This window comes from Silene latifolia, chromosome Y (genome assembly GCF_048544455.1).
Source record: "Silene latifolia isolate original U9 population chromosome Y, ASM4854445v1, whole genome shotgun sequence".
In the NCBI taxonomy this organism is placed as follows: domain Eukaryota; kingdom Viridiplantae; phylum Streptophyta; class Magnoliopsida; order Caryophyllales; family Caryophyllaceae; genus Silene; species Silene latifolia.
In genome coordinates this window covers 95,441,941-95,514,029 of record NC_133538.1, presented here as the reverse complement: position 1 = coordinate 95,514,029, position 72,089 = coordinate 95,441,941, and the positions used below count along the sequence as shown (strand labels likewise).

Genomic DNA, 72,089 nt, shown 5'->3' with positions numbered 1-72,089 from the left:
CATTTTTCATCACCATTCACATTAAGAAAGGCACCTAAAATTTCAACCTCAATACTCCTCACCGAGTGAGTCTCATTTCTCCCAAAGAAAGTCCACCCCATGAACCTTTGCAAAATACGTATTTCAGGGTAGTGTATGAATTGGTGAGGGACATGATCCCAACCAATAAATGGGTAGTGAGAAATGGATTCCCAAGTCAATTTGGAGTTGTAATTTACGGGTGAGTCAATATGAAAGTGATCGGTCCGTTTCGTGTTCACAATTGAATAGATGTTGTCGTTGGGTCACGTCCGAATCAAAACACAATTTATAACTTCACAAACAACTCTACAATTAGTAAAGAGGCAAGTAAAGGTCGGATCCCAAGGGACGGGAATTGAGATGAGATTTCTATTGAAACTAGTGGTGTCTTAGGGGTGTCACAATTTGGGTTGATGTAGAAGGTCCCTAACTAAATAGCAATGAAAATAAATAAGCAAGATGAATTGAAAGGGTTGTAAACAATTGATAAAAAGCACTAGGGTATCATGAGGTCATAGGGGAATCATGGGAATTGATCATACAAACATGTTCTCAAATTATAAGCAAGCAATTATTGTTGTGATGGATTGAGTTGGGTTATATCTTACAATCCTAGGAAAGTTTGGGTCCCGGAGCCGAATCGATTAGATTGTACAACACCTAAAAGTCGACTTAATCTTTCCTACTCAACAACATGCATGGTCTAATGAGACTCGAGTTGGTTTATGTCTTACAAGTCTCGTTGAAAAGATAGGTGATGGGTACAAAATGCAAGGATTCATAGGCTCGCATTTCATCAAACATAACATGTGCATGAGTTGAGATCAAAACAAGCAAGCAAATAAACCATGAAAGCATATTAATTTAAGCATGAAGCATTCCCCATGTTGGTTTTCCCTAATTACCCATTAACCCTAGCTAGGTCACTACTCACTCATTATCATGTTGATCATGCTAGCAAGGTTGTCAATCATACCAACAAAATGAAACATGATGAACAAATGAAAGTAATTAACAATAAAAAAGGGATTAAGAGAATTATACCTACTAATGATTCCAATAATAAAGCAAAGAATAAAAGAAGTACTTGATACTTGATTGAGAGGTTGTCAATCTCCCAATAATAACCCAAATAATATTCAATTACCCAAAATAAAGGATGAACAAAAGAGAGATTAAGGAAATAAAACTTGTATTAAAACTTGATTAATTGTTAATTACAATACTAAAGAGAGATTTGATTGATATTAACTACTCTAATAATTGATAAGAAGAACATCCTCTTCTAATTAGACTAATGGGGTATTTATAGTGGAAATTAGGTGGATGCATTAGGGTTAACTAAGGGCTAAACTAGTAATTACACTTTTTAGATTGAGCAGGGAGAAGCCGGTATTTTTCGAAGGAAGGGCTTCTTTCTTTGAATCTTGAAGAAGACGAAATTGTGCTGGACTGAAATCCGGGCGTATTGGTGTCGGGACGGGCGGATTGTAGCAGGGGAAGACGGGCGTCTTTGGGAGAAGACGGCCGGATTCTGGTGGCTGCTTACCCGGGCGTCTTTGAAGGAAGACGCACAGATAGTGCTGTGGAGGACGGGCGGATTCAGGGCAATTCGCACGGATTGTAGCTCAGCATTGTTTCTTCTTCTTTTCTTCCCTTTTCTTCATAAAATCCTTGGGGATTTCCTTAGGGATGCAAGGATCCTTTCGTCAACACTGCTCATCTACTATAATATGTACAAAGGCCTTCTAATCTTGTCTCTCCTTGATGCTTGGTCATTGAATTTATTCAATTTAGTCTCGTTTTGCCATGAAAATGTAAGATTTGCACTCCTTTCCTACCAAGGGATCAAAATCTCAAAGAATATGCAAAACAAAGAACTAAAGACAATAAATGAACCAAATATGCACTAAAAAGCATGGGAACCAGGCTAATTGGGGGGCTAAATATACGCTAATTATGGTCACATCAAATATCCCCAAACCGAACCTTTGCTCGTCCCGAGTAAAGAGGTGACAAAGACTAGGACCATTATTTAAACTAACCTAATAACATAGCCGATATGAGACAATTAGCGGGTCTCACTCCGCCCCTTCAACTCACAACAAGACAACCATGAGGTAGGATGCCTTCTTGCAAGGCAAGGTGGGTCTTGCCAAAATGGCGACACATCCAAACATTAAGCACACAAAATCAAATAATGGATGCATCTACAAAAGGAATAGCCACTCCCTCATCAAGTGGCGGAGGCACTAAAGAGGAACAAATTTAAGAGCATGTAATCCTTCACAAATACTAGTTCAACAAATTACTAAGTCTAAGAGGATGACACTAAATCACCTCCAAATGGTGTTAAACTAGACTACTTTCGTCCTCAATTTCCAAATGCTTTCGTCAAGAGCGATCGGATGGTGGTGGAATGATGATCCCTATGATGCTAGTAGCATATGACATGATAAGTCTCGAATTCTCTACAAAATTAAAGGTCATGGATCGTCCCAAGCTCGACAAAGTGGGTTGACAAAAGGCTTTTTGGGAATGAAATGCTCAAATCGTTATAAACAAGGGTGGATATGACTAGTATTCAAAAATTGACCTCATTTAACTTTCACATTTCAAAAATTTAAGATGGGGTTTGTCCCTTCCGGGCTAGTGTCCTTTGCTTTCGCCAATCGCTTATTAGGCAACCGGTTAACCTCTAGACAATAGCTTTTCGGGGTGATAGTCACTCTGTCTCTGGGCGGTTGAATTCACAACCGTGTGGGGGCCCAATTCAATGGATCCCTCTCCAAAGCACATCGAAGTGGTACGCCTCCATCAAAACAACTAAATTTCTCAACATTTCAACATTTCATAACATTTGAGGTTTCCTTAGCAATAAATTATTTCCACATGACAAAATTTTCGAAATGAGCACTTCAAACTTGTTGATAGAAAAGTATTTTTGGGTTGCCTTACCACAAGGTCAATCAAGGTCACCTAGACAAGTTAACCAAGTCCACATCGCATCACGGGGTTGGATAGGTGACTCACATGCAAACCCTTGACTAGGCTTTGGGTCATGGGTCAAAAGACACTAGTCTGACACAATCTAGGGTGTTTTACAACCATTCTAGTAGGCAAAGTCTTAAGTTGAAAAAGTATTTATAATGGCTTAGTTTCTCTTGTCAAAGTTCTCAATTAGGCACTTTTCAAAATATTTTATCTAAATGCGACTACATGCCATGATGCAACTATTATATACATCCTAATGGACGTGATTCTATCAACTAATATGACATATAAACTAAATGCAAGTCCTAAGTTCACATTGTTACACCGCATCAATCAAAATAAAGCCACATAGTCATTAACATAAAGAGCAAAAAGGAGATTGGAAAGATCATACCATGCGGTCTTCATGATCCTCATGTCTCGGATGTGGCGTAGTCAATCAATGTGAACAAGGATAGAACAAACACAATATACAATATATACAATATATACATAACTAAACTACAAAAGGAATAAACATGTTTTTGGGTTTTTCAATTTTCAAATTTTTATGGTTTTTCGAAATTTTTCAATTTTTTTGGATTTTTGAATAAAAGTTAAGTTAGAATTCCCTATCCCCACACTAATATGGGCATTGTCCTCAATGGCCAAAATGATGGGAAATTATGCAAACATGATGCATGATTTCTACACTAAATGCAAGCTACACTAATCTACACTACATGATGCATGGTTTTTGTTTATGACGGAGAGGATAATTTAGATTACCTCCCGTTGTGTATGCATTAACTTCCCCAAACCGATCTAGACATTATTGCTAATGTCCTAAGGATGAGTGTAGTTCATGCACACACTATGCAATGCATGAAACTCATTTTGTCATTTTGGATTTTGAAAGGTGGGAACAATAAAATGAGAACACCTCAATGGGGCCGAGGTGTTAGTCCTCAATGGTGCTAGGACTACTCCAATAATGATCAAGATTAATAAATAGAACAAAGAGAGAAATAGACAAACCTCAAGAGGGTAGGAGCCTCTAAAGCTTGCTAATCTTCCATCATATCATCATTACCATCACCTTCCTCACAAGAAGTGGTGTCATCGCCACTTTCTCCTTCACTTTCTTCTTCACCTTGCTCATCATCCTCTTCTCCTTCTTCACTAGCTTCTTCATCAATGTTATCATCAACCTTTTCATTACCGACAACCTCATTATCACCAGGAACAACCCTAGATGCACTAGAAAAGAAGACTTCCCTATCCGCCCAACTAGGCAAAGGACATGATGGGTCAAGTAGTCCTTGCCTAGCTAAATGTAAGAGGGGTGGATATTGGGCTAAGTAAGCATTTTTCCGATCCTCGAAAGCTTGCTTGTGCATTTCTTGCATGAGAAGAGTCAAATAATCATTTCTTGCTTCAACACTTTCCGGCTTGAACTCTTGGTACTCGAAAGGGTAGGGTGGTGTGACAATGGAAGAGGAGGGCATTTCAATTTCACCCTTTTGTTGTCGGATAATATACTCGGCCTCTTTTGATAGGGGAAGTAGATAGTTGGTCCGGTGGACACTCAATCGACAAATCTTTGAAGGCAAAGTGAAAGATCTAGCCTCACTAGTGAGCCATCCATACTTGGTGTCAAAAGGGTTATGGGTAACCCACTTGTACTTGTATATCATAGTATTAATATCAATGAGATGACCACCCTCTTTCGCCTCATACTTGTTATCTTTGTTGAAGTTTGGATCAAAGTATTTAGCTAGGATAGTGACTAGGCCTCCATTCACAATAACGGTGGTGTCTTTCTTCCCACAATCAATATTTAACCATCTATCCACCAAGAGCCTTAGAGAGTTAAAAGGCTTGGTGAATTCCCTTCCAACGTTCAAAGCCGACTCAAGAAGAACAAAATCGAGTTTGGTGAAATGGTTGGTGTCTTTTCTTGCAATGATGGTGTTCCCTATGACCTTGTGCCACACTCTAATGCCCGGATGGTGGACTAATAGAGCGCGACTAGCATGAAAATCTTCAAATTTTCTTCCGGAAATCGCCTCCCAAATAGGGTCGGGGTCATACTTGCCAACATTCTTAAGATAACTCGGTGAATCACTAAGACCCAAAGCTCTACCCATTTACTCAAAGGAGATGCGCCTACTAACATTAGCTAGACGAAACTCGATGGTCTCCATGGTCTCAACCTTATTAACTTTCAAAGAACTCAAAAATTCTAAGGTAAGGGAGGGGTATGTCAATTCTTTTGATTCAGACAATTTCTCCAACCCCATGGCTTTGAAGAAGGCTCTAGTTTGTTCAAGGACACCCAACTTTTCTAAGGTATCTTCACAAATAAACTTGGTGGATAGGAATGATTTCCTAGCAAACTTAGCAAAAGTGTCTCTATGGGATTTGGAAATGAAAATTACCTCCGGATAGTTCGAAAGTTGAGCAATTTTCGGAGTAAAAGATGTTGTTGCTTCCATGGGAGGTTGTTGTTGTTGCACTTCCAAGTTTGGGTTAGCTACCACCATAGGCAATGCTTTCTTTGCTTGAAGACTCTTTTGTCTTGATGAGAGTGCCTTTGCCTTTGGTGCCTTTGCCTTTGTTGCCTTTGTTGCTCCCTTAGTCCTTGCCATTGATGAATAAACCAAGAAAAGAGTGAAAAATCTTCAATTTCTAGTGCACCCAAATCGATTTAAAGATGAAAGGCTTTACCTTTATGAATTCATAAATTGACTCAAAGGTTGAAGATTTTGTGCTTGGTTTTGATTTTTGTTGAAAGAGGAGTGATTGATTTGTTGTTAAAAGGATGCTTTGATTTGATTTTGGTGAATGTTGTTGAGGAATCTTGTTTTTGTAATGGAGAGGATGAGGGTTTTGAGGGTTATGAGTAGTGTTATGAATGAAGGAATGAAGAAATGAATGTGGGAGGGGGTTTATAAAACCCGAAAAATTTTAAACTGCAGGGGCAAGACGGGCGGTTTCTGCTCGGGACGCCCGGATTTGGCCTTTTCTGGGTTGGGAAAAACTCGCCTAAAGACGGGCGTCTTTCAGCGAAGACGCTCGGATTTGCAAACACGGGACGGACGTCTTCTACAGAAGACGGGCGTATTCCTTTACAGGGATTTTTCTTGTTTTCCTCAGCCAAGAAGACGGGCGTTTTTCTTTCAGGACGGGCGGATTTTTGAAGACGGGCGGATTCGAATGCAGGACGCCCGGATTCGCTTACAGTCAAAAATATTTTAAAAGTTCAGCTCAGAGGGACGTGCGTCTTCTATCCAATATGCCCGGATTGCCTGAAGACGGGCGGATTCTCCTGAATCCGCTCGGATTCGACCCCTTTCTACCCGGATTCAATTCCATCCGTGCACTTTTCATATCCCTTGTCATTTTTCCATTCTTCTTCATATCTCGTGTTCTTCATTGTGGGGGCACTACTAAGGCATGGATAGCCTAGGTAATTGCCATCCCCACACTAAGCTAAAGCACTACACATTAATTGAAATTATTAGTCCCTCCCTCACTTCTCTCAAACATGATAATTATCTTGATCAAAGTATGAAAATCCAAAAATAACAAAAAATGTAATATAAGAATTGAAATGCAAGTTAAGGAGTTAGAAATATTTACAAATGGTGGTTTAGGGAGGACTCCACCAAACTCTCATTCTTGATGAGATGTCAAGGGGGCATGTTCAAGGTGTTGTTGATGTTGCTCAACACCTTGAAAAGGTAATCAAAAGCTTGTTCATTATCATGATAGAGGTCTTCAATAGACCTTGGCCCTTGTTGGCGGTCTTGATCGATGACATTACCAATGTAGGGATTAAAAATCCCTTCAAATTCGTCGTCCCAAAGACCACAAACTTCATTAAGTTGATCATTGAAAATCTCTTGATTTGATGGAGACAACTTTCCCATTTCCTTTTCTTGGCCAATGAGGCCATCTTCTTCATTGCTTGACTTTGGTGAGCTGTGCAAGCTCTCTTTGTCACAATCCACTTGCTCTTTGAATGGAGCATCTTCAATTTTCTTCTTCCATTGGAGTTCCGACTCCTTCCTTTCATCCTTCCGACTATAATGATCGATCATAAAACACGGTTCATGTAAACGGGGAGCTCTCATAGTCTTGTCAAGATTAAAAGTTATACTCTCATCTCCCACTTCTAGAGTGAGCTCTTCATGTTTCACATCAATCACCGCACCCGCGGTGTGTAAGAAGGGTCTTCCTAGAATTATTGGAATGTTGGAATCTTCCTCCATATCAACAATGACAAAATCCACCGGGATGAAAAACTTCCCAATTCGTACGGGGACATCTTCCCATATCCCTAATGGTGTCTGCGTCGACCTATCGGCCATTTGGAGTGTGATATTGGTGCATTTAAGCTCTATCATCCCCAACCTTTTACTCACCGAGTACGGCATAACACTAACACTAGCCCCTAGATCACATAAGGATTTGTTGATCGTGCTGTCGCCAATGGTACACGGTATTGAGAAGCTTCCCGGATCCTTTAGTTTTGGAGGTGAACTCCCTTGAAGTATTGCACTACTCACCTTAGTGAAGGCGATAGTCTCAAGTTTCCGGTTTGACTTCTTTTTTGTGAGGATGTCTTTCATGTATTTCGCATAGGCCGGCACGTGATTGATTAATTCCGTGAAAGGAATTGAGACTTCCAAATTCTTCACAATTTTCATAAACTTTCCAAGTTGGTCATCAAATTTGGGCTTGGCTTGACGACTTGGAAAAGGAAGTTTAATCACAATGGGCTCCTTCTCCTTGACCTTGTCTTCATTTTTCTTTGAAATTTCTTCTTTTGATGATTCTCCATCTTTGGAGTTTTGCACAATTTCTTCCTTATCACTAGCTTCCACAACTTCATCCTCAACTTGCTTCTTTGGTGCTTCATACCTTGTACCACTTCTCAAGTGAATGGCACTAACCGTTTCATGTCTTGGGGGATTACTTTGAGGTGGTAATTGCCCCTTTTATATCTGTGAGCTTGAAGATGCTAGTTGAGTCAATTGGGTTTCCAACATCTTGATGTGAGCTAGAATGTTGTTGATGGTGGTTTCTTTTGCTTGACTATCTTTTTGCATTTGAGTGAAAAATTCTTGTTGATTCTTTTGCATTTGGAGGACCGCTTTTTGAACATCAAAACCTTAGTCATTTTGGTGATTGTATGGATTTTGGTTTTGGTAACCTTGGTTTTGGTTGTAAAAGGGTCTTTGGTTTTGGTTTCTCATGGGAGGTGGGGTGTATGTTGTTTGAGGGTTTTGAACATTTTGGCTTTTGTATGAGAGATTTGGATGAAACTTGGTGTTTTCATTGTAATAGTTGGAATAAGGGGTACCACTCTTGTATGCTTGGAAAGCATTCACTTGTTCATTTGTTCCCTTACATTCACTTTGGTCATGTCCCAAAGTTCCACAATTCTCACATATACCACTTGGGAGTGATGAGGATGCCGTCATGGCATTAACACGATGCTTTGGTGATTTTGAGGCTTCTTCAAGTCTAGCCATAGCTTGTTCAAACTTCAAATTGATTGTGTCAATGTGAGCACTAAGTTGAGCACCCAATTGAGTAACGGAGTCCACTTCATGCCTTCCTCCTCTAGTAGCCTTGCGAGGTCCACTATATTGTGAGTTATGGACCGCCATTTCCTCAATCTTGTTCCATGTTTGATTGTCATCAACTTCGATGAACATTCCATTTGATCTCATGTTGAGAATGTTCCTTGGATCTTCATATAGACCATTCCAAAATTGTTGTACCAAGAACCACTCGCTAAGTCCATGGTGAGGACATGATCGACAAATTCCCTTGAACCGCTCCCAAGCTTCATACAAAGATTCTTCATCCCTTTGCTTAAAACCCGTAATTTGAGCTCTTAACATGTTAGTCTTTTCCGGTGGGTAGAACTTTTTGTAGAAAGCTGGAGCCAACCTCTTCCAAGAATCAATTCCGAGAGTGGCCTTATCAAGGCCCTTCAACCATTGTTTCGCGGTGCCGATTAGAGAAAAAGGAAATAAGACCCATCGAATTCGGTCTTGAGTTACACCGGTTTGAGAAATCGCATCACACTAGTCACAAAAGGTTTCCATATGAGAATGAGGGTCTTCTCTAGGCATCCCCCCAAATTGGCTCCTTTCAACTAATTGGATAAAGGCGGATTTGGCAATAAAATTTCCGGTCAAATGTTGTGGTGTGGGAGTACCATTTGGTAGGTTCTCCTCGGTGGGTACGGAATGTGATGAAAACTTAGGCATTGTGGGTTGATTTTGTGGAGTATTTTGTGTTGGGTTCTCCTCACCTTCTCTTGCAAAAGGGTTGATGAACTCAATAGTTGGTTGAATATCCACAACCTCTCAAATTCCTCCTAGCAAATCTCCTATTGTTTGTTAAAGTTCTTTAAATTTCACGATCAAAAGGTAACAAATCACCTTGTGACCTTCTAGACATGCAAAATATCAAACAACTCGAAAACAATTAGAACAAACCTTGAGGAGTTTTACTTCCCCAAGGCAAAGAAAGACACAACTAATAACAATATAAGAAAATCTAAATCAAGTTAACACCGTCCCCGGCAACGGCGCCATTTTTGATCGGTCCGTTTCGTGTTCACAATTGAATAGATGTTTTCATTGGGTCACGTCCGAATCAAAACACAATTTATAACTTCACAAACAACTCTACAATTAGTAAAGAGGCAAGTAAAGGTCGGATCCCAAGGGACGGGAATTCAGATGAGATTTCTATTGAAACTAGTAGTGTCTTAGGGGTGTCACAATTTGGGTTGATGTAGAAGGTCACTAACTAAATAGAAATGAAAATAAATAAGCAAGATGAATTGAAAGGTTAGTAAACAATTGATAAAAAGCACTAGGGTATCATGGGGTCTTAGGGGAATCATGGGAATTGATCATACAAACATGTTCTCAAATTATAAGCAATCAATTATTGTTGTGATGGATTGAGTTGGGTTATATCTTACAATCCTAGGAAAGTTTGGGTCCCGGAGCCGAATCGATTAGATTGTACAACACCTAAAAGTCGACTTAGTCTTTCCTACTCAACAACATGCATGGTCTAATGAGACTCGAGTTGGTTTATGTCTTACAAGTTTCATTGAAAAGATAGGTGATGGGTAAAAAATGCAAGGATTCATAGGCTCACATTTCATCAAACATAACATGTGCATGAGTTGAGATCAAAACAAGCAAGCAAATAAACCATGAAAGCATATTAATTTAAGCATGAATCATTCCCCATGTTGGTTTTCCCTAATTACCCATTAACCCTAGCTAGGTCACTACTCACTCATTATCATGTTGATCATGCTAGCAAGGTTGCCAATCATACCAACAAAATGAAACATGATGAACAAATGAAAGTAATTAACAATAAAAAAGGGATTAAGAGAATTATACCTACTAATGATTCCAATAATAAAGCAAAGAATAAAAGAAGTACTTGATGCTTGATTGAGAGATTGTCAATCTCCCAATAATAACCCAAATTATCTTCAATTACCCAACATAATGGATGAACAAAAGAGAGATTAAGGAAATAAAACTTGTATTAAAACTTGATTAGTTGTTGATTACAATACTAAAGAGAGATTTGATTGATATTAACTACTCTAATAATTGATAAGAAGAACATCCTCTTCTAATTAGACTAATGAGGTATTTATAGTGGAAATTAGGTAGATGCATTAGGGTTAACTAAGGGCTAAACTAGTAATTACACTTTTTAGATTGAGCAGGGAGAAGCCGGTATTTTTCGAAGGAAGGGCTTGTTTCTTTGAAACTTGAAGAAGACGAAATTGTGCTGGACTGAAATCAGGGCGTATTGGTGTCGGGACGGGCGGATTGTAGCAGGGGAAGACGGGCGTCTTTGGGAGAAGACGGCCGGATTCTGGTGGCTGCTTACCCGGGCGTCTTTGAAGGAAGACGCATGGATAGTGCTGTGGAGGATGGGCGGATTCAGGGCAATCCGCACGGATTGTAGCTCAGCATTGTTTCTTCTTCTTTTCTTCGCTTTTCTTTATAAAATCCTTGGGGATTTTCTTGGGGATGCAAGGATCCTTTTGTCAACATTGCTCATCTACTATAATATGTACAATGGCCTTCTAATCTTGTCTCTCCTTGATGCTTGGTCTTTGAATTTAATCAATTTAGTCTCGTTTTGCCATGAAAATGTAAGATTTGCACTCCTTTCCTACCAAGGGATCAAAATCTCAAAGAATATGCAAAACAAAGAATTAAAGACAATAAATGACCCAAATATGCACTAAAAAGCATGGGAATAAGGCTAATTCAGGGGCTAAATATGCGCTAATTATGGTCATATCAGCAAGCCTTCTTGTTGCAATTCAAATACCGCGGCAAAATCCGCTAAATCCAAACTATAATCATTGTTAAACGACCAGAAAGTTACAAAATGAATAAAACCTGACTTTTTTTATTTGTGAAACTCGAAAGAACTCAAGAGTGAGTTCGGAAAAGGTTTTATATTTCATATTGTAACAAGCTTTCATACCAAGGTTCTTAAACAAAGTCTTAACACTTTTTACAATTCCAATGTTCTTTAAAGAAGCTTGATTGATAAACTTAGAGGCTTTCATACCTTTGTTACGTAAGATGGCCCAATTATCCCATTTTTTCTTACTATTGAAGATGACTCGGGGAAAGGTTGGATCATGCCACTCCAATGTATTTTGCATTTGAACATCCTCCGCAGCATGGGAGGACTCCGCATCACCTCTTCTTCTCTTTGAAGCACCTTGGGTAGGAGCTTTTCTAGGTGCCATTTTCTGAAATTTTAAGACAAAAATTCATCTTAAGGCAAACCAAAATCCATCCAAGCAAGTATAATAGAACAAATTAGTAAACTAATTCTTCCTATAAACATTAATAGAACATAATATAACCAATTTCTAGCAAAAACAAGCATAAAATCAATTTCCCCCAATTTAGTTAGGGTTTGACAAATTTGATTAAATTAGTTATAATGGATGAAATCAAAGAGAAATGAGAGAAATACTTACTTGATAATGTTAAAGGTTGAATAAATCTTGAAAAATGATGAAGGAAATGATGTTTCCTTGTGATTTTAGTGAAGAAAATTGAAGAAATGAGAGAAGGAAAGTAGAAGAAGGTATCGTCGGGTTTGGGAGATAAGATAGAATGATTTTCTATTTACCCATGTTCCAAATAATGCCAAGAAAACACAAAACCACGGCCCCGATCGGGGCTTGGCCACCCCGATCGGATTGACCAACTCTAGGCCGATTTTGACTTTTCTTCCGTGTTTTGCTAATTCCGTCCCGTTTATGAATATTACGTCCCCGAATGGGGTTTTTGCATGGGGAAGCGTGAATATTCTCTATGAACCTCCTTTTCTTCATTTTTCACCTATAAATCACAAAAACAAACATCGTCAAGTCTAGTATTTTATTCCTAATTCTACTTAAAACATTAAATTGCGGAAAATTAAAAACAAAAAGCAAATAAACACAAATAAAAGCTTGGGTTGCCTCCCAAGAAGTGCTGGTTTAACGTCTCGCACGACGTAAGAAGTTTATTTGATCAATTTTTGTCCTTGAGCTCGCCACCTTCCGAGCTTCCTTTCATAGCTCCTTTCAAGTTCCGTACCCATTTAAAATTCTTCCAAGAAAATTCCCCTTTCCTTTTGGCACTCTTAGCATTAGTGCCCTTAGAATCGTCACCTACAAAATAGTCATCAACAATATCTTCGTCTAACGGATCCATCATTAAGGATCGAAGTGTAATAGATGCATTAGGAGAGTCCATAGTGCATAACAAATAACAAGACTCTTGTAACATTGTGCTTCTAATGGTGTTGTTCTTGCTAAACGTAACCCGGTCATCGCCCACCTCTAAAGTCAACTTCCCATTTTTCACATCGATTAACGCACTCGTGGTGTGCAAAAATGGCCGACCCAATATAATTAGGGTTTGTGAGTCCTCGGCCATGTCAAGTATGAGGAAGTTCACGAGTATAAAAAACTTGCAAACCTTGACAGACATATCTTTTAAGACACCTAAAGGTCGCTTTAAAGAACGGTCCGCCATTTGCAAAGTGATACTAGTGCATTTTAAAGCACCCATGTTAAGTTTTTCACAAATTGAATAGGGCATGACACTTACACTAGCACCTAGGCTGCAAAGGGCCTTATCAATGGGATATATGCCTATACTGCATGGAATAGAATAACTACCGGGGTCCTTAAGTTTCGGGGAGACTTGTTTTGTAAGAGTGCACTACACTCTTCGGTGAAAGCAGTAGTCTCAACCTCTTTGAAGGATCGCTTCTTTCTGAGGATTTCCTTCATAAACTTAGAGTAGGAAGGGATTGGGTAAGTAATTCTATAAATGGGATGGTCACTTGTAAATTCTTAATAACTTCTAAGAACTTACCAAACTTACTCTCTTCCTTGTGCTTTGCTAGACGGTGGGGGAACGACGCTTGAGTTTCAACAACTTCCCTTGGAGGAGCATCCTCTACATCTTTCTCTTTCTAAACCTCAATAGGATCATCCACCTTCTTTAAAATGGCATCACCCTCCTGAGCATTAGGAGAGACCTCTTTCTTAACAATCACCTCGTCACTTCCTTTGGTATCAAGCTTACTCTTTCTATTGTGCATTAATAAGCGGTGAGGAAATTGCACATGAACCTTAATAGGAGGCTCTTCACAATCCTTCTTTTGTGCATCTCCCCCAAGCTTAGACTTTTTATTAACCACTTCATCATCCAAAGTCATGGATGGCCCATCTTAGCTTGTACTACTTCTTAAAGAAATAGCATTAACGGTCTCATGTGGTTGCGCACCTTGGGGCAGTAGTTGGCCGGTCTTCCTTGAAGAGCTAGATGCGGCTAGTTGAGCCATTTGATTTTCTAGCATCTTGATAGCGGTAGTGTGGGCTTGATCACTCTTTGTAAGTGAGCCATCAAATCGGATTGACCTTTAGCCAATTGCATCACCAAGTATTGAAGCTTGCCCCCTTGGTCATTTTGTTGGGCATTTTGAGGTGGTGGACCTTGTGGTGGTTGGAAGCTTTGTTGCGGTGGTCTTTGTTGTTGTTTTTGAAAACCCGGTGGATTAATAAACCTCTGTTGTTGAGGGATGAAGTTATTTTGTGGTTGGGGCACACAAATTTGTTGGGGTTGAGAGTTAAGCACATTGTTGCTTTTATAAGACAAGTTCGTGTGAAATTTTGAAATCGGGTTATAAGTATTTGAAAATGTACCCGGTGGATAAGAACTTTGTCTAAAAGCTTGATAAGCACATACCTTCTCCATAGTAGCTTGGCATAGAGCGGCATAATGACCCGCACCTCCGCAACCTTCATAAACAATGATTTGGCTAGTAGAGGACACCACATTGAGTTATTGAAAAGAATCTTTAGCATCCCGGTCCGCCAATTGTTGTTGGAGTAATAAGAGTTAAGCTTTCAAAATGGTGGTGTCGGAAGCTTCTTCTTTACCTTTGATGGGCACACTCCGAGAATTGACATATTGGGCATCATGAATCGCCATGGATTCAATTGTGACATGAGCAATATCCGTGTCTATTTGATCAAACCTCCCATTGTTGGCGGAATCAAGAATCCTTCGGGACTCGGCACAACATCCATTGTAGAATGTTATGGCTAGGAAACAAGCATCCAACCCATGACGTGGGCATTGCCTTTGCAACTTCTTGTACCTCACCCAAGCTTCATATCCCAAGCTTCATATAAGCTCTCAAGAGCTTGTTGACGGAATCCAGTGATTTGGCTCCTCAAAGTTTGAGTTTTCTCCGGTGGAAAAAACTTTTGATAGAAAGCAATAGCCAATGTTTCCCAATTTGTGATCCCATGGCGGTGCGGTCAAGGCTATTGATCCATAGCTTTGCCTTATCCTTCAAAGAGAAAGGGAAAAGTATTTCCCAAATTTGGGCTTGAGTGACACCCGTTTACCGAATCATGGAGCAATAGTCACAAAAATTTTGCACATGCAAATTGGGATCTTCCAAAGGACTTCCCCCAAATTGCTTCCTCTCCACACGGCTAATGAAAGTCGGTTTGATTTCGAATTCTGGGGCGGTGATTTGAGTATTAGTAATACTGGCCAGAAGCATAGCTGCGGTGAGCTTGGAATGATCGGAAAGTTTCACCATCTTTTTAGTTGGAGATGGTGGTGGTGGTGGAGATGATGAACTAGAAACCTCCTCCTCTTCAAATGCTTTAAGATCGTCTAAGTAGGACTTTCTTGCACTTTCAACTTGCACGGGAGAAGCGGCTTCTTTAACTTCTTTCCAAAAATGTCATCTTCTACGAAAGGTTTTCTCGGGCTCGGAGTCCGGTGAAAGCAAATCTACACTACGAGAAGACCTGGGCGTAAGACAACAATCTCTAGAAAATTGTAATTAACGGTCTCAAGGAACAAGTGTTCAAGACAAAAGAAAACAAGATAGAAATCAACAAATCTAAACACAATAAAACCGTGCTCCCCGGCAACGGCGCCAAAATTTGATAGGCTATGTCGCACACCTAACAAAGATAATTTACCCTTGACCCAAATTAATGTAGTACAAGGGGTCGAACACAAGGAGATGGGAATTGTGCTATAAAATGCTATGAATAGAAATCTATCAAGATCGGTAAAGATTGATTGGTTTGTTTGGGTTTGATGATTAGCAAATAAAATGATATAAAAATATATGATTAAAGGAGTATAGAGGAGTCGGGTCACACATGCAATTGTAAATATATATTCATGTTAAACTTCGAATAAATAACATTGTCAATTGTTTAGACTTAAAGACACCCACCTCTCGATATTAGTGTCAACCATAGACCGGGTTTTAGAGAACTTTTGTTATGACTAGGTCGTCCTACTACACATGCTTAGTCTAATCCGATTCTATGCCTCTCGACTTATTGAACGAATTAGCAAACTTAATCGACGAATATGGCCACTAAACAATGATTAGTCGTGACGATACAAACATGTGATAGAAACAATTAAACAATATTATATCAACCTAATTTATTATTTTACATATATTAGTTATTGCATGGCTTCCCTAGTCCCTAGACTAAGGAAATTTAGCTACTCGTATTGAAATGTAAACTACAAACTATGATGTATTAAATGCTAAACATGATTATATAAATTATATAGACTAAAGGGTGAATTATGAAATATGAGAATTAACTATGTGATAGAATTAAAAGACTAATGATAAAACTATGTAATAACAAAAATAGAAATGTAAACTAAATAAACTAGAATTAGAATTACCGAATAAATAATAGAACTTGAGCTAAGAACTTGCAAAGGAAGAACAAATGAGAACCAAAAACTTGAATATATAAGAACCAAATGTTTAACAATAAGCAAATGCTTAACAATATTAAAACTAAAATGAAAAATATGAGAGAATTTTTATGTGCTTAAGAATACAAGAAATGTGATATTGTATGATGAAAGTAAGATGCCAATTAGGTCGGGCCTAGCTCTCTATTTATAGGAAGCTAGGACTTGAAAAGTATGCGCATATGACAAGGAAACCCCTATCGGGGATGCCAACCCCGATCAGGGTCGTTGCTTTCCAGCTCGGTCCTCTTAATTCCTCTAGTTAATGCTCAAGGAATCCAATGTTTTGTTTTAATGCCTTGTTTAATCACCCAGTTAAGCTCTTTAATTGGCATCCTAAGCTTCACTAAGCATCTACAGTTTCCACCTTAGTTGGAGTTGATAGTTTGGGCTTCATTTGTGATTTCATTCGTGCATCAACCCACTTCCCAATTATTCCTGCTTGGACTTGTTATTTCCATAATATCCTATCATGGTCCATCTTGCTTCCACACTTAGCCTTGTATACTAGCTCTTGTAAATTTGTTAGAAATAAGCTCGTAAAAGCTCAAATTTCTACAAAATGTGACAAACCATGCAAAGACAACTAGAATACAATATTAGCTCATAAAATCACTAAGGTTAGGGCAATAATCATATATATTTGAGCCAAAATAGGGAGATAAAGTCTATATAAAATGGACTTATCACAAGCCTATAATATTAACTCCAAATTAAAATAACTAAGTCAAAACAATACATTAATTGAGATGTAATATTACTATAACCAACTTAAATAGATTATACAAGAAGACATCATCTTAAAACAACTATAATTTAAAATAACTAAGTTAAAACAATATAACTAGGTTTGAATAATACAATAACTTGGTTAAAATAATACAATAACTATTCTACAAAATACAATAATTGAATTTGAATAATACGATAACTCGGTTAAAGTAATACAATAACTGTTATTAACAGATTAACAGTACAAACAAGAAAAAAGTACAAAAATACAATAACTGAGTTTGAATAATACAATAACTCGGTGAAAGTAATTCAATAATTGTTATTAACAGATTAACATAACAAACAAGAAGTGACTACAAAATACAATAAACTAAATAATACAATAACTCATGTAATTTCACACATATATATGCATTGCTTGGACAATAAATGTTGAAGATTGTTTAATCCATACAAAAATACACAATTGAAACAACATAGTAGACAAAACAGCTTATAAACAACATGAAAATGCATAAAATCATGTAGAAATAGACTATCAAACACAAAACCCTAGAAATTATTGTAAAGTTGATGGAACAAGAAATGTAACGATGATGACATAAGCATAAGAGAATGAACAACCGAAGAACGAAAATTAGGTCATAATGAAGGAAAAGTAGATCTATATACTCAACATATTCAAATATGTTTTATTTTAATTTGTCATAAAATTAATGATTGATCTTATGCATGCAAACTTTGAAACAAAATAAGGAAGAAACATTGTTCTTACATTGGAATTTCGGTTCATATGGGCACAAGTGAGTTCACATACTCACTTGTTCTTGAGCTTTCCTTATGGATGAACAAGATTCAAGTATAGAATCCCTCCCAAAAGCATATACCTAAGGAATCTGTTAATAACTTATATATTTATGATCTAGTAATAATATAAGTTTTTACTATAAAATTGACACAAATAAATTGTATTATTACTCTTGAAAATTTCGGTCAAGAGGTGGAATTTTGTGAGATTTTATTTCTCTAGAATTTTACAAAATGTAGAGAGTTTCTAATTTTCTTACTCTAGAAAAATTTGTATCCAAAATGATGAATGAATAATGAAAAGAAAAACTCTCTTTTCTTTTCTCATATGGTTGGCCGAACAAGGCCTTGGGTAGTATGCCCAATGCTTTTTATTTTTGCTCTTCTCAAAAGCTTAGGTTTGCATGGCTACTTGTTAGCTTCCATCATTGTGCTTTCCACTTAACAATTAACACAATTTTATTCCACTAACTCCCTCCATAATTTCGGTACATGCAATATAAAATGGATGGTCCATTTTATTTTGTCATTTGTCAATTGTAACATATGTGACATGTTACTTGACATATGAAATTGTAATGTATTTTTAACATATTAAAAATCAACATACTCATAAAATATGTCATATACAAAATCGACTAGTAATTCGTAATTACTTGTACCAAAATGGTTTCCAAATTATAAACTACAACATTCTGTATTTATAATAATTTATTCATTCCGTTTCAATTGTTTCTGTAAACAATAATTTCATCTAAGTAATAAAACAATTCGATTACTTAGTCCGTGTCTCATTTAATTATATTTACAATAAGATACGTAAATTATACTCACAAAATTATCCGTCAATTTTAAGCAATTTAATTAACTCGTATCGGTATACGATTAATTAAATAATGAATTAAGAGTATTTCCCTATAGGTATGACCTAAGGGGATCAACTGATCACCACCGTCGCACGACAGTAATGTCAAACTCTAGTCAGCCAATCATTACCGATATGTGTGGACCAGTTGACTGTAAAATATTACATCTCACATGTATTCTTAAAATGAGATTTAATAATGATATTTAAATCATGTGATCGCACTATTGTTTGAGGACACATTTCCCAACAATCTCCCACTTGTCCTCGACAAGTGTGCGTCACCAATTCTCTTGTCCTATTACTATCTCCCACTCAATGCAAGGTGTCTTTCGGGTCGTACTTGCAAGTGATCATATCGAGAGTGGTTTCCTCGATCTGGAGAATAACTGATTGACCGGATTTATCTATCATAGATACCTTCCGAGCGTGGCCACGCATTTCCAGTTCATTACTCCTCGAGTGGCCCTGAGATATTGTTTTAACCCTGACAAGGGGGTGGACAATTCCTATCGCACTTATTCCCTTCGACTAGCCACAGCCATCATAACCCAAAATATGCCCATTTGACCCCATTTACGAAGGTCGTAGTAACACAAATCAAAGTTAATCTGAAACTGTGCCATCTTAGGCGAATAGTCTTTAGTCAAAAGAATCGACTCATTAGAATACTATAGCAGCTCTCGCCACGACCAGGCTATATAAATTGCCAGAACTCTATAAGCGGTCATAAGGCCTGACAAAATGTTCCTAACAGTCTGCCTATGTGATCGACTAGTCATATCACATGACTCTATGGCACTTGAACTTGCCATCAATCGCATCACACTCTAGTCACTTCGAGACGTCACCTCATACAAGCGACTATGGGCTAATACTATGTTAATCCGGGTTCACTTTAACGGGGTTCAACGTTGTCTCTACAACCCGTTTGGATGTAACAAAGTATGATAAAAGAGTTTTAAAGTAAAACTCGAACGACAAATGCGATTATCACATATAAATAGTCAATGCCTGATTACTATTTCATGTTCTATAATCTAATTTGATCTTGTACGTAGTTGTTCATTTCAATTCAATTGAAATGACATGACTCATCATGTTTAGCCTTTGAGAAGGCTTTGTTTAGTAGGTTTTATCAATTTCTTGTACCTTACTCAACCTTACTACATACTCGTTTTCCTTTGTAATGTATATATATGCATTACAAAACTTTCTGAGTACGTGTCGAGATCCAATCAAGACATAGGCCCTCTAGCCTAAGAATAGCTCCCACTTTGTTTTTTCACAAAGTGTGCGGGACTCATCCTTCTTGCACATCTCATGATTGCAAGTGTACTCAATTTCCGTTATAAATATCTCTCATTGTTCTTTATTGCCTAGAACGATTCTAGAAAATCTACTTCTTAATTAACATTGCCACAATGGTATCTTAACCATCCTTATGTGTTTTGATTATGGTTTTGTCGGAAACCATGCGCAATCTCAATTGTCAATTGTCACTTGTGTAACACCCTTACACAAAATTGCATCATAAACACTTTGCATCATAGCCTTAATGCTTCTGCAAGCACTTAAGGGTAATCTTTATGGCTTACTTGGTAAAGATTACTTAAATTCGATTTTAAAAACAATTCATCATACTCAAAGTATATGAAGTGTTATACATCATTACTCATTTAATTGATCCGGCAGCGGAAGCAAATGGAATCAATCAAATATGTTCAATTTAATCGAACTAGTCATGAATCTTATCAACATAAGACTTCTTATTGACGCTAATATCATGTAGATTTATCTTCATAAATTTGGATATTAAAGATGTATTATATTACTCCAAAAGTCTTAAATCATTCTTAATGATCAATATGTCATCCACATATCGGACTAAATAAAATTTTCGTAACTCCCACTAAACTCCATGTATAAACACAACTTCTCGACTTATCGAGAAAAGTTTTATAACATGATCAAAACATTGATTCCAACTCATTGATGTCCTACTTAAGATTCTCTCCTAAGTTTCACATTATCTTAGGATTTCAAGAATCTACAAAAACTCAAGACATGTATTGAATACATTCCTTCTAATTGAAGAAGTGGGTTTTAGATTCACTCGCTATGTATTTCATAATATTGAAACACAATCCCTAAGAAGATCCAAATAGACTTAAGCATTTCCACTGGTGCAAAACCCTTTGCAACCAATCAAACCTTGAAATCTGTCTTTATTAGTGCAAAACCCTTTGTCACTAATCAAGCCTTTTTGTTTGAGATTTTCATGGCTCTAAGCCTTGTATTGAGTTGTGACTTAAACACTCTTATGTAAGTCATATGTTCATTACTTTCTAGAAGTAATCAACTTGAATCAAACAATTTCTTTTGTAAGTTATAAGCTCTTTACTTTCTTAAAAGTAGCATGAATTCATCATTTTTAACAAGTGACGAATTTTAACCTCCTAGGTTTTGAAGAAACAATGTCTTACACAAAACGTCTCATGTAGCCAAGAAAGACCAGTTTCTTGCGACATATCATTCTCTCTATGGCTCTTGAATAATTTCTCCCACTCTGTCTTCTATAAATAAACTTGTATTTTAGAAAGACAGCTTCATGAGCCGCTAACCCTTCGTGCTCGTGATAATTGAAAAGGGAAAAATGAGCATTTGTTTCTTGTGAAAACTTACAACCATGGTACCCTTACCATTTCATATCTCATATGATTCGATTTAGTGGAAAAATAATTTAGACAAAAATGATAAAATCCCCAAAAGGATCAAGTAACTCAAAGTAACTTGATTGAAGTCCAAACCATATCGAATAGCGTTTGATTTCTTATCTAATCACACATTATTTCATAATGCGTGCTAAGAGAGATTAACTTGCGATATTAGATCACATTTCCATTGGCTTATATCAAAGTCTTCACTTTGATAATCCCATCACGTTAAATCGTGATTTCTTTAACTCTTTAAACTTCTTTAAAGATTTTCTATTTACCTTATTAAGTTAACACATTAGCGTCAACTTAAATCGTTGGTAAAAGAGAATGATCAACCTATTATGGATCAATGATTTATAACCTCGATCTCCTTTTCAACCAAAAGGCACGAGACATCTTGCTTTGAATACAAGATACGCATATACCATTAAAAATCTAATGGTTTCAAGAGTACTCGTTAACTCTTTGCGTTCATTATTCCAAAATTTTAAGGTTTAATCTTGGGTTACCAATTTGAGTCTTGCATCATCTTCATGATATATTATTCTAGTTTGGTTTAGAATATAATCACCTTGATGATGGGCTAGCCATACATCAAATCATGGTGTATAGGTTCACAAAAGTGAAACCTCTTTTGTATCTTTAACAAATTGTATTCTTATTTAGAGTTTATGTACTTAATAGTCACAATTAAGTACAGCTCCAAACCCGAAAACTAGATTTAATACACAATGACTCTATCTCTTGACTTCATTGTTGCAAGTCGTCATATTCTAATCATCCTATGTATCAAACATAATGATGAAAACCACCACCGGTTTCTAATATTGACGAAGTAATACTAGCAAAATTTATGTTTAATTAAATAAACATTTAACGTAGAAGGTCCCATTTGATGTCCCACAACTAACTTGTTGATTCTTCAATAATTTGGGGTAGTTTCCTTTCTCGTGTCTAACATTTAAGACAATGGAAACTTTATCGGTCGAGATTGATAGGTTTAGTATCGTCATTCTCAACAACTTTACCTTTAACATAACCTTGTATCAATTCCATTCTAATTTTACTTCTTTAACCTCGTCCTCATCTTAACGGTTTAAGAGAATGCTCCCACTCATTTCAATGAGTCTTTGCTTTGAGAAGCAAAATTGAATTCATGAAGATTACTCTTCATTTGTTCGTTTTAGTCTTAAAACTTTCATTGAAGTGGTTACGTTATTTTGGTCAATTTTGATTTCCAAAAAATCTAGTTACCAAAACAATTTATCGCTTCAAGGTACTTAATTCATTTAAGTACATGAAAAACAATCCATTGTAAGTAGATGTGTTAGTCTAGAATCAAAAACATGTTTGATAATGAATAACTTTAATCTATACTCTTTGCAAGAGATCCTTAGCAATGGTTAATTCAAGGTCTTTAGAAGAAAATTCAAATTTTGTCTTTAGTTACGATGTTTTAATGGAGTTTTGAATCAAAAACAAAATGATATCGTATATGAATTGTGGTAAAGAAATAGAACAATATAACAACGGAATAGTGGAAAACTTAACATTTATCGTTTTATTAATACTTGAAAAACAAGTATAGCATTTACATAGTGACCTCTACCCAACTATGATAAATGATTCCAAGATCCAAATTCATATTAACTTGGGCACGGTGTGGCCGATACATCCCTTATCAATATAACTCGGTGGATTAACTCTTTAATCGATTCTACTTTTAGAACTCTTGGTCAATAAAATTACATTAACATTTATCTTTAGTCCAAAACACATCCGACAAGGGCACGGTGTGGCCAATACATCCCTTATCAAAAACTTTTGTTGAGTTCAACCCAAATTTCGAATAAATGTGTCCATGATCCAAATCCACATCAACTTGGGCACAGTGTGGCCGATACATCCCTTATCAACATGAATTCGGTGGATAGACATTTATCACCCACTTCCCCTACGTAACAAGGTTTGTACCCCGGTGTGGCCGAGTGCACTCCCTCGCGAAATAGGTTTTTATAGTTTCTACTATTTGGTAAGGCTATGTCTCAATTAATTGTTTTAGCGAGAGGTCATGACAATTTATTATCTATCACGTTTTAAGTGAACTAAAGCGGTGAACTACGATAATTCTAATTGACATGGTCGATAAACTCGATTAAAAGATGATGCATGTTTTAGTTATGGCGATTTAGCGATGCATGCAACATATAAATAAAATGCAAAGCATAAAAATTAAATCCTAGTATGGCCTTCCTAAAATAGAAAATCTAATTAACTATTACATATTCGGAAACCAACTCCATTGGTCCCTTGAACTTCGGTTGTGGCACGCATCTCGAGGTAACACCGTCTTTATGTATCGCCATCTTGAAGAAATCCGTCTTTGGGAACTCCGAAATGAATAAAATTACATAATAAATTACATAATTTCCTATTATACATTTGTAACTATAATAAAATAAATCTATTAAATTACAAGAGGGTGATACGAGATCACAATAAAATTACAACCGAATCGATATTCCCATACATTTCGGGAAATACCAATTAAAATCTAAGGCCATACTAAGTAAAATTACATAATTCAAAAATTACATAAATTAAAATTATGACAATCATAAAGAAAATGCAGCATTATAATATGTATGAACATGCCCAATTTCATGCTAAATCGCCTTTAATTAGCCAATATCGTATATTACTCGGTTTTTACGGATTTGCGTGATTTCAACATTTTATAATCACAAAAATTACATAAATTCATATTTATGTATAAGTTAATTACCCTAACCTCTTAGGACTCAAAATTTAGTCTTCACTAATTATTTGACCATAATTAACTCATATTACTAAAATTGTTCATTAATGGACCAAAAATTACAAAATAAGCTATAAACTTCAAATAAATCACAAAATTTCAAATAAATTTGAAATTTGAAATTTAAACTCATGAACATTCTGGAAAAATACCATGACACTCATAATGTTCAAAACTTAGGTTAAAAATTTCGAAATTTATACGGAAAAACAATGTTGCGGTTTATCGGTTTTAACAAAATAATCATAAAAACATGAGAAAAATTATATTCATTAACTTTTCAATTTTAGATCTGAAAAAGATAATAAAATGCAATATATAATGTTTTTCCTTAGTCATAGATTATGTTTTATTAATTTTTCACTAATAATGTCACTATTTATGCTATTTTTCTTCAAAAATCCATAAATCATGCACAAAGACTTCACTATAGCCTATTATTTTACACACATCTTGTAAAATTGCATGTGACAACGTACTAAATTTCTATGACCAGATTCGAAATTTATCTCATATTAACCTATTTATCACTTAAATCCGAATTTAATAATGAAAAATCCATTTTTCGAGCATAAGAACTCATAAAATTATGAAAATTTCCATATCATCTAAAAATAATATATGTGACAACATATCCAAAAAACACTAGAAAAAACGAAGTATAGCTAATTTTAGTCCGAAAATGACATTTTTACTCATAAAATCATATTTAAATGCCATTATTGTATAATATGAACAATAAAAATCCGTAAATTAACCAAAATATCCTAAAAACATTTTAGGACCAGAAATTTAATATGCATAAATTAATTTCGTGATATCTCATAATAACACTAATTATTCAAGTTTTATATGTTATTCTTATAACTCGGAAAAACTTTTAACCGATTTGCATGCAAAAAACCAAGGCTCTGATACCGATTGAAGGAAAAGTAGATCTATATACTTAACATATTCAAATATGTTTTATTTTAATTTGTCATAAAATTAATGATTGATCTTATGCATGCAAACTTTGAAACAAAATAAGGAAGAAACATTGTTCTTACATTGGAATTTCGGTTCATATGGACATAAGTGAGTTCACCTACTCACTTGTTCTTGAGCTTTCCTTATGTATGAACAAGATTCAAGTATAGAATCCTCCCAAAAGCATATACCCAAGGAATCTCTTAATAACTTATATATTTATGATCTAGTAATAATATAAGTTTTTACTATAAAATTGACACAAATAAATTGTATTATTACTCTTGAAAATTTCGGTCAAGAGGTGGAATTTTGTGAGATTTTATTTCTCTAGAATTTTACAAATTGTAGAGAGTTTCTAATTTTCTTACTCTAGAAAAATTTGTATCCAAAATGATGAATGAATAATGAAAAGAAAAACTCTCTTTTCTATTCTCATATGGTTGGCCGAAAAAGACCTTGGGTAGTATGCCCAATGCTTTTTATTTTTGCTCTTCTCAAAAGCTTAGGTTTGCATGGCTACTTGTTAGCTTCCATCATTGTGTTTTCCACTTAACAATTAACACAATTTTATTCCACTAACTCCCTCCATAATTTCGGTACATGCAATATAAAATGGATGGTCCATTTTATTTTGTCATTTGTCAATTGTAACATATGTGACATGTTACTTGACATATGAAATTGTAATGTATTTTTAACATATTAAAAATCAACATACTCATAAAATATGTCATATACAAAATCGACTAGTAATTCGTAATTACTTGTACCAAAATGGTTTCCAAATTATAAACTACAACATTCTGTATTTATAATAATTTATTCATTCCGTTTCAATTGTTTCTGTAAACAATAATTTCATCTAAGTAATAAAACAATTCGATTACTTAGACCGTGTCTCATTTAATCTTATTTACAATAAGATACGTAAATTATACTCACAAAATTATCCATCAATTTTAAGCAATTTAATTAACTCGTATCGGTATACGATTAATTAAATAATCAATTAAGAGTATTTCCCTATAGGTATGACTTAATGGGATCAACTGATCACCACCGTCGCACGACAGTAATGTCAAACTCTAGTCAGCCAATCATTACCGATATGTGTGGACCAGTTGACTGTAAAATATTAAATCCCACATGTATTCTTAAAATGAGATTTAATAATGATATTTAAATCATGTGATCGCACTATTGTTTGAGGACACATTTCCCAACACATAAATCGGAAAAAAAATAAAATCGATGTAGAGTAACATACCGCAAAACTGAAGATTAAATCGCCAAAAAGATGGAATTGCAGATGACTAAGGTGAGTAGTTGAAAGAAATTGAAGAAGTAGAAGTAGAGTAATTGAGTAGATGATGGAACGTAATTGAGTTTTATAGGTTATATGGAGAGATGAGGGAGATGAGAAAGAATATGTTACAGGAGAAACGAATGAAATAGTTACCATCCATCTTCTTTTAGATCAATGGTCCAGATTTAGAGGGGTAACTCACCAAAAATGACCAACTCAATATATATATATATATATATATATATATATATATATATATATATATATATACATATGTATATATATATATACATATGTATATATATATATACATATGTATATATATATATATATATATATATATATATATATATATATATATATATATATATATATATATATATATATATATTATATATATATATATATATATATATATATATATATATATATATATGTATATTATATATATATAATATACATATACATATATATATATATATGTATATATATATATGTATATATATATATATATATATATATATATATATATATATATATATATATATATATTATATATATATATATATATATATATATATATATATATATATATATATATATATAGTGATAAGTTCTTCTAAGTCCTTAATATCTTTTGAGTCCCTAAGTCTTTATTAGGGCCCTTGGATTAGAAGAATGGAGAGTGGAGATTTGCCTAGTTTAAGCCCATTATAGGCGTGAAAAAAAAAAAAGGAAATAGGGTGAGCAGAAAGAGAATGGTCAGTGTCGGTACAACTTGCTATTACCCTTTGTGCACACACAAACACATGCATAATCACTCAACAACCTTCCTCAACACATTTCTTAGACATACTCCACCAAAACACAATTTGAAAAAAAAAATACTCATCAAACTGGCGAAAATTGAGAGCGAATCCTACTTTCTTCATTTCCCATCTTCCTTTATCAGATTCCTTGATCATCTTCCATTATTATCCTTGAGCATCTTCCATTATTATCCTCGGCCGAGAGACAAACAACAAGACCAACGTCCAACGTAAAAAATGACGGATTTGCAAATGGTTCCATTTGGCCATGGTAATGATTGGATTGTTTATTTTTTATTTTCTTCATGTTAGTTTATATATAATATTGTTTTTAGTCCTTAATATCTAATATTGTTATGAAAACATTAGGTTAGATATTAACAGTTCTTTAAATATGACGAGGAAGTGTTTTTGAAGCTTGTTTTTTATGATGTAAAATCTGTTAAACTTCTCCATGATGGAAGTTAAACTCTGTGAATAATAAGTTCAACATCATAGTGTCAGGCTTGAAATTTATAACAGTGAATTCGATGAAATTGTAATCTTAACTGCAAAAGGTGTGAATGTAAGCCACCAAAGTATTATTGTAATTAGTATGGTAGAATTGAATTTCAAAAGTGTAATATTTGTATCTTAAATTAAAATTGTCAATATCGTAAGTATAACTTATAAAACTGTAATTGTATGTGATAAAAGTATAATTTTAACAGGTAAAAGTGTTATTGTAAGAGACGAAATATGTCAGTGTTCAAACTGTAATTGTAATAATTACAAGTATAATTGTAACATACAAAAGTGTAATTATAACAACCAAATGGTTTATTGTAAATGAGAAAAGCGCAACTTTATAAACTATAATTGTAATAATAAAAAGTATATTTCTAACAGTTGACCGTAATTTTAACAGGCAAAAGTGTGATTGCAAAAGACAATTTCTATAAGTTTTCAAACTGTAATTCTAATAGAAACAAGTATAATTGTAAGAAAGAAAAGTGTAATTTTAACAACCAAAGGGTTGATTGTAACAGAAAAGCTGCAACTTTATAAACTATAATTGTAATAATAAAAAGTATAATTCTAACAGATTGACCGTAATTTTAACAGGCAAAAGTGTGATTGCAAAAGACAATTTCTGACAGTTTTCAAAATGTAATTCTAATAGAAACAAGTATAATTGTAAGAAAGAAAAGTGTAATTTTAACAACCAAAGGGTTGATTGTAACAGAAAAACTGGAACTTTATAAACTATAATTGTAATAGTAGAAAGTATAATTCTAACAGGCAAAAGTGTAATTATAACTACGAAAAGTCTAATTTTAAGAAATATATAATTTGAACAAATATATGGGTTACTTTAAGTTGTTATGAAAACAATTGATAATTATTACGCTATTGTCAGATAATATTGAGCACAATGGAAAACAAAAGCCGAACGAAGAAGAATTTTGCAAAGATGTTGAAGCTAAGTTCACCCCGTATGTTGGTCGGGAATTCTGAAATAGAGGAAGCAGTGACATTTTATAGAATTTATCTTTGTTGCTTGTGGTTTTGATGTGCGTAAGTACACAACTAAGAGATGGCGTGGAGGCGAGATCAAATCTAAACTGTTGGTTTGCAACCGGGAGGGGTTCAAACAGAAGGGACAATTGGAGTGTAGTGGCGGCGGGACTCGGGTAGGAGACACAAAGTCGGGCGTGTTGGTTGCAAAGCGAGGATTAGGCTGTTCTTGATGAAGGGGAATTACGAATTGTGATTCCACAGTGGGCACAACCATGAACTCGTATCAGCCAGAGATAGAGAGTTCCAAAAGTTGGCATGCAACATAACAGACTATCACAAAATGATAATCCTTTATAATTCAAGGGTGAGTTCATTAAAATTACACTTGTCTTGATTGAAATTACACTTGTTTATGTTATAATTTCACAGTAATTTGTTAGAATTACACTTTTGTCAACTAAAATGACACTTCTTGCGTCTACAATTACATATTTTCTTGTTAAAAGAACACTTTTCTTTTTTTGAACTTATACATTTGTATCTTTTTCTCTATCGCAAGAGATAGAGAGTTTCAAAAGTTGTCATGCAACATAATGAGACTATCACAAAATGATAATCCTTTATAATTCAAGGCTGAGTTGATTGGAATTACACTTTTCTTGATTAAAATTACACTTTATTTTGTTAGAATTACACTTTTGTCATCTAAAATTACACTTTTTGCGTCTACAATTACATTTTCTATTGTTAAAACAACAATTTTCTTTTTTTGAACTGATATATTTGTATCTGTTTTAATTATGTTTTTGATGAATGATATCTGTAAATCTAAAAGATTGTCATTAATCAACAGCTGAAGATAGGAGCTACGAAGACGTACAAAATTCTGAAGGAACATGTTAATGGGTTTGAAAACATCGGTGCTAGTTTGAATTCTTTTAAGAACTTTCACAGGGATGTGAAATGCTACATTCATGAACGGACGGTCGGATGTTCGTGGACCACTTTAAGGAATTGGTCTGTTACTAGACCGGGGTTCTTCTTTGACTATGATGTTGATTCTGACGGTAGCCTTAGTAAAGTTATATAGGCGGACGGGATCGCTAGAAGGAACTACTCAGTTTTTGGGGATGCAGTGTCATTCGATCCGACGTATTCCACCAATAAGTATGACATGTCATTCACACCTTTCACGGGGGTTGATAATCATAAACGGTCAGTCACTTTCTGTGGAGCGCTTGTTGCTCATGAAGATGCAGACTCGTTTAAATGGGTGTTCACCCGTTTCCTGGGTGCGATGGGTGGCAAAGAGCCTAAGTACATTATCACCGATCAGGATGCTGGTATTCTTAAAGCGGTGCCATTGGTGTTCAAGACAGCGCGCCACCGCTATTGTATGTGGCATATCATGAACAAGGTTCCAAGCAAGTATGGAATGACGAGAGATGATTATTCAGTGTTTCTAAAGAAATTGAATGCCATAATCTGGGATGAAGACATTGAACCGGCAGAGTTCGATGCAAAATGGGAAGAAATTGGCAGGGAACACAATGTTAATAACATTGACTGGTTCCAAGAAATGTTCGCTAAAAGGAGGCAGTGGGTTATGGCTCATTGTAGGGACCTAGATATGGGAGGTGTTATGAGGACAACCCAAAGATCAGAGAGCGAAAATAGTTTTTTTAAGAGATTTGAGAGTAAGTCAGGAACATTAGTTGAGTTTACGATGCGTTTTTGACAGCGATGGACCAAAGCAAAGACACACAGAAACAGATTGACAACTGTAACAGACACAGTTTCCCTGAAATATCAACTCATCTAGCTATTGAAGTGCACGGGGCGGAAGTGTACAGTCATAAAGTATTCGAGGAATTTAAAGAAGAGGCCAAGTGGTCAATTGGTACTTGTAAAAGTAGAGGATTCACTGAGTGTGGCTCTTTAGAAGTGACCACTGTAAGAGATGCAAGCAGGGAGAGAAATTATGAGGTCACATACTGCCCAGGTATCATTCTGTAGCATTTGTTTACTAAAATTATACTTTTATCCGTTAAAATTATACTTTTGTTGATTAGATTTACACCTAGGGTTGTTAGAATTATACGTTGGGTTGTTAAAATAATACGTTGGGTTGCTACAGTTATACTTTAATCAGTTAGAATAACACTTTTATTGATTAGTATTACACTTTGGGTAGTTAAAATTACAAATTGATTAAAGTTATACTTTTATCCGTTAGAATCACAATTTTATTGTTTAAAATGCTACTTTTTGTGTTTTACTACAGTCACACTTTCGTCTGACTGATTTAACTAACCTATTACTTTATAATGTTGAACTAGATACACTGAAAGCCACTTGTAGCTGCAGAATGCTTGAGAGGAAAGGCATCATTTGCCGGCATGTCATATGGATTTACTCATCAAACGGAGTGAAGATTATTCAGGAAGAATGTATTGTTAAAAGATGGTGTAAAGATGCAAGGTTGTCTAAAATGTTCGATAGTAATGGTGAAGCAGCGAGGACATTGATATAATAGATGGAAAACAGATTGCGATGTCAGTAATGTGGTCGGAGATTCATCAGACAGTTGGGTTGCTCATGGGCAAATTGAAGAATGATGTCGAGAACTTCTCGTGTCTAATTAGACAGTTTAAGGAGAAACTCTCACCATTAGGATCACCATTGAATAAACGTCAACAGTTGGAGAAAATTCTTGGATGTTCTCCTACTGAGGAGATAACCATTTTGCCGCCCAAGAAATCCAAGAACAAAGGGAGCGGAAAGAGAATGTTGTCGAAGAAGGAAAAAGCAGTTGCTTTGGCAAGGAAGCCAAAACGTATGTGTAAAAACTGCAAGCGATTAGCTAACCATGACAAAAGGAACTGCCCTAACCCATTCGCAGAGCACCCGCCAGACTCGCAATCGTCAGAAACCTCGTCGGAAGAAGAAGAAGATGGAGAAGACGAAGAAGAAGGAGAAGAAGACGAAGAAGATGAAGAAGCAGCCATCTTAGAATAATCAACTTAAGACGTAATAAGTAGTGCAATTTTTTGGGATGTCTACACAAAATACGAGGTACAACATGATGTTTCGTATTGTGTTTAGACATCAAACGAGAAGACAACTGGTCGCCGTTGGTATTACAATGTATTTTGATGAAGTTATTTAGTTAGAATTACATTTTTCTATTTTAAAGTTACACTTTTGTTATTTCTGAATAACACTTTTTTGCCTTAGAATGACACTTTTCTCTGCTGCAATTAGACAATTTGTTAGTTAAAATCACACTTTATTGATTAGAATTACAATTTTCTCTACTAAAACTACACTTTTGTAAGTGTAAATATGTTCTTCAAAGTATGCAATTTTAAGTTAAAAAATGTAACGCTTGACTATCATGACAAATTATGTTCTTCAAAGTACACAGTTATTACTGCAACATCTTTCAGATAGGTAAAACAACATTACTATCTTTTCATAAATAAAACTACTAAAATGACACTTTTGTCTTTTAAAATTACATTTATATTTTATGTAATGTAAGGTAAATCTGTCACTGATATGGCCTGTTAGAATTACACTTCTGAAGGTTACAATTACAATTTTGTGTATTACAGTCACACTTTCTTTCTCGATGATTTAGCTAACATATTACTCTATATTGTTGAAGTAGATACATTTCAAGACAGTTGTGGCTGCGTCTTGCTTGAGAGGAAAAGACATTCTTTTATAGAATGTCGTAAGATTATTTACACAAAAAATAACTGTCTACATTAAGTTTGCTAACAGCTGCAAATAGTACAAAATATGAAATAAGTGTTTACATAGCCAAGGGAATATTCCAACAAAAACAGAACTACTAAATTAAGGTTGTTATTTTTTCACATTGGGACGGGGGAAATTTGTCTACGCTCGTTGTAATACCTTCCACGGTTTGTCCTTCGTGCTAACAAAAGCTTTGACCTTCTCGAGCACACCTTCGCGCAAAATGTTCATGTCCGCTTAACGAGGGTAGCTACCAATTTGGATCACCAAATAGCGCCGTGATTTCTTCTTGTCGAGATCTTCATCTTTGAAAAGGAAGACCCTCGTATAAGAGCATCGCCATCATGGTGAACAGACCCGACTACGGTTGGTTGAGAGTTGGTGACATCCCGCTGAAAGGTATACGGCGCAACACATAATTAGGAATTTCCGTGCCTAGTGTTCTTCTTTTCCTTATCCCGTGATTCTAAATAATCACTCACTGCGCTAGACTGCAAATGTACACAATTACCCTATAAAAAGCGATTGAACAAAAAAGATAGCATTCGGAAGAAAGCGATCGAAAATAACTTACAATTAAACGCGTTTGCTTTGCCAAAGCTGCGACTTCTTCAAGTCGAGAATGCCTTTGCCCGTCCAGCAAGTCGTTGTATTTGATTTGTGATTGATACAAACGCATGCAAAATGGTCGTTAATGCAGAACGGGACAAATAGCAAGTCTGTTTTCAAGTTAACGGTGCGGTCGCATTTGTCGGCGATGAAGGTGTCCCGGATCTAGTGGTCAGTCGTCATAGTTCTTTGTCGATTGTGTGCCTGGTTGCTCAAACGTCCCGAGCATACGCAATAAGAAATCCTTGAAAAGGCAATAGTGAACATGAATACGTGTTTACATTGTCACTTAAAATTACACTATTGTCCCTTAAAATTACACTTCAGACGGTTAGAATGACACTTTTGTGGATTAAAAGAACTAAAGTGAAACATTCACATTAAAACGCTGTAACTAAGAAAAGTGACATTCTAAGCAACAAAGGTGTAATACAAGTGGACATAAATATTATGCAATGATAAATGGAATTACCATGTGACGTATACCAAAGAATGACATCCTCATTTGGTCGCCATATTCCTCCTTCTCCAAATGGTTCATCAAAATCGACCAAGCACTCGATCACATCTAACGACATCGGTTTTCAGGCATCAAGGACATAATGTCTTTTCTCCGAAGCATTGCGTGACGGGTGTACCAGACCAGCTGTTCACTGCACTCCGTAATATTAAAGAAGTCGTTAATTAAAGTTAAATAAATGTCATCAACAATTTGAGTATCCTTGAATAAAGAAGGCGTTAATTAAGCCAGCGTGACAGACCGTTCATCATAAGTGTGGTCATCTAACAAGCAATAGTCGGCTACATGCTTCCTCCTGTTTTTAATATCCTTGATTAACGCCTGATTGCCCCGGAGCATCTTCGACACCACATTTGTGTTCAGACCACCTCTACCACGAGAGAAAGCCCAACCCGTCCCCCTTTCCACGGGGATGGCTCTTTGGCTGATAGCGCTTGACCGGATGGAATGCGCATGGCAACCGGCGTCACCTCCGAGCGGGCTTTTCAAATTCAGTTACGCGAGCACGTTTTGTGGACTCCGGCCCTATGTCATCATCTGTTTTCCTCTTAACAGCATTCAACTTTCTTGTCAACGGATGTCCAACAGTCGTTTTGAAAAAACCAACCCTGGTCAGGATATCTTCTCGACATCGTTAATGTCACGAGAGGACGAGTGTTGCGGCAATCTCAGACGGTACAAACTCATAGCATCCTCTTTCCGAGGTCACATTGAAAAGGGCTTCCGCGGTAGAACATCATATGTAGCATCATGAAAACACCACAGTCATTTCTCGAATACCCTTGACCTTGCCATTTGAACTCAATGTTGACAATCTTGAACCGTGACCTTTGCCCCTTAGATGACCCTTTAGACACCAAATACTTCCCCATTATATTTGCCTGGACACAAAAAACTTAGTTGAGTTAACGTAGTACGACCCACTACAATTCGTTGACTTTTAAGATATCAAGAAAAGAAAAGTGTGATTGAAAGCAAAGACAAAGTGTTATTTTAACTAACATAAGTGTGATTGTAGCAGAGGAAAGTGTAATTCTAACAAAATAAAGGGTCAAAAGTGGGATTTGTAGCAGAATAAAGTGTTATTTTAGCTTACAAAAGTGTAATTCTAACAAAATACAGTGTTATTTTAACAGACTACATTGTAATTTTAGCAAAGAAAAGTGTGATTTTAGATGAGAAAAGTGTAATTCTAACAAGATAAAGTGTTATTTTAACATACTACATTGTAATTTTAGCAAAGAAAAGTGTAATTCTAACAAAAGGGTAATCAAAAGTGGGATTTCTCCAACCAAAAATGGATAAACTGTAATTTTAACAAAGAAAGAGTAATTGTAGATATCGGCCACTTACGGAAATACGCGCTATCCCTCGTAAAGGGAGCGTTTCTATTGGGTCATCGTACTTGCGGTTGTCGAGGTAGTCAATCTGCTCGGTGAGAAAGTTGATGCACACGCTTGTTGTAGTGATCACCGTCGCCGGATAAAACGGGAGAAAGATCGCACCATGTGTTGCTAAGATCGAACAATTAAAACTTAAAAACCATTAGACAAGATTACATGTTTTGTTACCTACCATGTCCGTATCCGTGGAATGGTGCACGACACATTTGACCCATGAATCCCGACCACCAAAAATGTCTTCGTCTTTGTTCAACACTTTCCCAAGCTTTTGAGCGTCCCAAATCATAATTGCAGGGACCGTAATTTGAAAAGTGTTAAATGCGTGAACAGATAATTAAAAGAACTATTTTATACAAATAAAGTGAACCTTTAACCAAAAAAAGTGTTAGAATTAACTCAGAAGGGAGATGTTAAAAGTATAATTTAAACAATCAAAAGTGTAATTCTAACGGCAAAAAGTATCATTTTAACGGACAAATGTGCAATTTTAACATACAAAACCAACGTTTTAACTTGAAAAAGTATAATTCTAACGGACAAATGTGTAATTTTAACACACAAAGGTAACATTTTAACTTACAGTGTGACTTAGTCCAAAGAAAGAACGGGATATGTCCGAAGGTTTCATGATGTGGTTGAGTAGCAAGCACCAACCATCAATAACACTGGTCATGATTTGCTCCCCAGGGTTCAAAGTTGCAATATCTTCCCGGGTAATGAAATACCACTCATTTGAATTGGACCAATTGTTCCCTACAACGAAAAAATGAAATTTACCAACAAATATATATATATAATTAGCAATGTTAAGAGGCTCTTGTAAAGAATAATACACTTACAACTCGTTAAACACGCCCTCAGTGATTGAACGCATAGTCAATCACATATTTCTGTCACTTTGAACATTGGCACTAGGAGCTCCGATTTGAATGCTAGGTTTTTCGTCGCAAAGCACAAATCGGGATTAGGTGCCCCACAATCAAGAGAACACCCAAGGTTCTCATTGACGTGATCCATGCATGGTAAGGGCTCACTCGAGTGAAGTAAAAAAGGATGGTAGCTCAGATCACTGTGAGGGACGTACGGGACCGGGATAGGAATGTCAACGTTCTCTGCCTCTGGAAGAACGTCAGCTGATACCTCTCTTCTCTCGACAGTCCCTTCCGAAGACTTCCCGGCAACATCCTCAACTGCCGCATCTGTAATAAAAATAGTGTTATTTCATCATCAGTAAGTAAGTGTAACTGTGGCAGAGAAGAAAGTATAATTCAGTAGACAAAATTATAATTCAAACAAAATTGAGTGTTATTTTATCACAAATAAGTGTAATTTTAACTACAAATAGTCTAATTCTAGAAGACAAAAGTGTAATTGTAAGCTACAAAAGTATATTTTTAACTTAAAAAAGTGTAGTTTTTAGTAGAGAAAATTGTAATTCTAACTGAATAAAGTGTGATTTTAACTAACAAATTGTCTAATTGCAGTGAGAGAAAAGTGTCATTCTAAGGCAAAAAAAGTGTTCTTGTAAATAACAAAAGTGTAACTTTAAGATAGAAAAATGTAATTCTAACTAAATAACTTCATCCACGGCATTACCTCCGTGATCCTTGATCTGACCCCATCCACTACCTTCTCTACTGCCCCGAGAACTTATATCCAAATTTGGCTCCTCATTATTCCAACCCTCCTCATTTACGATCGGCACTGAGATATTGGGTGCTCCTCGAGCAATAGCGTTTACTTCCGCAGAAGAATATACGAGTGCTTGTCCATTCTACGTCCATAAATTCCTTTGCACGCAACGCATATACATATTCATTTGCTCGTTTTCCTTTAACACCCGCTCGTCGGTGGTTTCGCCTCGCCGTTTCTGCACCCTCTTGATAATGTTGTTGGGCTGCGCGCTCTGCATCGCATATCTCGGCGAGAGAGAACATCAAGCTGAGTGGGGGGAACTTTCGAGTTCGAACTTCCGCCAAAGCATTATCCGCCTTCTCGGTCTCCCGGCATCGAGGCCCTCTAAATTCCAAAGATTTAGAGTCCACTTGACAAAGATCGTGTAGTGTTGCGAAACCACAATTGAACTTGAACATTGGAGACTAGGTTCAGCATTACCCTTCCCAATCTTGTCATCATCCTTTTCCGCCTCGGCGTTCAGAGCTTCACTCACATACACACCCGCTCCCGTAGCGTCGGAGGCCACATTCACCAATTCTCTTACGTCTCCAATTCCTTGGTCTTCTCTGTCCGACCTTTCAGCTCGGCGGTCTGCTTCAATAATCTCCGCAGCCGAAATCAGCAGTTGAGTGACGGGTGGAACAGCGTCGGTGGGCCCATCGTCCTCATTTTTTTGTCCGCTATCTCATTATCCCCGGCCACATGCCCGTCGAGATCCATCGTCTGCTCTTCTACGGCCTCATTTTTTTGGTCAGCTATCTCATTATCCCCGGCCACATGCACGTCCAGATCCATCGTCTGCTCTTCTTCCTTTGCAGCTGCAGCATTCGCATAGAACTTCTTCTCAGCCTCATCAAGCTCTTCTTTTGAATATATACCTTCCAGAACTTCCCGGTCAAATTTTGGTGGTTCTTTAATGACCCACTGCTTTCCATCTGCCTTCCTCTTACGTATATAACGGAAATCTCACGAGTACTACCAACATCCACGTCGGTGTCCTTCGTACTCGTCTCGTGACCGATGTCCGTAAATTCAGCGGAGCCGTAATATTGCACGGCCTCCATTATACATTGTGTAGACACCTCCAGTGCTTTCTCACTAGCTGCATCATCCGAAACAATTGACGCGGCCACCGGGCCTTCACGGTCTCTACCAAGATCTACTGATCACCTCTTTCTCATTATCGGATCCATCATCCTCCATATCATCACCGTCCTCCTCATCGCCAACATTATCAACATCCTCGTCATCTCCCTCGTCCTCATCGCCATTGTCCTCCTCTTCATCATCGTCACCAACATCTTTGCTCGTGCCGTCGTCATCTACCTCATCATTCGATCATCGATCACCTGGACTTTGTTGCGAAGCAGGTGCTGATTTCACGGAACGATTTATTCGTTGACCATCTCCTGCATTTCCACAAGATAATCCTTCATCCTTTGGCTTTGAAAGAATGATTGCGTGCATTGTGTGTAGCGACAGGTCACTAGGATGGTTCATCCCTCCTGTTAACCTTTTGAGCGTCATGGCTGCATCTGCATACCATGAATAGAAGACAGTAGCATTCCTTTGCATCTTCAAGTAAAGCTCATGCACATCCTACATTAAAATACAGATAATTGGACAATTGTTCAGTCAAAAGTGTTCATTAAAAAGTATAATTTTAACCTTAACAACTATAATTCTAAGGTCCAAAAGTATAATTCCAACGGACGAAAGTGTAATTGTATGCTACAACAGTAAAATATTAACTTTAAAAAGTATTATTTTAACGGACAAAAGTGTAATTGTAACATACAAAAGTATAATTTTAACTGTAAAAAGTATAATTTTAACTGACAACCTTGTATATTTTTAACTTTAAAAAGTATTTTTTTAACGGACAAAAGTGTAATTGTAACATACAAAAGTATAATATTAATTTTAAAAAGTATTATTTTAACGGACAAAAGTGTAATTGTAACATACTACACTATAATTTTAACTTTAAAAAGTATAATTTTTATCGACAACCTTGTAATTTAAGCAATTCTTGATTAATATCGCAATTACAATTGTAGTGTAATTGTAGTGAAAGAAAAAGTATCTTTAAAACATTAAAATAGCACTTACATCTGGCCAGAGCTTTCAACTCCTCGTCATCATCAACACCGGAAGGGAGTTCAATCTCGATGAACTTCTTCCTGTCTGAAGTTGAAGTCACTTGTAATGCCGTATCCCTAACCACATTTCCAATGGCCAACACTTGGCTGTTATCGTGCACCCCACCAATGCTTATGAGTTCTTTTGTAGGCACCGAGGGATACTTAACCACGGACCAAGTTAGCCGACCCAAACGGCTCTTGTCAAGCTCACCATGTAGTCTGTCGAAAGCGTCTGCGGTCCCGGTGCTTAATGAGGGGCGGGGGTGTGGCGACAACTCTCACCACGGAAATCGAAACGTTGAAAGTACGTAATCATTAAGAAGGGGATACACCCAGCGGCGTCATTTATTTTCACCGATATCTGCCGCATGACCTTCACCAAATTTTCCAAGCACATAAGAACACCAATAAATGCTGCGTAATCGAGTCCACATCTTCAACAGACTCTCAAAAGCTTGAAGTCAACCCCCTTGTATGACGTTGGAGTTAGGAATGATGACATTGCGAGCGAGAACAAACTGACTGTGAAGTGCGGACCTCCTTTTTTGTATTTTTTTTTTAAAATATCTTGGAAGACAATTCCTAAATTAATGCCTTCATTAACCCCTTTTATGTTGTACGCTTTTCGCCATTTATCTTTCAATTGCTTGTTCTCCGGCGCTTGAGAATCCTTTTGGCGGCCCGTAGGTACTAGATCAAGAGTTTTAGGACCAAGTGGTAACATAAAACAGTCATACACGTCATGCTTGGTGACCATGAACTCCTTATCCTTGGCCCGAAAAATATACGATTCATCGAATGCTTTGAGGAAAATCTTTAACGTACCCCATCGGATATGTTTTGAGCTTAAGCTCCAGAATACCACCAAACCAATCCTTCGTACCGCATCTCATTTGTGCATCATTGAGCTTTTCAAGGAGCTCAACCAGCTTCACGGCCGGCACTTGACAGCCACCTTTGCTATTTTCTTCGTGTCTGGTTTTATTTGGTTTGGCTGGTTTGGCAACAACAAGCTCCTTACTCGACTTAACAGGCACCTTTGCTTTTTTGGACTTGCACGATTTACCCTCATTTCCACCGACATCTGTTAACATTACTCAAAATTCATTGTTAAATACAAAAAAAATTTAAGACAAAAAGAAAATTTAAAATTGTAGCAGCATAAAGTGTAATTATAGCAGCCACAAGTGTAATTCTAATAAAATAAATGGTTATTTTAACAGGGAACAGAAAACTATCAGCAAAAGAAAAGTGTGATTGTAGCAGCACAAAGTGTTATTTTAACTAACAAAAGTGTAATAGTAGCAGAGGAAAGTGTAATTCTAACAAAATAAAGGGTTATTTTAACAGGCAACAGTGACATTTTAACAGGAAAAAGTTTGATTTTAGCTGTCAAAAGTCTAATTGTAGCAGCATAAAGTTTAACTATAGCAGCCACAAGTGTAATTCTAATAAAATAAATGGTTATTTTAACAGGGAACAGAAAACTATCAGCAAAAGAAAAGTGTGATTGTAGCAGCACAAAGTGTTATTTTAACTAACAAAAGTGTAATAGTAGCAGAGGAAAGTGTAATTCTAACAAAATAAAGGGTTATTTTAACAGGCAACAGTGACATTTTAACAGGAAAAAGTTTGATTTTAGCTGTCAAAAGTCTAATTGTAGCAGCATAAAGTGTAATTATAGCAGCCACAAGTGTAATTCTAATAAAATAAATGGTTATTTTAACAGGGAACAGAAAACTATCAGCAAAAGAAAAGTGTGATTGTAGCAGCACAAAGTGTTATTTTAACTAACATAAGTGTAATTGTAGCAGAGGAAAGTGTAATTCTAACAAAATAAAGGGTTATTTTAACAGGCAACAGTGACATTTTAACAGAAAAAAGTGTGATTTTAGCTGACAAAAGTCTAATTGTAGCAGCATAAAGTGTTATTTTAGCAACAAAAGTGTGATTCTAACAAAAGGGTCAAAAGTGGGATTTGTAGCAGAATAAAGTGTTATTTTAGCTTACAAAAGTGTAATTCTAACAAAATACAGTGTTATTTTAACAGACTACATTGTAATTTTAGCAAAGAAAAGTGTGATTTGAGCTGAGAAAAGTGTAATTCTAACAAGATAAAGTGTTATTTTAGCAAAGAAAAGTGTGATTGCAGCAGCCGAAAGTGTTATTTTAGCATCAAAAGTGTAATTCTAACAAAAGGGTAATCAAAAGTGGGATTTCTCCAACAAAAGTAGGATTTCTCCAAAAAATATGACTAATCTTAATGAATATGAACATATATACTCAAAACGTTGATCAAATAGAACAGTACATCAACAATGAAGAAACCAAAAACAGTGATCAAATAGAAGAAGCCAAAAACAGTGATCAAATAGAACAGTACATCAACAATGGTGACAAAGTACTGTGATCAAATACAGTCCAATAGCATAACAATGTCCAATAAATTAAAAAAAACGTCTAAATAAATGAAGAGAACAAATAATAAAACTGTAAAAACCCAGAAAAAAATCATAAAACTATAAAAACCCCAAAAAAAATTACCTTCTGAAGTGATTGAATGGACGACAATGGCAGTTTGCAAGTGAGCAAAGAAAATGGAGAAAAAAACGATAATAAGGTAGCAAAAAACCGATAAATTTGGGGGATTTTTAGAGCAGATTTAAATCTTGAAATGAATGTGGTTTAATTTGGGGCAAATGTTTTGGGGAAAAATTAATTTTGAATAATTAAGAGATGGAAAGTGGGGGGAAGTTTTTAGGACGTGTGTGTGTGTGATGTTTTGATTGACAACTATTTTGCATGCATGCTAATACCCACCCTATGAGTGGTAGGAGGAGAGAGGTAATTATTTTAGCCATTAGAATAATATTATTAGTTGCTTTTTACTTTTAATCTAAGCCATTCAATAACATGATCTAAGGGATGACAATAGAACTCATGGACTCAAGTGTAAGACATGGACTTAGATGATCTTATTACTATATATATATATATATATATATATATATATATATATATATATATATATATATATATATATATATATATATAGAATCAGGATCTCGTACGAACCAAATTACGGTGCGAACCGTACGAACTACTAATACCCCTCACTGTGTACTTTTTTTTTTAAAGCACAACTGTCACTCACAATTTCCCATTACACTCCCGTACATCTCACTCTTATCCCCGAAGGTGATGACTTCTCTCTCATCACCGACCACCGCCCCCCGACGGCGACATCACCGACGACCGCTCGCGACGGCGACGGTGGCGACTTGATCTCCCATTGCCTTCCGACGGTGACGTTTTCTATCCTGCTGTAACCCTAATTTCTTCATTTTTATGTTGTTTATGTTTCAGCTGATTTATATTTTTTGATTTTTGATCTTTATTAAGCTTCACATGTTGATTATTGAAGCTCAAACGTATATAATTACTGTTTTATTTGCTATGGTTATCTGTTGTGTTATGTTGTCATGTGTTTTAAGGGGATGCGATTGATTTTTCTGGTTGGCGTACTGGTGTGAGTTCTGTTAAGTGGTATGCTCAGTTGTGCTGTGTTTTATTGGTGTATTTTTAAGTCTAGATACACATATGTTACATACAGGATACGCATGCTCCTTCTATAGGATCCACACAATTGTTTCCTGTATGCAGTAGCAGTAGCTTGTGCATGTCCCTCCATTTTATTTTCATGTTCGCGATTTTTGTGCTTGGTCATAATTCAGAAGAGTCTCACGGTTTGGGCAAAGTCCACAATTAGGATGCCATCTTAGGTCTTTGTTATTCTGGATACACATTTGTCACTTACGGAATACACATGCTTCTTTTACTGGATACACAAATTGCTTCATGTATCCGGTAGCATAAGCCTATGTACCTTCTTATATAAAATAGTTCGCGATTTTTTTTGTGCTGGGTCATAATTTAGAACACTCTCACGTTTTTGGGCTAAGTCCACAATTAGTATGCCATATTAGGTCTTTTGGTATTCTGGATACACATTTGTCACTTACGGAATACACATGCTTCTTTTACTGGATACAGAAATTGCTTCATGTATCCGGTAGCATTAGCCTATGTATCTTCTAATATTAGCATGTGTTGTTGTGTTCATAGCTGTACCTTACCTCTAGATATAGATCTCTTACTGGCAGTGACTGACAAAGTGACAATATCTCTTTTAAAAATGGATGGAACTATTTTAATGTTTGCGATTTTTTGTGCTGGGTCATAATTTAGAAGAGTCTCATGTTTTTTGGGCTAAGTCCACAATTAGGATGCCATATTAGGTCTTTTTGTATTTTGGATACACATTTGTCACTTACGGAATACACATGATACTCTTACTGGATGCACAATTTGTTTTCATGTATCTGGTAGCGTTAGCCTGTGTGTCTTCCAATATTAGCATGTGTTGTTGTGTTCATAGCTGTACTTTTACCTCTAGGTATACATCTCTTGCCTACAACATACACATGCTACTTCTATAGGATACACATGATACTTCTATAGGTTACACATGTGCGGGAGTTGTGTCGAAACAGGATTAAATTTCATCTTAGTTATTTTCAGTTTATTTTTTTGTAACTAATTTTCTTTTTTTCCTAACTTGCTAAAAATGTAGGTCCAAATACTTTATTCTTTATTAAGTCTACATAATCATCTATGGAAAATTGGTGCAATGGGTGTGTTGTTAATATTCTAGCAGAAGATAAAGAAAACTTTATTAGTAATTATGTATCTGAAAAGCAAACGGGAATGGAGTTTTCATTTGATCCGTTAAAGGAAGTTACCGTCAATGGCACAAGCTCTGAAGCACAATATGATGTTTTTAATAATCAACATTTAATGAATGAAATATTCACACGACTTGATTTGTACGAAGATAAGGCAAATATGGCAATGGTTTGTAGAAACAGGTGTCAACTCTTTCTCATACATCGAAATGCACCTCGTGTTGACATGGCATTCTTGGGGTCTTTAGTTCTAAATGATTTGAATGGGGTACGGATTGCTCGTAGGGGTCCTAACATCCTTTATCAAAGCTGCAAATGTTTTTTAACGGACAATATGATAGCAAAGTTCATCCTCCCTTTTCACCAGGCAAAAAATGAAAGTCCTAATATGCATCTTAACATTCCTAATGATATTACAATTGGCGAAGTGTTGTTGTTGCTTAGAGCTCTGCCATCTGAGACAAGAAGCACAAGACAATTTCCATTGCGAGATTTGCTAATTACTCGTGAAAATTTCTCTTTTTTTGATTTCCCTTTCCCGCTTGACATATAGCGCAAGCTAGTTTATGTGTAATTTTTCTCTTTTTTTTTTAGTAGTTATTATGTATAATTATGTAGTTGTTATAAACCTTTGTATAATTATGTACTTCTTGTATAATTTGTAGTAAGTTGTTTAACATTTTGCGTACTCTCTATTTGTAATATAATTTTTTACTTTTGTATCCAATATTAGCATCATCTTCTTTTGTATAATTTTTTACTTTTTTTAGTTTAATTTTATGATTTCTGTCCCGTTTTTTTATCCTTTTTCCGTTTGATAGATACATAGCTCTTATTTTTTAGGTAGATACATGTTTTACAGTAGTTAGATACTTACATCTAGCACGCTAGATTCACTATTTAAAGTTTGGTAGGTGTGTCTGTCAAATGTCATTGTCTCACTTTCTTTCAGATTTGTGCTTCCTATTTTTGCTTCTTATTCCATTTATCTTCTTCACAATGTAAGATTCTTGTCATTCGTGAATAATGTATTTTGTCAATGGTATTTTTTGGTTTATAGATACACATGTTTTTAACAACACATTTTAATCATATTTTCAGATTACCACACATGGATAAGTTGACGCTATATAATGATGGTGCAAGTACAAGCAAGCAAACCGTAAATGCTATTACTAAGAGAAGTCGATGCAAGAAAGCTGTTAAAACGAATTTAAAAGATGATGATGGCTTGGGGCAGTGTTATTTGAGGACACGTATGTCACCTAAAATGTTGTTGACACTTATCAACAGTAATTTGAGTGCAAAACAAGTAGCTGATGTAAAGGACATGGGCTTTGGTGGGGTTCTTAATCTCCGGACAGATATGGTTCCAGGTGCTATTGCGCATTGGTTAGTTACCAAATTCAACATATCGTCATGCTCCTATATGAAAGGGCAACTTCAAATAACGGATGACGATGTTCATTTATCACTTGGTATTCCTATGGGTGCAAATGATGTCACGATAGCTTCCTCAACAGATAGGAGTGTTGACTTTGTTGAGTTAAAGAGTAGATGGTTTAGACAATTCAATACAAAAGATCCCACAAAGGTTGATGTTAAGGATATATTACAACTGATAATTAGCCAAAGAGACGGCGGGGAAGATTTTAAAAGAAACTTTATTGTATTCATTGTCTCAGCATTTTTGATGGGCGTAAAAGGGACTTGCGCCAGCTTACGAGTGTTGAAGTGTTTAGAAGATATTTCAGCTGTTGCATCATTTAACTGGTGCAAATTTACCAGACAACAGTTTATTGAAGCTGTTAAAGATTGGAGAATGTCTGGAAATGATAATTTTCTTTGGGCCTATCATGGTGTTCGTTTTCATCTATCTTGATAGAGTATCCTTGATTATTTTTCGGTCCCTCGGGTATTCCCAACAATAGCATCATGGACGAAAGAAAGGATAAAATCTAGGCTTAAGGATGAGATGAAGGATGGGTTTGGTACTGGAGGTGTTCTATGTCGCATTGTCAAGGCTACGGTTCAGCATATAACTTTTACTATCCCAATACAATTGGATATGCCTGAGGCTTTTATTCGAGAACCTGAGGCTACTGAGCACCCAAAGCCTACTGAGGTTACTGAGGACCCAAAGCCTACTGAGGACCCGAAGGCTACTGAGACAGTGTAGGAGGACGGTAGCCGGAGCAGTATGTTTACTTTCAAGAAATTGGCAGAAGATGCAAACAATCTTGCTCTTGCCTATTCTAGCTTCTCAAAGTCTTTGGTAGAAGCTAGAATGAATTATCCTGACTGTAAGATTGTACAACAGATGGCTCAAATCGCGTCTGCTTTAAGTGATTGCTCTTATTCATCACAACCTACAACAGAGGGATTGAATATTCCTGGGAATAAAGTTGATGAGTCTGTCAGAGTGGAAGAGAAGGGAGCTGAAAAAGTGAACAAGAGAGGAGCTGACAACGTGGGAGATAATGGAGCTGTTTGTAATGAAGGTGATAGTGAGGAGCAGGATCCACTTACTAAGTTTGGTAAACTCAAATTTGATAATGAGGATGAGTTGTTGGCAGCTCTTCTTAAATTAGAAATTGCTTTGGGAAAACGGCCAGCAAAGGAGAAAAGTAATGTTATCAACAAACCAACTTGTGTAACGGCTTCATTTCCTGTTTCTGTCAACACCAAAGCTAAGCCAGCTTCTCCTATTGTTTTGGACTCTGAGTCTCAAGAGTTTGAGCCACTGAATTTTGAGAAGAAACAAAAATCTTCTACATTTCTTCGACGGTCTCCACGGTTTATACACCCCTCCCCTCCAAAGTTTACACCACCTTCCCTCACATCGGATAATGATTTTACCCCACCTTCATTTAGATTACTAAGTTCAGAATCACAATCACAAGAAGATGAGTTAAAAAAGTTCTGTGATATTGCTCTAAATATTGGAGATGGTGTTGAAGTTGTGGAACCACTTGTTGTTGAACCGATTTCCTCATTGCCACCAAAAGAACCAGTGCACATTACAAGAGCAATGCTTAAGAGAAAGAGAGTTGAATCACAATTTTTCAAATCTCCTTTCCTTCAGAGAAGTATTATAGTTGCTGGGAATTTGAATAAAGTTGAAAAAGATGTATTGGAATATGTATTTTCAGAGACATCTGATGAAAGGTATGATTTTTCTAACATTGTCTATGAATTTGTGTTAGACACTTTTTTTGTTTATAAAGTATGATTGTCGTAACTAACTTTTATCGATACATGTTTATTCAGTGAGATCCTCTTCCAATGTGATAACCATAAACTTAGTCGGGCAGATTTGAAGACGGTAGTGACAGGTGACATAGTGCCTAAATCTGTCATACATGCTTGGTGTTTCATTTTGAACGAAAGTGAAACACGTGAAGCGACCGATTCACCGTATAGGGTGTATCTCCCAAACCGATGAAGAAGTAAGTTTTGTATAATAATCGATGATATTCTTGGGATTACTCATGTTTATCTCTTTTGCAGTCATACTCCGCTACATTTTCTTATAATTTTTTTTAATCACCAGGATCCCCTTATTGCTACTCATACTACTGGCATTAATCACAATTTTGCGGAAGCAAATCTCGTAAGTAAATATTTGCGTTTTAAACCGCAAGTTTTTTATTCAATGTGCCAATTTACTACTATTTTTAAAGCGCAAGTTTTCGACTTTTTAACATGAAATTGCAGATTTTTGTTCCAATAATCTCTGAGACGCCATTTGTGTTTTGTTTTAACTTCATAGCAATGAAGTTGGAAATCCTGCATGTGATGAAGCCAAAATCTGTGAATTATACAACAATTATTGAGTCTACGGTATGACCTGTAAAGTCCTTTTCTGAATGTCATATTTATTTTGGTTTGCTAAACAATTTTGCCAAATGCAGGTACAATTTGTTATGAATTGCTTGGTCCGAAATAAGATTCCATCTATACAAGACGTCAAGAATCTGGTGAGAGAGGAGTATATTAGAAATCAAATATGGGTGATGGAGTTGATTCTGGGATTTATCTCATGCGTTTGTTGGAGAAGTACGGAGGCACTAGAAAGGGTTTTCCTTTGGGTCTAAATGATGTAAGTTATGATTTCATATAGTATACATCTAGCTACCTAGATACAATTCAATCAATTTGCTAGTCTATAATGTTTAAGATATATTCCAATTTGTTTCTAGACACATGTAATGCTTAACATATATTCCAATTTGTTTTGTAGCACAACCAAGTTAAGCTTTTTCTTTGCAAGAGTTTGCTCTCGATTTATTGTTTCGACGGTAATAAAGGCGGAAGGATAAACTCTTATCAAAAGCTGGATCTTTGAGTTTAGATACGAGGTATCCCTCTATTCCTTTGAGTAAATATAATCATAAATTACTTTCTAATGAAGTTGTAATTTTCTTGATAAATTTAATTTTTTGTTTTGTCCCTTATTTTTTCTAGATTTGAAGCAGTTGACCAAGAGTTCCAAATGAGAAGGCAGTCACAACATCAATGTCAACGTCAACTCACAGACACGGAACTTCTTCTTTGTTGTAATGAAAAGGGGTAAAGGCATCGAGTAAGTTGTGAAATCGATAACATATTTGCACAATTAAATTTTGTTGATGCACTTTTATGTTCTAATTATATTCATTTACAGTTTAGACGAGACTCTTGTGAATCGAGTGGATGGCGTGTGTCGAAAAGGAATGCAAAGTTTGCAAAATCGGCACTAGATAATGGATTTGGTAAGTTTTCCTACACCTTTATTAGTATTATTATTATTATTTATACTAATCTTTTTGTGATATTTAGAACATAATCATTTATATGTAGGTGCTTGATATGTATGGTGTGATGTGCACATATGATAGAACTGATATTCTCTACTTGCCAACAACGATCCAGGTAGATAATTAAGATTGATTCGAAAAATGCAGGTTTTGATTCAAAAATGCATTTTTATACATGTTGATTCAGATTTGAAAATGCAGTTTTTCAGATGTATTAGTCCTCAATATCTAAACAATTTTATAATTTTCAGTTTGTTAAGCCCTCATTAAGGCCTCAGAAAGGGAATATTGTCTGGTGCCCTCATCTTAAGATGCACTACAAGCCTGAAAATGGAGTAACTATTGAAAAGGTAAATTTGTTGGGAATCTACCGGAAAAGTTGTTTTGGCGTTGGGTGGAATGTCATTGTATGACCTTTCTTTGCTATGACATTGGTAGGTGTTTTTCACAATTGGCAAAAATGGTAATCATTGGTTAGCTTGTGTGTCGGACCTCAAGAAACAGGAAAACTATATCTTGGACTCATGCAAGCCAAAGTTAGAAAAAGCAGATGATCTTGAGGAGTATAATTCTTATGTGGAGGATATTGTATGGCCCCTACTTTTTTTGTTATATTTTTGCATTTTTATTATCAGTTAGGATGAAATTATTTTATTACTATTTTTGATAAGTTGTTGTCATTCAAAGGTGTTCCATGTTGCAAGTCAATTTGAGGGCCACAAGGGTTACAATCATCTTAAGGGCATCATCTTGTTTACTACTTTTGTTATCAATGTACCTCAGCAAGAAAACACGTAAGTTTTCTAAAAAATCCTTTATTTATTAGCCTGAAAATGGATGCAGTTTTTTTAGTCTAATAATCTTAACTGTATGTGTAGTTATGATTGCGGACTATTTGTTATGAAGTTTCTGGAGGGTGCAATACACGATAGGAAATTATGGGAGGACCAAAACTATTTCAAAGTAAGCTTGCCAAATTAGCTAAATGTCAGTTTTTCATTTCTCTATTTATCGTATTTTACTGTTATTATCAATGTTTTTTAATTTGCAGAATATGATTGCTTATCGTCGACAAGTTATGTTGAAACTACTCAAGTGGGAGAAAAATACTGCAAAGGTAATTTTTGAATATGTGGAACTGATAGATACATATATGTAGGTGAGATAGAATACATTAGTAGGGGTACACAATCTTAAATTGCTGGATAGACTTCTTTCAGTGTGTAGATACACACCTCCTGCTGTGTGGATACACTTATCTGGTCCACGAGGTTGTGAGGTTACGAGTTCTTGGGGCGTGCGAGATACATCCCAGATGCTGCTTGGATACACACCTGCAGCTGTTTGCATACACACCTGCAGCTGTCTGCATACACACCGGCAGAATGTGCGGTTACGCATTGTTGGCTGTCTAGATACACATATCAGAATGTGCGGTTACACATCTCTGGCTGCATACACACCTGATAGTAATTTCTGTAGTAGTTTATAGTTAGTTATCCATGTCACCAAATGTCTCTCCACTAGTTTTAGAGTTCATTTCCCTTCACCAAATGGCAGATTTTACCTTCTCATCCTTGAGACATTTACATTTTTTCTGTGCCTTCATATATGTAGGGAGGAAAACAAACACAAATATTCGTGTTCGGCGGTTTTACACAAATTTATTGTAAGACGGAATCTTTAAATCACTTTTGTTTAGCTACTAATAGAGTTTGTGTTTAGATCCGTTTTAGAACTATATTAGTGTAAAATCATCTTACACAAGACTAACTCCCACTTGCCATTGATTATAATGTCTACTTTTCATCAAGTTGGTAATATTAATATAGATATAGAAAGTAGAAGTTTCTGAAACTCCAAATTTAGACACAACCTCGTGGTTATATTCTGTGGATACACACCTGCAACTAGTGTGGATACACATCTCTGGCTGTTTGGATACACACCCGCTGGTTTGTGAATACACAGCCCCGGCTTCGCAGATATACATCCCTACTGTTTTGTAGGCACTTATGTGCCAGAGATGTTAATTTTATTCTACATATAAAATTATTTTAAACTAATTTAACGTTACTTTTTTCATGTTTTATGACCAGGTGAGTTCGTAGATGGGAGTGTGTTTTGAGGATGTGTTGTGCGTAGTGAAATGTATTTGAATTTAATAGTGTTGTGTTCAAATATTCCAGGAACATTTTTGACTCAATTGTTTTTGTTCATCAAATGTATTTTTGTTTCAATCCTTTTTCAATGTATGGCTACTATTAATACTATTCAGTTATTAAATTCCTATTAAGACATCTTGCGGTTGTGCGTGGGTACACATTCTGGTTGTGTAAATACACATATATGACTTTACGGGTACGAGATACACCCCATTTCTTTGTGTGGATACACACCCATGGGCTGTGTGGATACACACCGCATCGTGTGGATACGCATTGTCATTTGTCTGGATACACATCCCTGGCTTTGTGGATACACATCCCCGGCTTTGTGGATACACATAATGTTCCTGGTATAGGCCATTGGACAGTTACACTCCAAAATAAAAGGATGTGTGGATACACATACCCGGCTTTGTGGATACACTTCAAAATATTCTTTTTGCGTTCGCTTTGTTGTTCTTTCATTTAACAACAATCAATCATTTGATCTTCCAACTTCTACATATATAGCACATCATATATTTGATCTATCCCATTCTTCCTAGGCTAAAATAGTAGGACATATATTTATCAACGAAAATGTATTTAGATCTACAAGTATAAGATAAATCTCAGCATATAAGACCGTCTTATTCTATAGTTTGTGATATAATTTGGGCTAAATAAAAGTAAGTCACAAAAATTCACATTGGTAAATTTAATAGTCAAACTATAATTGTTTGCGAAACAATGATAATTGGAGTGCTTTCATTTTACTAAAACATTATAAAAAGTAAAATGATTTTTTATTGTTACTATTGTCCTCGGTTTGATTGCCTACTACTCCGTAATAGTTTTAAATTGTAAAATGTGGATTGTAACCCATCTTTGAAGTTAATAAAATATAACCAACATTATAAAAAGTACAGTACAAATTAATAATCCGGAAAGTAATTGCGGATTTCAAAGCGAATATCACTGAAAACATCATTATCACCTTCAACCCAATCCACCGGGTCGTTTTCCCATGCAAGCGGAATTGTCCCGAACTCAAAGGAAGGCCCCTGAGCATACAAATATGCGACCAGTCCCAAATCATCTCTATTAGCAACCCATAAATATGGTCCTGACGGAGGTTTAACGTTTTCAAACCACCACCTCGAAGCTTCATTATTAGAAAAAGCGCGCTCCAGTTTGCGAGCTTGAAGGAAGCATTTGCGCTCATCTCCCGCTCCAAACTCAATCTTTGCATGTCTCTTGAATGACCCATTGTAAGAAATAGCCGGGTGGATAGCTTGAACTAAATTTAATCCAGCACTCCGAATAATTTCTACTAATCTGTCAAGATCATATGAGAGAGTTTCCTTTCCAAACCCATCTCGTGTGCTTGGCATATTATAAAGAATACACATCACAGGTTTGACGTACGATGTTTCGGAATGGCATCCGAAACTTTCTACTGAATCAAAGGATTCTACATCAGATTCATAGGATGCATCAGATTCATAGGATGCATCAGATGCATCAGATGAATTATTAGAAGACATAATGGTTGAGAGGGAATTCAGTATAGATTAAGTTTGAAGTTTTTTTAAACAAAGAGATTGTAATACCCTTCTAAACACATGAAAACCTATTTATATAGAAATAATTAAGGCAGATGCAATGCATAGAGTTGAACGAATGAATGTTTGGTGTGAATCCAAGAGAAATGTGTAAATGTGTGGTAAATAGAAACGTTGTAAATAGTCAATGTTTTTATTTCCAAGTGAATGACGGTTTAATCCAAAAAGAATTGAAACACATTCTTCGTTTAATTCCAAGTGAATGACGGTTTCAGATGGGTCCTGTGATTGACGGTTTCAGATGGGTCCCAAGTGCATACATTTTTCATCCAACAAGCCTCTACCCTTAACCTTTTCAATTGGACCTAAATTTAAGATCCCTCCGGCCTCTTTACAAGTTATCCCGGGGATTGTAATCCTAGTTTTTGTCCCATTTTATGATAAACTCTTTGTTCCTACAATGAGAAAACTCACTAAAATCCCTTCCGGAATAAATACCCTTCAAAGGATCAGGATCCGGTTATCAATTATTACAATTGTTGCTGCTGCCTTGATCGAGACAATGAGGGTCCATGTTGCAAGTAGGAATGGACTTATTGATGTTCCCAAGGGTGTTGTCCCTATGAGTGTAGGGTGGTTAGTCCCACAATTTATGATTATGGTGCCTTAGGAATTGGGGGCTTTGATGAGTAGCGCTATCATATCACTTTTGCAAGAGATTACTTCAAAGAACGTCATTCGCTCATACCGATTAACACCACATGCAACATTCAAGATACGAGAAAAACTACACCAATTCACTATTCCCATTGTTTCATCAATTTTTTAAAATAAAGAACTTAATCTTCAATTTGTATTTATATTTTATTTTTAATTATGTGTGTCACACCTCGACTTTTGAGGGTACACAATAAAAGTTAGTATAATAATAGAGAAGCAAAGTGTTTGAACAGTAAACGTGAGACATTAGACAACCAACTAACACTTCGCGACTTGGGCAATTCCTACTATCATGATGCGTTAATTAAGCATACTTCTTAGAAGTCTTTACTTACTAGAAAGACCACTATTTAAAGTTAAATACAATATACTTCTTAGAAGTCTTTACATACTAGAAAGTTTTTAGAATACTTAATACAACTTAAACTTTTTCTAGTTGAAATCAAACTGGACTCACTTTTGAGTGGCTCGACTTGGGCAATTCCTACTATCATGATGAGTCATTTCACCGCAAGCACGACATTTCCTCAAGGGCTTTTCATTTTCTTGTACTGCCTTTTCCTTGTTTGAAGTAATCCGTCTTCCTGATCCCTTATTCTTACACTTTTCTGGTGGTAGAACACTAGCTTCAGACGGTATTTTCGACCCAATAAGCATCTCAATTTCAGCTTTCTTGTTTTTTGACTTCCCATGCTTAACTGAAATCATCAATTTCTCGTTGAAAGCGCGAAGAAGTTCAAGCAGCTCAACACCAAGTTCCTCATTATCTTCAACAAGCGAAACTGAAGTAAATACTTCCGACCACAGTTCACTTATCTTACTTTGGTGGTTTTCTATTGACATACAATCAGCTAGGAGGGTTGTCCCAACAACATTAAAAATGGGACGACAAGTTGCATATTTGCCCCATCTGTCTAATAGATACTCTCTAGGGATATCATAAAACCCTCTATCTTTTAACACCCACAGAACATGCTTACAATGTAACACAATCCTTTCAAACATCTTACATGAACAAGAAAATTTATTACCACTTAAATCAACTGTGTATACCTTGTCTTTCTCGCGGTCCATTATTGAAATATGCTCATTGTTGTCTTCAGTTGTCCTCGGTGAAAGACCACAAGTAAAACACGCAGCTTGGAGTTCTTCTTGAAATTGATAAAAAATAGTGGTGGTGTAAAATTCAGAGGTTTTTTTTTCTAGAAAGAGAGGTGTTGATAATTTTGGAGAAGAGTTCTTATCATCGGCAGTCACCTTAGCATATTTCCAACGTTGCGCATCCTTAGCCGATTGGAAACGCATCCAAAACTCAACAAGAGTGAGGTGCGGGTTTGTGAAATTTCCAAAGAAGCTATTTTCAGATTCTGACCTTGATGTTGTGCGCATAATCCCACCAAGATATATGTCTCTGAAGTAGGCAGGAATCCAACTTGAACGAATGTCAAACATTGACTTCAGCCACTCATGATCAGAAAGCTCATACGAAGAAAGGATTGATTTCCATCTCAATTCGAATTCTTGTGTATCAATCTCTCCATCCCAAACAATAGAATTTATTTCCTTCAAAAAGTTTGTGTTTTGGCAAATTGTCGGCCCGACTTTGTCTCGCAACTTTTTCATTATATGCCACATGCATAATCGGTGTTGTGTTTTGTCACCAAACACATCTTTTACTGCTTGATTGATGCCTTTGCATTGGTGATTATAATTGTAGTAGGATATAGCAATCACCCATAGCCTTCACAAAATTCTCAAATAACCAGGTAAATGATTCTCCATCTTCCTTTCTTAACAAACCACCCGCAAAAGTGACGCATCTTTTATGGTTGTCCACACCAGTGAACGGACAAAACACCATTTTATATTCATTGATGTTATAAGTAGCATCAAAAGAGACGGCTTCCCCAAAAAGGGCATAGTTTTTAATTGAGATTGGATCTGCCCAAAAAACCTTACTTAGTCTTTTTTCATCATCCACCTCAAAGTCGAAATAAAATGATGGAGACATAGCCTTTTTTTGCATGAAAGTTTCCAATTACATCTCAGCATCATATTCCTTGATATATTTCTTAACATCCCTTGAAAAGTTTTTGAAATCTTCTAAAGAAGCTCCAACATTTTTGTACCCTTTTACATATTCCTTAAACATTCTAAGGAATCCACTGGACCATGATTTACCCATGAATTATCCATGATCATTTTCTTGTGAAAGAGATTCAAATTCCTAGATGGTTTCATATGAACCATTATAGCTGGGGTAACCATTGCGTGTGTGTGTACCTCAACAAAATCATAATTTGGTATTCACCGGTGTCAATTCTCTTAAAACTAACCTTAGCTTCACATCCTGTTCTCGTAACAGTCCTCTTTCTTTTAGTCCCCTTGTTCCTACTTTTGCCTTCTTTATTACACACACAGCGCTTGTGTATAACAATCCTATTAACCAATTTTGTTGAATCTAACCTTGGAATAAACCCACAAACTTTTGCATATTTGTTGTAAAATTCTATTCCATCTTCCAAATTTAAAAACATCATACCGTTGATTGGTTTTAGATCTTCTGGACAGCTTGGGAATCCAAAAAATGTGTTTTCAGAACCAACTTGTGGGGTTTCTACAAGACAATTTATCCAAAAGGTTGTTATTTTTAAGGCAAGTACATTATATTAGTGAAATCAAACCTTGTAAATGAACAAACCACAATTTTTTTACCTGGTGCATTAGTCAATGGAATCATAGGAGGTATATCATTGTTCATTAGAGCATCAACATTAGAAGCAACTATACTGTCTGCACAGGAAATGACACACAGTAGGAAACGCATTATGTTCCAGTACTAAAATCAGCAAAAATATAGTCCATAGGTACACATTACTATGATATTAGATACATGCTTACGCTACATTTTGCGTACCTGTTGCATATGTCAAGGGAAGTACAACCAGTATATCTGAGGCATGGACATTAGTAGCAGGTATACTATCTGCACAGGTACACATCTCATTCAAATTAGATACAATAATTCATATGTCACTATACATCAACAATTTGTGCAGAGAGAAAGAAGTTTGCGATTTTCAAACTGCTAAACATTCATCCAAAAATTTTCAAATGCTATACTAGCTTAATTTTTTGAAAGACTGCTCTACGGTGCACAAAATCATAATCAGTACGAGTATTTATCACAAGTGGAGCACAGATTTTCCCACCCAAGCCACATTAGGTACACTGTTTTAGCTAGCCAGATACACTGTTTTAGCTAGCCAGATACATTTTTTTTTTCAAAATAGCTGGAATGATGTATCTAACAGCCAGAGATGTATCTTTGGCTAAGAATTTTATTCTGTCAGAGATATATCTTTTGGCCCCCATTAAACCACCCAAAAAAAATACAAAAACAGTCAGAAAAATTATCCACACCTAGAAAAATTATACAGAGGTACACATCTTTGTGATCCTAGATACACTACTTCAGTTTAGTAGATACATGTATCTGACATCCTGCAATAAGAGAAAAACAGTAATGTGTACCTATAACTTCTTCTGTCATTGAATCATCCTCTTTTCCGTTATCACCTACAACACCTTAAGCAATTTAAGAAATGGATCCCAAATTTAATTGAAAATATAGTTCCCAAAAATGTATTTACAACAATAATTTATACCTGAATCAGTAGAAGAAGATGAAATTATAACCATCCTAAAAATAGTATCAAAACACAAACTAAATTACCATCAAAATCTCAAAATACGATTAAAATTGGTAAACCCTAATTTTAAGAATTTCAATTTGTTCAAACCCTAATTTACGATTTAAATTTTGTAAACCCTAATCTGAGTAAAAGCTTACCTCTTAGATTCGCATGGGAAAGGAACAATAATGGCGGAAAGTAGGATGATTTGCAGCAATGGAGATTCGCGTTTCTTCGATCAATTTTTTTTTTTGTTGAGATGAGTTTTTAGGTTAGTGTGTGTTTATTACAGCGCTTAACTTTCCTTTTTAGATGGTTCGTACGGTTCGTACGATAAGCTAGTTTGTACACGAACCCGCCCCTATATATATATATATATATATATATATATATATATATATATATATATATATATATATATATATATATATATATATATATATATTAATGTAGTTTGCTCATAGAAGGATTCAATAATGATTCATCATCTAGGAGACTCTTAAGAAAAACTAAAAGATAATCAAATACAATTCTTTTACTTGCAATTGGCGTTTCATTGTTTTTGTCATACATACAAACACAACTTATACTTTATATTATCATAAAAGTAATTAATTTTTTCCTTTAATATTTATCTTCTTTATTTATTTAATCATGAAGTATTTCCAAAAAAATGGACTCTCTGTAATTGTCCGAAAAAAGCTTCATTTATTAATATAAATAGATAGATATTGATTGATTGATAAACAAGAGAAATTATTTGATCCTTTTTAAGTAGACCTGATAAATGGGTTACTTTAGGGTTTGTTAGAATTTGGGGTAGATCGGATTAGGTTATTTTGAGTTCGGACATTTTTGGTTTATTATTACATTTTTGGCTTATTATTATCAAGTTATTTAGGGATAATGATAAGTTTAAAACAGTAAATATTAGAGTCGGGTTAAATTCGTTCGAGTCATTTCGGGAATTCAGGTTTCAAGTGTTGCTCCGTCCTCAGTTCGGGTAGAGGACAGGTCATTCAGGCCGGGTCAATTTTGCAAGAACTATTTTTAAGGCTTGTGATTTGGTTTTTGGATGAAACTGAAGTGGTCTATCTCTTTATTAGAGGTCTAATCTGGGCACGTTTAGTATTAGAATTTATCTAGGCCCGAGTATAGAATTATTTACATGTATCATGCTAAAGATTATGACTCATGTTTATCATATGGTACTACGAATGTTGTTAGACTATCAAGTATGTACAATCTATTAGGTTAGACAAAATTAATTCTTTTCAAAACTTTACAAGATCCAAGATTGTATCATGAAACGACGATATAATAGAGGATGCGCATAAGCGGAGCAATTAATTTTAGAGATCTTTGTTTTATAGAAAATTTATCTTTGTTGGACCATATAAATATATGTTTATGTTTTGATGATGTCAAGAGTACTTGATATTTTATATACTCGTTGCGCGTAATTGTTTGTTTAGTCTTTTAGATTGGACTTACTAATCGCAAGCATCAAGGAATTGTGATGGAAGTATGATGCGTTTATATTATGATCAAGCCCCTCAATCAAGGATCAAGATACTACAAGCTATTGAAGTAATATTCAAGCTTTCATGAGAATATTAAGCTCATTTAAAGATTGATCAAGCTTGAATAATGAAGAAGCCTACATTCGAAGATCTACTAAGAAGATTAGAATAGTATAGGTGGGTATCTCGTAATGGTAATGTAAGAATGCACTTCTTATATTTGTAAAGTTATAGCCTCACAGCTATAACATTGCTTGTACAAGAGCTCAATGTTATAGTTCTTCCACTATAACATTTAGATGTGAAGTTTATATAATACACGACAAAAATTATTTTCAAATTGTTTTTAGAAAACTGTTTTTGTTCTTTTAAATGTTCTTAGTAGAAGTATTTATTTTACAAGGAAGCTTATATTCATATTGAGTGTGGTTTTATTATAAGGTTGTAATTAGTAATTATATTGAATCAACTTATGAGGTGAGTCATATTACTAATTAGGGTTTCTATTACTACACACTCTAAAACACTAAATCTAACCTGATGTCAAGCTATGGTTTTCACGAAAACAAGGCCTATGAGCCGTGTGGACTCTCGTGTAAACTTGACAATGTAAGTTAAGTATTGTTAAGATTTTATTCTCTAGAATTATCTTAACATATCTTTTATATTTAGCATGATATGGTTATATATGATAAGATATTTTTGTTATGAAAAAATCTTATCATATCTTAAGATTTAAGGAAAAGATAAAGGGAGAATAATTAATAAAATTATCTTTTAGTTATTCTCTATTATTTGTTAAGATTTTAAGGATAGAAATAATAAGATATGATTTGTTTACATATCTTATATTTCGGCCATCTAGGGTTTTGGTGAGACCGTGAGTCTCGTGTTCCCTTGTTCAATAAATACTCTACACTTTGCAAAATTTAAAAGTAAGACCTTTGAGCATAATTTTAATTTTCTTTTCAAAAGCAAAAACCGTGTTTTAGAGCAAGAAAACCGTTTTGTTTATTTTCGAAAAAGGTCGTGTGTTTTATACTTGTGCGTTAGATCTTTCGTTATCATTATAAGATAATAGTGCTTAATTGATTTCTTACCCGTTCATTAACGTGAACTTTTAGTAGAATCATTGGTGCTTTCTTATTAGCGTAAGTTAGTCACTCGAGTATTTAACGATACTCATTTGAGTTACAACTAGGGTTAGTTGTACGAGTTGGGTTAGTAAATTTGTAATCCGTAGAAAGGTACTAAATTTACTAATCGAGAATAGTGGACGTAGGTTTCGATTTGTGAAACTGAACCACTTCAAAAATCGTGTGTGTCTCTCTTCTCTTTCGTTTGTTTCGTTTTTATTGACACTTTGTTTTAATTCGTTAATTAGTTGATTAGTTAAATTTTAGTCGATAAACTTTAAATAATTAATTACTTACATTCGAAAAAGTTGGCTAAGTTTTTAAATCCTCAATTCATCTCCCCCCCCTTGAGTATTTCGGTAATTGATAGACTCTTCAATTGGTATCAAAGCCTCGTGCTCTTGATTGCCTAACCGCAAAGAGGCTGATCTGTCTATCTTATTCTATCTTATCATTTTATATTCTGCTGCCTATCACTTGATAAATGGATTCCAAATACCTCAAGTGTCCCGTCTTTTATGGGAACAATTATGGTTTATGGAAGAACATGATGACTCACTATGTGAAGCGTCATGATTGGGAGTGTTGGAGGATTATCCAAAAGGGACCGCATACAATTTTGGTTGCATCCACTAAAGGCACTACCTACGAGAAAAAGGAAGAGGATGATATCGAGGTTGACTACAAGAAGGCCGAAAAGAATTCTAAAGCAATAAGCTTATTGCATAATGGCATGACTACTACAGAATTCGATCGTTTCTCTTCTTGCTTACGGCCAAGGAAATATGGGACGACCTTGAACTAGCTTATGAAGGTACTTCCATTGTTATGAAGTACCACATAGATATTTTAATACAGAAATATGAGTTATTCAGTATGGAGCCAAATTAGTCCTTGGATAGTATATCTGCACGTTTTTCAAGCATCATAAATGAATTGAAAAACCTAGGAAGAAAATTTGATACCGAGGATATTGCAAGAAAGGTTCTTAGTAGCCTAACTAAAAAGTGCCGCTCCAAGGTCACTGCAATGGAGGAATTGAGAGATCTTGCGAACCTATCCTATCAAGAACTCATTGGTGCCCTAATGGCCCATTAACTCACTCTAAATGCTGATGAAGCAGAACCGAGTAGAGGTAAAAACATGGCCTTGAAAAGCAAGGATGTCAGCTTTGACATAGAAGATGAGACCATTTTGTTTGCTCGTCGTTTTAAAAATAGAATCTTTCGAAACAAGCAAACAAAACCTTCTGCTAACAACAAAAAGTATTTCAATAAGAAAGCAACAGAGTCTAAATCGTTATTTGCCAACAGAGGTTGCTTCAAGTGTGGAGAATCTGATCATATGATCAAGGATTGTCCCACATGGGAGAAAATTAAAGACAAGACAAAACGTGAGAAGATAAAGAAGGAGTTCAAGCAAGTAATGATTGCTTCGTGTTGGGGAGATCTTGACTCAGAAGATGATGAAGGAACTAAAGATGACGAAGTGGTAAATCTTTGACTCAGCAGCGTCAGTCTTGACCTAATCTCTGACAGCGACAATGATATCATGGATTCTCACTCAAATTATTGCTTTCTAGGAGAATCAAAATCAGATGACGATGATGAGGTTAGTTATCTTGACCTTAAAAAGCGCGTTAAGAAACTATCTAGAAATGCCCTAATTGAATTCTTTGAGCAATCCCTCGACAAATGTCATGAACAGGATATGGAACTAAAGGATCTAAAAGAACAGATTCTTGATATTGCTGAGGAGAATCATATTCTAAAGGCAAAAGCTAAGAAGTTGAAATCTAAAGTTACAGCTGATAAAACTACAACATTAGATACTGCTAATGCTGAGAAGAAGGAACTAGAGTCTAAAGTTATAGCTAAGGAAGCTATAACCTCATACCTAAAGCTTAATATTAAGCAACTTCAAGCCAAAGTTATAGCTAATGAAGCTATAACTTTAGAACTTAGAAAAGCCAAAGAACTTTTAGAGTCTAAAGCCTCATATAATGAAGAAGTGATTTTAGATCAAAAGAAATAAATAGATTCTCTCACAAAGCAATTGAAGGAATCTAAAACTGACATGATCAATGTTAAGAAACAACATTCAAATGTTTTATTTATTCTTAACAAAAGGTTCCATGACTTTCATGACAACTTCAAGAAGGATAATGACATATATCACACGAAATGTCTTAAGGAGATTACAACCCTGAAGGACTTACTTTTACATGCTAGGGAAGTGCATGATAAGTGGGAAGGTAGCACAAAAGTCCTAAGCATCCTAACCGAACAACTTGACAATAACATGAAGATGGGTTTAGGACATGAGTGCTACAGCCGTAGAGATCACTCTAAATGCAAATCAACACCTTCTGATCATGATTTCAGAAAAAGAAAATATGCTGATCTTCAAGAATACCTGATTTGCAATTATTGTGGCCATACGGGTCACATCCAAGACAATTGTGTCAAACGTGTACATGATATACGTAAAAATGCCGAATTTGTTAAGACGGTTAACACAACAGTCGAGGATGATGAATCCCGTATAGATGAGCCTAACGAAGAGAGAGATAATAAATTTTGTTAGTTCTACGACATGACTTTTGATTACACCAAAAAGCCTAGCACTTCACAAACTCCTTGTCAACCTAAACTAAATAGACCAAAATACAAGGAGACATGTGAGACCCAAGGAGTCCCCTAGACCTATAACTCCTCCTAGACGAAACTACCCAAAGTTTTGAAGTACATTGTTAGACAAGTCTGGGTACGAAAGGATATGGTATATAGAGTAACTAACCGTAAAGGACCCAATTTAGCTTGGGTACCTAAAAACTGTATCTAATCCTTTTGCAGGTAATGGTGAAAGAAAACAACCAATGGTATCTTGACAGTGGATGCTCAAGACACATGACTGGAGATGAAAATTTGTTTCTTTCACTCAAGCTTTCAATGGAGGAAAGGTAACATTTGGGGATGACAAGAAGGGCAAAGTGATTGGTGTGGGCAAAATTAGAATTTCTAAATCACACACAATCAGTGATCTTTATCTAGTGGATGGTCTCAAGCATAAACTACTTAGCATATCTCAACTATGTGACAAAGGTAACAAGGTTGTACTTCATACAGATGTTTGTCGCATTATAATTGAAGGTAAAAGTAGTATTATTCTTGAAGGTCATAGAAAAAGAAATGTGTATATGGTAGATTTAAATGTTGTGCCTACTAACTCTTTTTCATGCATGAAATTTACACTTGATGATCCTTGTTTGTGGCACAAACGTTTTGGTCACATTAGCTCACCTATTTTGAATAAACTCAAGAAATGGGACTTGGTTAAAGGACTACCTAAAATCAGGTTCGATCAAGAGAAGATGTGTGACACTTGTGCTCGATACAAGCATGTTAGGTCATCATTCAAACCTAAAAGAGTGGTAAGCATGAATCAAGCCTTGGAATTGATAAACATGGACTTATGTGGTCCCATGAAGGTAAGGAGTTGAGGAGGATCCAGGTACGTCTTTGTCCTCGTAGATGACTACTCAAGGTATGTATGGCCAATCTTTCTTCATTCAAAAGATGAGACTTTTGATGAGTTTGTTTGTCTTATGAAACTTGTTTAAAATAAATATAAGACTAACCTTATTGCTATTCGTACGGATCATGGCAATGAATTTGATAATCAAGCTTTTATAGAATACTGTAGAGTTAATGGTGTAGGACACAACTTTTCTGCACCACGAACTCCTCAACAAAACGGTGTTGTTGAACGTATTAATAGAACACTAGAAGATATGGCTCGTACAATGCTTTTGTGTAGTGGTCTACCTCGTAATTTTTGGGCTGAAGTCATTAGTAATTCATGTTATATTCATAACTGTGCTATGATAAGACCTATCCTAAAGAAAACCCCTTATGAACTTCTAAGAGGTCGTAAACTTAATATCTCTCATCTTCGTTGTTTTGGGAGTAAGTGTTTTGTTCATAACAATGGTAAAAATAGGTTAAGTACGTTCGACCCTAGAAGTGATGAGGCTATTTTTATAGGTTATTCGGATCATAGAAAGGCTTATAAGGTCTTCAATAAAAGAACACTTTGTATTGAAGAAAGTATTCATGTTATTTTTGATGAAGATAATGTGTTTGATAAGCCCTTACAGGATAAGGAAGAAGACATGGATGAACCTGACTTTTGTCTTTCCAGAAATGATCCTCCAAAATTGAAAATTGAGGATAAGGAGATTGGAGGATTGGAGGAACAAATGATGAGCTTGATCATTCTTCAAATGACAAAGAGAAGAAAACTAAAGTTATAGTTGATGATACTATAACTTTGTCTCAAGATAAGGACTCTCAACCCAATATTATAGCTGATGCTACTATAACATTGAATCCAAATCAAAGTAATGAGTCTGAAGTCACACCTAACTCAACTACAACATCAGGATTGGATTCAGGGGGAACGTCCCTAAACTCTGAGCCAAATGAAGTTGAATCAAGTTCAAATGCTGAAGAACCAAGTACTTCAACAAAATGGAAATATAAGATTTCACACCCTATGGAAAAAATATTTGGTAATATTAAAAACGTGTTCAAACGCGACGATCCGTGAACAATTTCTGCTCTTTCTATTCGTTTCTATCAACAATTAAACCAACGAATATTAAGGAAGCTCTCGCAGAATTAGATTGGATTATAGCTATGCAAGAAGAGCTTCAACAATTCGAACGGAACAAATTTTGGCACATAGTTCCTAAACCCAAGGATCGATCTGTAATTGGAACCAGATGGGTGTTTAGAAATAAAGTAGATGATGCCGGGGTCATAGTTCGAGATAAGGCAAGATTAGTGGTACAAGGTTATAATCAACAAGAAGGAATAGATTATGACGAGACCTTTACACATGTGGCTCGCCTTGAAGTTATTAGACTTCTGATAGCATTCACAGCTCATAAAGGAATGAAGCTCTTCCAAATGGATGTCAAGACAACGTTCCTAAATGGGTACTTACAAGAAGAAGTCTTCGTAAACAACCTCCTGGATTTATGGATAACAAATTTAAAGATTATGTCTTTAAATTAGACAAGGCCTTGTATGGATTGAAGCAAGCACCAAGGGCCTCGTATGCTAGATTATCGAAATTTCTACTTGACAGTGGATTTAAGAGAGGATCTGTAGATGAGACATTATTACTAAAGATCGAGGAATCTGATCTTTTGGTTGTTTAAGTCTACGTTGACGATATTATTTTGGGGTCAACCAACCGCAATCTGTGCAAGTACTTCTCGGAGTTGATGATTTCGGAATTTGAGATGAGTATAATAGGAGAATTAAAATTCTTCCTAGGTCTACAAATTCAACAAACTGAGGAAGGCATCAAGATTCATCAACAGAAATATATGAAGGAGTTACTTAGAAAGTTCGGAATGGAAAATTCCCATGCTATGTCAAGTCCAATGGTCGCAGACAAGAAATTGACCTTAGATGAAGACGGTAAGTCTGTTGATGAAACAACTTACCGAGGAATGATTGGGTCATTGCTATATTTAATTGCAAGTACACTGGATATCATGCTTAGTGTATGCGTGTGTGCTAGATATCAATCATCTCCCAAAGAATCGCATATGACGGCCGTAAAAAGGAACTTACAATATCTTATTGGGACATCCAAACTACATCTATGGTATCCTATGGAGTGTCATTTCGATCTTGACGGATATTCAGATGCCGATTACGCAGGATGTTCCTTAGACAGGAAAAGTATGTCAGGTTTTGCCACATTTGTTGGACCTTGCATTATCACTTGGGGTTCAAAGAAGCGGAATTCAGTTGCCCTTTCAACAGCAGAAGCAAAATATATTGCAGCACGACTGGTATGTACTCAATTATTATGGCTTAAGCAACAGTTATGTGGTTATGGTGTTAACGTAGATTGTATTCCTATTTTATGCGATAATACAAGTGCTATTATAATTTCCAAAAACCCCGCGCAGAACTCGCGTACTAAGCACATTGAAATTCGACACCATTTTATACGTGACCATGTTGAAAAAGGAAATATAAAACTTTGAATTTTGTAGTACTGAAGAAGAATGGGCAGACATTTTGACAAAGCCTTTAGCTAGAGGACGTTTTGAGACTTTACGGTTGGAAATTGGTTTAATCGGTGGCACCTAAACTATCAAAATTATTTCTTAACCGTATGACTGACTAGTTAAGACGAGATTGTATATCTGTGTCCGTATTTTCCGCTGCAAGTACATTCTTATATAGTATTTTATTATTTTATGAGAATATTCCGTTTGCTAGCCTGTTATATTTTGTGTTGTATACAAACTATATTTCTCATTATTTTCATATACATTTTAAGGTTTAGAGCTTCATAAACCAATGACATTCATGATTGCTTTCATTTAGGATGTGAGTAGTACTGCTTATGTGGCATGTAACATCAAATTACATAAGCATGAAATTTGTCTCTTATTACCTGTATGCACTCGCGTTTGTGGTGGTGACACATGTGGAGAGGCGGCCCTTCCTTTACGTTTTACCTAATAACCTCACATTAGCCAAATTTGCCATGTTTTGACCTATTTATTCAACTACATTCCATATGGCCTACCCTTGTCAAGGTAGTCTTGTTGGTAAGTTTTGAAGTTGTTGTGGTCAATTTTGTTGATTTTGTGATGGATATTGGAAGGAAGAAGAAAAAGATGGACTGGAACAAAAAAAATATATACAAATATATATAAAAAAAAGGGAGAAAAATGATACTATAAAAGATGGAAAAGCAAGAAACTCTTATTTCTCATATTCTTATCATTTCCATATTACTTAAGGAGAAGTACTTGTTGATGTGAGTGTGTTTGTGCCATACTTGGCATGGTGTATCATCTTTCATGTTGGGTTGGAAAGTGAAATGTGGTTACTTTTGGTTGTGATCGGTGCTAGCTTGGCTTTTACCTCCACATATCCAAATTATTTTGCCTCTTCTTACCCAATTAACTCACCTCACATTACTTTGTAAGTCCTCGGCATGTGTTTTGGACCTCGCTTGGTTGGAGTGGGTATGTACAGTTACTAGAGATATCTATCATGTTAGATTACATGCATGCTTTGGTAGGTCGTAGTTAGGTGAGTGACCACTTTCCTTCTCTTCTACAAAATCTATACTCAACTTGGTTTGTATTACACACTTTATATGTAGGGCTTGCTTATGTTGAAGTCGTTCTTATGCTATAATATATGCTTTGATTAATATATATTTCTTGCCTCGGTTGATATCATTCTAGTCGTTTTATGTCTGTTCTCGTCTTTTCGATGATGTCAAGAGGGGGAAGAAATGACCATGATTTAGTATTTTTCTAAGCTTGCTCCTTGTCAAGACATATTGTCTCTTAAATTCCTTAAAGTTTTGGTCTTGTATATAATAGTTTTGATCTTGCGTTGCTCTTTATCTATCAAGATGACAGTATTATATTGAGGAGGAACTATATAGTTAGTCACAATTTTTGGAGACTTGCCATCACACTACAACAAATCCCTTGCATTTTTTACGCTACCGTAATAATGCTTTAATGGAGCGTCGAACACAATACTCACTTCTCGTCCCTTTTTGACATCTTATACCATCACGTTAATAACATACATACACGGGCGCAATATCAGAGCGCAATATAATTTACCTAAAAACATTTTCCTAAAATAATCCACCGCCAAACATTTTCATCTTCACCGCCTAAAACTCTTTGTCTCCCGTATATTTCCCATTATCGCCTCCTAATCTTGTCATCTCCCAACTTCGATTTCAATTCCATCATCTTTCAACTACTTCGCAGTTTCCTATCTCACATTCCTATCGATTCACCTCCTCAAAACACAATCAAATTGAAATTTCGATCGATTTAATTGGGGCGATTCATTCCAGTTACAAATTTTAATTGACCAGCAAGGTTAGTTTCTAATTTTAAGCATCAATCTACTTGTGTTTAGTTTGTTTCATCATATATATATCATGATTTTGATCATGGTACAGAATAATATGTAATTTTCTTAACCCTAATGTTGAATTCCTTCGTAAGTCTGAACTTGTTTTATTGATGTTTTGTGTGAATCGTATTGTAAATGATCAATGTCCGCTGGTGATAATCATATCACTAGATCAATGGGACGACCTGTTCATGGACGTCATAATCATGAACAAGTGATTAAAGTATTAATTGGCAGTATTGATGGGAGGATCTGTTCATACTTTCTACGCGAGAAGCATCAAGCTGATTTTCCTCAAATTGGAAAAAATCCAGTGATTAGAGTATTAATTGGCAGGTTACTGATATGGGTTTGGTTTTCATAATCATTTACATCAAGCTGATTTTCCTCAAAGTTTCTAATTTAATCCTAAAACATATTGTATATTAATAGATAAGTTAATAATTCATCAAACACACACACACATTCATATCAACTTGTGTTGTCATGTCGTCTAAACTACATCAGTTTGCCTGACGCTTGATGATTCGTCTAAGGTCGTTATTCAAGGTCGTTAATGGATACAATCAGCGAATAAATGCCGTAATAAAAAGTAAGTAGTTAAGATCAAATAATTTTGGATTCCCATATTTGGTATTACACCATGCAAAACAAATACCGTTTCAGCTGCTATCTAAATATAGAGCAGTGAAGCCATCCAGTATTAAGTATGAAATTTTGCAACATAAAATAATACACTTCAAATAAACTGAAATTTTGTCAAAATTTGAACTCATGATGGATTCTACTGATTGTTAAACTGACCAGTAAATAAAATTGGAACTCGAACAGTTTAAAAGCTATGATGATATCTTCAAACTTTCAAGGTAGCACTGAGCAAGGGTAGCTTGTTAGCAGCTCTATATTTGTAGTCTTTCTCCAAAGCAGCTGCATCAAGAGAATGCAAATCTACACTGTCTTTATCATCCTTGTTTCTGCCTTTCGTCAGCTGTCCGATGGCCGAAGTACACTGCGTGACAAGATTTATACATAAATGACTAGTTAAGTGTTTCTCACATCCAATGGAGCCAAAGATGACTGCAATTTGGCTTTGAGAAACATGAGTGCCAGTAGTTTATGCAAAGCTCAGTACAGTTTTACGTATAGATGACATGGGAACGGACAATATGGGTGTTTAAACAAGGGAAATCATGCATACATCAGCTAATGTTGACTCTCTTCTTTTTGTTGTATTAATGACTTTGACCTTAAGCTAAACGAGAAAGATAGAACAGTGACATTACATCTCCAAAATCAAATAGTTGGTGACAAGAATTATTTCACTGAGCTAACGCTCGTCTGTCAACATCTATGCAACTTGACTCTTCATAGTATCGGTGTGCAATAGAATGCATATAGGTAGAAATGTGCAACCAACACTCTCCAATCCAACACTTCTCTCATAAGGCCAAAAAACGGTAACAGGCAAAAAAAAAAAAAAAAAAAAAAAACTCCCTCCGTCCCAATCATTTGTTTCACTTTAATTTAAAAGTTCTAACAAGAGTAAAAAAGATGAACAAATTATTGGGCCGGCGGGATTAGAGGAAGAGATTATTTATGAATTTTCAGGCTATAGGAATGATATTTTATGATACTAAGTCTTATTTCTCAAAGATCTCTCCATTTTACTTTAGAAATTAAAGAGTTTTCAAGTATAGAATTATATAATCAAGACATGTCCTTGCACTAATATTCTTATTTCAAGATAGAGATCCTTGGTCTTAAAATATGACATGGTGAGCCGATGACAAAAAGAGTTATAAAGCAAGGCAAGTGACAACAAAATAAGTAGCATTTGAAAATACCTCTGCTCCAACATATATTGTGCTTTAATACTAGCTTTTGGATTGTATGTAAACATCTTTGACAGTATTTTATTTGAGTTGAAGCATTTTATTCAAGCTGCTACATCAATATACCTACAAGATTATTTAAGATCCTGACTTCAGATTGTAAGGAACTCGTCAACCTTGTTTAACTAGAACTCATGAACCCTAAATGAATTCCAATACTTGTTATACTGGCAACCTATAGAGAGGATAACCTATTAGAAGTTAAAAGCGATTTAGCTAGACTACATTGAAAGCATGTTTACTTTATGCTGTCTATAGCTTTGATGCCTTCATGTGACTAAAATGATCAGATTTCATGAAGTATACTAGTTATATACCTAACCATGGGGAATGAAGTCGGGTACGGGATATGGGATGACTGATGAGGTACGACTCGATGCAGCAGGTTCTTAAAATGTGAACACATATTAGGATTGAGCCAGAGTGACGTGAGAGATTAGCTAGAGGGAGGAGGTTGGGTTTGGTAATTAAGGGCTGGAATGTTGACTTAAGCAGGATCAATATAATAATATTAGTAATAATTAATAAAGACAAGACAAAGGAAAAAGCAGATGGCATTATGGCAACGCGTACGAAACCAGGGCAATGCTCTCTAAATCATTTTTTCTACGCTTCTTATCCTTCCCCTAATCATTCCTTCATCACTTTTTTCAATTGATTATTGTGTGTTTTTTCTTCTTATTTGCTTATTTTTTGGTTAGAATCTCGAATAATCAGGTGTACTCTTTGTACATCTGTCCACCCTTCGTAGTCTTTTGAGCCACGTTAGTATAACCGTGAATCAGCTCATACTTATTTGTTACTCTTAATTTATATTCATTTGCATAAGTTGATATTGATATTGATATTAATATTGATATTGTGGCGAATTTATTTATTTATTTATTTTTATTTTATTTTTACAATTGGCTAAAATGAATTAGTACTGGATTCAATTATTTATCAGTTTGTTTCTTTTTTTTTTTCATATAGTTGCGAGCAAATTCCGTCAGTGAGTTATAGGAAGGATCAAGTTCACCGCTTTAGCCAAAATTTGCAGGTGAGGATTCAAATTCTTTAAATAGTTATGTGATTATTTTGTTTTCTGGTGAATTCAAGTTAACCGCTTCAGCCAAATTCATTGTTTTAATCCGTTATGTACTGTTTCTACTTTTTCCTTGATCAGTCGTGTCCTTGAAAGCAATTTTTATCAGTTATATTAATTTGAGAATATGAATTTGCGGTTTACTTGTTCCTTATTTACGCATATCAGTAGGTTTATGTTGTATTGTGATAGGATATGAACTTAAAAATTCATGCAGAACTTATAATTATAATTCATGCAGACACTTAACTTATACTATGTTGCTTGTAAATTTTAACTAAGCTGGTTATTTTTTAATTGTATTATGCTCTATACATGAATATATAATTTTAATAGTTATGGACTTTTGATCTTATTTTGTGTAGACATGGATACTAGTTAAATAAAATTGCCAAATGATCATGATAGATACATAGATGGGTGTTTGAAATTTCTTGAGTTAGCTAAAGAAAATCTCGTGGAAGGAAAGACTAAGTGTCCGTGTAAAAGCTGTAAACTACGTTGTTGGTTGACATTAAAGGAAGTAGAGGAACATATTTTATTTAAAGGTTTTTATCAAAGATATACAAATTGGATATGGCATGGTAATGGAGATGTTCTTGATAATATGCACGAGTTTGAGGTGGGGAGCAGTAGCGTAGGGTCTCTTGTGGGTCGTGATGATATGCAAGGTTTATTAAATGCAGCTTGGGTTACTGATAATCATAATCATCCTGCTGAATAAATTCAGTGTAGTTGTAGTGATGAGTCTAATGATGATGATAATTTGGAAACTGATGATGAGTATGATGATGACTACAATCAAAGCCCAAGAGCAAACAACATTAAGGAAAATGAAAAATATAAACACTACTACAAATCCCTTATATTTAAGACGCTTCACTATTGACGCTTTAATAGAGCGTCGACCACATAACCCACTTCCCACTTAATATTTATTAGCGCAATTCTTAAATATTGAAAATTCACGAAAATTCCACCAGCGACTAGGATACTCCGTCTAAACCCATGCGCCATTCACCTTCTTCACCCATTTTCAGTAGTCCCTTGAACAAAACCCTAATAATAACTGCAAAGTCTCAACAATAATCAAAAATCTTTCAACAAAAATCGATTAAAACAAAACCCTAATAATATTTGTTGCGTTGATTGTTCAATTTAGAAGTTCTAGAAACCACCACTACACCTCTTCTTCGTTTCCTTCATCCTTAACCCTCACGTTGTAATTTGTCCTACATAGTCGCAAAACTGCATCATCTATCACAGATTGTGCGCCGTCGTTCGATCTATTCATTCATCTGTCTTTTGTGAGTTTTAATTTCTTATTTTGTATTAAATTTGTGAGCTTTTTCACTCCTAATTACTGGACAAAGTCCTTAATTAATGCTTTTAGCGGCTAGAGTTTTTGCTTTCTGATTAATTTAGGCCTCAACTTCTTCGTAGATTAATTCTTTTATGATTATTAATAGTCTTTTTTTTCATGATTGTCATGTGGATAGGTAATAATCGACCTGAAGAAGGGTAGCAAATCGTTCAAGTTCTAAATGAACTACATCTCCAAGGCGGTATTAAAGCTAAACTTTCTTTAATTTTTTATAATTTTATAATTCATACTATTGTATACAAACCCTCACACAATGGAATTCTATTCCTTTGTTGTATGCACTCCAATTTAAATGAGATGTTCATAAAAGGAAATACAAGATGGAACTGACATATTTTTGGTTATTTTATCATTC

General features: G+C 35.5%; 1 protein-coding gene, 1 long non-coding RNA gene and 1 other non-coding gene across 3 annotated transcripts; 2 read left to right on the top strand and 1 right to left on the bottom strand.

Moving 5' to 3' along the window:
* The first annotated feature begins 8,805 nt into the window (after positions 1-8,805).
* LOC141634979 (small nucleolar RNA R71) lies at positions 8,806-8,912 on the top strand. Its single transcript, XR_012539692.1, has one exon. It is a non-coding gene; the product is annotated as a small nucleolar RNA R71 (small nucleolar RNA).
* Positions 8,913-53,485: 44,573 nt separating this feature from the next.
* Positions 53,486-56,734, bottom strand: LOC141628547 (protein FAR1-RELATED SEQUENCE 5-like). Its single transcript, XM_074441675.1, has 7 exons — positions 56,701-56,734; positions 56,567-56,611; positions 55,950-56,018; positions 55,748-55,825; positions 55,316-55,649; positions 55,075-55,197; positions 53,486-54,773 (listed from the first exon to the last, which is right to left on the bottom strand). Exons 1-7 carry the CDS (start codon positions 56,732-56,734, stop codon positions 53,486-53,488), a joined length of 1,971 nt encoding a protein of 656 aa, XP_074297776.1.
* A 10,513-nt stretch (positions 56,735-67,247) lies between these two features.
* On the top strand, positions 67,248-71,923 carry LOC141627064 (uncharacterized). Its single transcript, XR_012536627.1, has 3 exons — positions 67,248-67,337; positions 70,239-70,305; positions 71,850-71,923. It is a non-coding gene; the product is annotated as an uncharacterized LOC141627064 (long non-coding RNA).
* Positions 71,924-72,089: the final 166 nt, after the last annotated feature.

Excerpts from the sequence above, each read along its gene's own strand:
- LOC141628547 (XM_074441675.1), bottom strand. The coding sequence starts at position 56,734 with ATGGTTATAATTTCATCTTCTTCTACTGATTCAG. Across the intron at positions 55,650-55,747 it reads TCCATTGACTAATGCACCAG|AAACCCCACAAGTTGGTTCT; the intron begins GTAAAAAAATTG and ends ATTGTCTTGTAG. Across the intron at positions 55,198-55,315 it reads CAAATTATGATTTTGTTGAG|TGGATTCCTTAGAATGTTTA; the intron begins GTACACACACAC and ends ATCATGGTCCAG.